This window comes from Sebastes fasciatus, chromosome 11, assembly GCF_043250625.1.
Source record: "Sebastes fasciatus isolate fSebFas1 chromosome 11, fSebFas1.pri, whole genome shotgun sequence".
Taxonomy (NCBI): domain Eukaryota; kingdom Metazoa; phylum Chordata; class Actinopteri; order Perciformes; family Sebastidae; genus Sebastes; species Sebastes fasciatus.
Window position 1 is genome coordinate 3,813,747 of NC_133805.1, and position 72,089 is coordinate 3,885,835.

General features: G+C 40.1%; 5 protein-coding genes across 8 annotated transcripts in view; 2 read left to right on the forward strand and 3 right to left on the reverse strand.

Annotated features, from left to right (window-relative positions):
- Positions 1 to 9,721, reverse strand: part of marchf11 (membrane-associated ring finger (C3HC4) 11) — a 16,155-nt gene extending 6,434 nt beyond the window's left edge. For both annotated transcript variants that reach the window (XM_074650018.1, XM_074650017.1), the window contains exons 1-2: positions 8,940 to 9,721; positions 439 to 594 (exon numbers count right to left, since the gene is read on the reverse strand). In XM_074650018.1, coding sequence (XP_074506119.1) covers positions 439 to 594; positions 8,940 to 9,329 — 546 coding nt within the window. In that variant the 5' untranslated portion in view covers positions 9,330 to 9,721. The remainder of the gene's footprint in view (positions 1 to 438; positions 595 to 8,939) is intronic.
- Positions 9,722 to 16,151: 6,430 nt separating this feature from the next.
- Positions 16,152 to 25,484, reverse strand: znf622 (zinc finger protein 622). Of its 2 annotated transcripts, none has more exons than XM_074650008.1 (7): positions 25,327 to 25,484; positions 22,716 to 23,289; positions 21,997 to 22,290; positions 21,679 to 21,841; positions 21,401 to 21,516; positions 20,921 to 21,064; positions 16,152 to 17,602 (listed from the first exon to the last, which is right to left on the reverse strand). In XM_074650008.1, exons 2-7 carry the CDS (start codon positions 23,281 to 23,283, stop codon positions 17,469 to 17,471), a joined length of 1,419 nt encoding a protein of 472 aa, XP_074506109.1. In that variant the 5' UTR covers positions 23,284 to 23,289; positions 25,327 to 25,484; the 3' UTR covers positions 16,152 to 17,468. The 2 variants fall into 2 exon arrangements, with proteins under 2 accessions (XP_074506109.1, XP_074506110.1); XM_074650009.1 differs by having other exon boundaries at positions 25,278 to 25,403.
- A 1,183-nt stretch (positions 25,485 to 26,667) lies between these two features.
- retreg1 (reticulophagy regulator 1) lies at positions 26,668 to 52,150 on the reverse strand. Its single transcript, XM_074650016.1, has 9 exons — positions 51,874 to 52,150; positions 49,950 to 50,056; positions 47,611 to 47,641; positions 32,601 to 32,718; positions 31,999 to 32,083; positions 31,426 to 31,548; positions 31,253 to 31,323; positions 30,592 to 30,715; positions 26,668 to 30,452 (listed from the first exon to the last, which is right to left on the reverse strand). Exons 1-9 carry the CDS (start codon positions 52,068 to 52,070, stop codon positions 29,956 to 29,958), a joined length of 1,353 nt encoding a protein of 450 aa, XP_074506117.1. The 5' UTR covers positions 52,071 to 52,150; the 3' UTR covers positions 26,668 to 29,955.
- A 2,621-nt stretch (positions 52,151 to 54,771) lies between these two features.
- On the forward strand, positions 54,772 to 56,956 carry rnf182 (ring finger protein 182). The gene has a single exon (XM_074649722.1). The coding sequence runs from the start codon at positions 55,177 to 55,179 to the stop codon at positions 56,413 to 56,415; it is 1,239 nt and encodes a 412-aa protein (XP_074505823.1). The 5' UTR covers positions 54,772 to 55,176; the 3' UTR covers positions 56,416 to 56,956.
- Positions 56,957 to 63,491: 6,535 nt separating this feature from the next.
- Positions 63,492 to 72,089, forward strand: part of ranbp9 (RAN binding protein 9) — a 28,104-nt gene continuing 19,506 nt past the window's right edge. The window contains exons 1-2 of one of the 2 annotated variants that reach the window (XM_074650014.1): positions 63,492 to 64,367; positions 70,028 to 70,139. In XM_074650014.1, the coding sequence (XP_074506115.1) occupies positions 64,148 to 64,367; positions 70,028 to 70,139 (332 nt within the window). In that variant the 5' untranslated portion in view covers positions 63,492 to 64,147. The remainder of the gene's footprint in view (positions 64,368 to 70,027; positions 70,140 to 72,089) is intronic. The other variant, XM_074650013.1, reaches the window with a different exon arrangement.

The following is a 72,089-nucleotide window of genomic DNA, read 5'->3' on the forward strand; positions in this document are numbered from 1 at the left end:
TAATGCCTCCGGAATAATTTAGAGAGCACGCTGGGAGGGAGAAAACCGTAACCTCAAAATGTTTATGGCTGTAAAAAGCTGTTTAAAAGGCCAGAAAGAATATAATGGGCTGCAGTTTTGATGTCACATCGCTTGCCAGGCAAGAGGGTTTTCCAGGAAGAAGAGCACTCGGTTTTTCATTGATATCCACGAGTTCTCAGTTTATCAATTAAACTCCCATCTTCATACAAAGTGTGCTTTCCAACAACATGTGACTTAAATCGAACACAGCTCTCTCTCCCTCCTAAAAGAAAGTGTGTGTTTCCACAGGTGACTATATCTTCAAGTGTGCCCTTTCTTAGCCATCTCCACCAAACCGTTCAATAGAGTCCCTATCTGAGGCACCTTTAAACAGAGAAACCAGCCCATTAAACCAGCAGCCCTTCTGCAGTAATTTACCTGCCAAGGTGTCTTCATGTTGATGGCGATGACGTGGAAGCGATAGCAGCAGAGCTCACAGGTCCAGCAGCCTCGCTCACTAATCCACTTCAGCAGGCAGGTCTGGTGGGTGTAGCGCACTGAGCCGTCACACCGACACGGGTTCAGCAGGTCGCCCTGGAGACCGGAGAGAGGCCAAAGGTCAATATATGGACATACTGTAGAATAAATGGGGGCCAACAAGTGGCAGAATACACTATACAGAATATACAGAATATACAGAATATACAGAATATACAGAATATACAGAATATACAGAATATACAGAATATACAGAAATACGATAATAAGGCAGTAAGAAAGTTGATGTTGTCATATGAGCATATAGTCATGCCAACTAAACTATGATCGTGAACATTATACCTGCATGTTAGCATTTAGCTCAAAGCACTATTGTAGTGGTGCTAATAACACGGCTGTAGACTCTGGTTTTTGTTTGTTTTTAAATCGCCTAAAATACTTGTCATGAATATATATTGACATAAAACCTAAACATAAATATCGTTCTATTCAAGTATTCCAGTGACAGTGAGCCAGCATTCACAAAGGCGTCGGCAAAAAAAATACAACTTCTTTAGGTTTAAGCAAGAAAAACTACAACTTGTTAAGGTTTAGTTAATAAAACTACAACTTCTTTAGGTTTAGGCAACAAAACTACAACTTCTTTAGGTTTAGTTAATAAAACTACAACTTCTTCAGGTTTAGTTAATAAAACTGCAACTTCTTTAGGTTTAGGCAACAAAACTACAACTTCTTCAGGTTTAGTTAATAAAACTGCAACTTCTTTAGGTTTAGGCAACAAAACTACAACTTCTTTAGGTTTAGTTAATAAAATTACAACTTCTTCAGGTTTAGTTAATAAAACTGCAACTTCTTTAGGTTTAGGCAACAAAACTACAACTTCTTTAGGTTTAGTTAATAAAATTACAACTTCTTTAGGTTTAGTTAATAAAACTACAACTTCTTTAGGTTTAGGCAACAAAACTACAACTTCTTTAGGTTTAGTTAATAAAACTACAACTTCTTTAGGTTTAGGCAACAAAACTACAACTTCTTTAGGTTTAGTTAATAAAACTGCAACTTCTTTAGGTTTAGGCAACAAAACTACAACTTCTTTAGGTTTAGTTAATAAAACTGCAACTTCTTTAAGTTTAGGCAACAAAACTACAACTTATTTAAGTTTAGGTAATAAAACTAAAACTTCTTTAGGTTTAGGTAAAAAAAAAGGTTTCGGCAACAAAACTACAACTTCTTTAGGTTTAGTTAATAAAACTACAACTTCTTTAAGTTTAGGCAACAAAACTACAACTTCTTTAGGTGTAGGCAATAAAACTACAACTTCTTTAGGTTTAGGTAATAAAACTACAACTTCTTTAGGTTTAGGCAACAAAACTACAACTTCTTTAGGTGTAGGCAATAAAACTACAACTTCTTTAGGTTTAGGCAACAAAACTACAACTTCTTTAGGTGTAGGCAATAAAACTACAACTTCTTTAGGTTTAGGCAAAAACAAAACCACATAGTTAAGTTCAGGGAAAACACTGTTTTGGCTTAAAATAACTACGAACACAAAGACATCTACACATTATTGGATTCATGGGATGCGATCTCCACCCTTACAGAGTATCACACTGTCTATACTACAGCGCCTGACTTTCACTTCTGCTCCTGTCATTATTACTACGGTCGCTAGAGGTCGCTGTCGTGTTCTTTTATACCTTCTTTCGGTGGTCTATGTGAATAGATGATAAAATCTACTAATGGGTGCTGCATGGCCCCTATTTGACCCACAACTATGGGGCCTACAGTGACTGATAACGCCTATTTAATAGCTTGATCACAGTCTAATCGGCTGAACAATCAGCACAGAGGAAGCAGACTTCTGCCTGTTTCATCATCTGAGCGGCTGTAAAGAAGCTTTCCTTTTGCACACACTTAACGATGTAACATGGAGCCAGCAAAACAAAGACTGCTAATGTTACTTAATATTCATATCTTGTGTTGGTGTTTCTACTATCTTGACCACTCTCTGTAGTGCCAGTGACAGAGTCTTGAAGAAATAGAGGGAAACTATCTGCTCTTGGGTCAATATCGGAACCGTCTCCCTTATATTAATCTTACATCCATTTTCAAGGTCCAAGTGTCAAGTTTCCCATCATCTAGAAATCCTTGTTTTCAGGCCTCAGTTTGGCCTTTTTTCTCCCAGCGGGTCATACATCAAAGAAAATACACGACTTGTTCGCCAGAGGGCTTTACCAGCATCGCTCACATCAATGATCATTTCTCAAAAGCTACAACACTCGCGGATATTAACGGCAGGATGCGGCGTGACATTAATCATCGCGGTCGTATCTGTTTGTGCCATTTCTTTTTTTTTCTTCCTCCAGGCCTTCCTGAAGCAGCCATTAACTGTAGCTCCGACCTGCCGGCAGGGCTGTGAGTGGCATATTAATAGTATATTAAGGTCAGTGGTCAGGCAGCTCGTTTTTCATCGTGTCATATTAACCTTGTGGCTTTAAAAGGACCTTGGAGGCTTTCGCTTGAATCAACTTGAAGCAGGTCGGCTATCCACCGAAGCTGCGATTAATAAAAACCGACATCAAGGAGGATTTTAATATGTTTCTGAAATCTCTGAGGGCACATTTGATGGAATCATTCCACTTATTTTAGTATTATAAAGGCCAAAGGATTCTGGAGTCTACAAGAAAGTCAACAAGGCTCCAACTAAAGGGTGTTAATAGAACTATAATAAACTCGGACACTTGTGTTTGGTCAATTATTTCTCTGTTGTTACAATGCTAATGATCATTGTATTTTACATCGTTGGAAAGCCTGTTTATTTACCTTCGCAATGATGTCCAACTTGTAAGGATCATGCTTTTAAGGGATGAGCAGCACAGCTGATTATGTGGGTAGCGCCCAAGAAAAATTTGCCAAAATGCTCTGCCAATGCTAAACAGTGTATTCTGCAAGGCTACCAGGGAGCCTGCGATGACTGCCCTCCACCGTCAGGCCCGTTTACGCTGTAAACTATAAACTGTGTTACCTTCATCACAATGCTTAAATGTCTTGTGGCTTTTGCCTGAAACGGCTCTTTTGATAGTAAAGGTTGCTGACCCCTGAACACAGCGACTCTTATTTTCAGATGATTATACACTAAAGAAAACATACTTATTAATATTATATTCCATTTCTGCCAATAGATTCCACTAAATGCTACACACTGATCCTTTAAAGACCTGTCAAAATTTCCAAAACAGTCTCAACTCAAGGTCCACTTACACACTTGTTCTGGAGCTTTAAATGCAGTTAGTTAGTAGCTGCTGAAATAGATAGTAAGTAAACCTTCAGTTATGACAGTTTTGTCAAAGAACTTGCCAAAAAATCTTAAATCAAGGTCCACTTATTGAGGATCATGGGATGCGGTTGAAATCTCGAGAAAAGTCTAGTAAGTGAACCTTTAGTGTTGGCAGGCAGCAGTTGTCAACTGTTGTTTGAACAAACTATCAAGCACAAATTGGAGTTTTATCAGCTGCTTGTTTCCGAAGTTAAGAATGAAGTTCAACTTTGATCAGCATTTAAAACAGTGATCCACTGAGGTTTAATTGACCTTTTCTTCTGGTGTTAAAGAACATCTCATTCTCACTCTTATCTGCTCAGACATGAATATTTTAAAGTGTCAGATTTCCGTTTTTTGCAATCTCCTTGATAACTGGGGAGCTCGCTCAGCCTGCAGGTCTTGTATCAAAATCAAATATCAGCCTGGACCCGGAGGCAGAGCTATTAGATTAGCTCTACTAATAGTCTATAGCCCACGTTCAGAAGACAGGATATTCACTTAGGCATTTACTGCCCTGACTCCTCTCTTTCCCTTAAAGCTCTGGGAAGGATGAATCGTCCCTCACCGAGGCTCGCTCGCTGTCACGAGCCAAATAGGCCTGCAGAGTGTCAGATTTCAGAGACGGGTGGACAGAGTGTCTATTTGTCTCTACAGGTCCGCATCTGTCCATCCACCTCCAGGAAGACACGCAGACTGATGCATCACTCGGGGATGATATTTATTATACACAGATTTTACGATTAGTCACTGTCATCCACCTCTAAGATGTTTCATTGTGTATTGATCGTACAACTGACCGATACTACCAGAGTTTATGGGAAGACCTGAACTTAAGTGACTCTATAAATAAAAAATATATATGATAATATGATGTATTTTATCTAGCCTTTATCTAGGCTGTCAATCGATTAAAATATTACATTTGTATCTGTTCAAAATGAACCTTAAAGGGAGATTTGTCAAGTATTTAATACTCTTATCAACATGAGAGTGGGCAAATATGCTGCTTTATTCAAATGTATATGTATATATTTATTATTGGAAATCAATTAACAACACAAAACAATGACAGATATTGATCCAGAAACCCTCACAGGTACTGCATTTAACATAAAACAATATGCTCCAATCATAACATGGCAAACTGCAGCCCAACAGGCAACAACAGCTGTCAGTGTGTCAGTGTGCTGACTTGACTATGACTTGCCCCAAACTGCATGTGATGATCATAAAGTGGGCATGTCTGTAAAGGGGAGACTCGTGGGTACCCATAGAACCCATTTACATTCACTGATCTGGAGGTCAGAGGTCAAGGGACCCCTTTGAATATGGCCATGACGTTTTTTCCACGCCAAAATGTAGCGTAAGTTTGGACAAGCTAGTATGACATGGTTGGTACCGATGGATTCATTAGGTTTTCTAGTTTCACTTTAGCTTTAAAACTGAACCCGCAACCGTCCAAAAGATCGAATTGCGTTAATGCATTAAAGAAATTAGTGGCGCTGAAACGGATTTGCATTAACGTGTTATAATCGCGTTACCTTTGACAGCCCTAGTTTTACAGCATTATTGTGGTTTTCAGTGGAGAGTTTTGGCGTTCCATGAGGATTTAAATGCTGTTTTCAGCCTCATAAGAATAATGTTCTCATCATCTTTTTATCCTCTTTTAATTGCTTTTATCTTCCTGTTTTAATGCATTTCTTCACATTATTCAAAGCACTTTGAAGTGCCTTTGCGTTTGGAAGGTGCTCTACAAATAAACTTGCCTTGCCACATTTCTGGAAATCAGTCTATATAAGTGTTAGCCATACCATAAAATCTAATTTATGAAACATAAAGACCCTCCGGAGGGAACTGCTATGTCCATTTCTAGCTTCCTCTTCCTCCTCTCATGTATAACCCTATCATCTTCCCGGGTCAATCTGGTTTGACTGTTTATAAAGCATACAGTATAAATTATCACCCAATTCTGTGATGCACCTTTTTGACCAACTTCATTCCAAGGCATTACCAAAAGTTTCACACTTTTTTTGAATTTATGGTTAATAAACCTGATTTCTGTGAAATTCTACGTAATTTTTGAGTAAAAAATAAATAAAAATTTTGAATTATTTTGACTATAGTTATTATCAGAGGCACATGCTATTGAATAAAACACCCATAATTCAACGATAGTAGTGGGTTTTTGTTTTGGCAAAGACCATAGTAGGGAACCATCCATGTTATTTTGGGGCAATTAGATGACAGAAATCCATATTTATGATATAGTGAAGTTTGAAAACGAGTCAGATTTGACCCGAGGACAACAGGAAAGTTAATGGCATCTGGATTTAGGTCGGAATCAAATTGGAGAATAACATTTTGTTTACAACACCAACAGTACAGTAGTAGCTCTGCAAACAAAACTGCACTACAATACTGCCTTTAGTTGATCGGTGATGATGAATAGAATTAACAAAGGAATGTTATTTGGATGCATTACAGACGATTAAACACCCACGTGTCTCTTAGAGAACTCATTCATGCTGCTGCTCTGATCTGAACGGCCATTCAGAGATGTCATGAGCCCTCACAAGCAACGTTTCTGCACTCTAAAATTAGTATCATTTTAAAATGATTATTCCTGGATTACAATACAGCATGTCTGTATTACTTTAGAGTCAGGTTAGACTTTACTATGTATTTTTGTGTAACTTTGAAATCTGCAAGTCTGATCTACAGAGATAAGGCAGTCTTAGTTGTTTCTCTGAGTCTGGTATTTGGGAGACAACAATCTACCTACAAGCTTCCCCTGAACCAATAGCTGTGTTTTTATGCCGACGATCACATGATATTCACTTGTAACTAACTGAAAAGTAGAAAAACATTGCTCAAAATTCGTAGTTTGCTATTGTATTTAAGACAAAATGTTTTAATAAGAGATCTGTACATATGTACAAATAAAATCTACAGCCGTGATTTCAGTTCTGAGACCCGTGGAAATTTAGGCTAAATTTTGGCGAGGGGGTTTCTTGACCTCTGACCTCAAGGTATGTGAATGAAAATGGGTTTTATGGGTACCCACGAAATCACAGCATGGCTTTTTCTATGGTGTTCCTCAAGGTCTTAGTGTCTTAATGTGGTATTTTGGGGGGATTATTGAGCATTTTTATCAATTCTCAAGAGGTAAAAAAATGCATGTCTATTTCTTATTAATGACTAGGACAACTTGACACACAGTGCTGCATCTCACTTCAACTACATACACGCTGAAAATCAAAAAAAAAATTCTGCATTCGTTTTGATATTTTCCAAAGGAAAAGTCCCTAGAAGTGTATGATTCAACTTTTTCTCATGGTCTAGTGTTAAAAAAGTTAACAAAAATCGTAATGTCATATCGCAATACTTATCGAATTGGCCCCCGAGTATCTTGATAGTATCGAATCGGGAGAACGGCGTATCGTCCTAGCCCTACTGATCACACTCCCTGTGGCTCGCTGTGGTTTCAGTTTTTAAATCATTGATGATGCATTATGTTTGGAAATGGTTTCAGCTGCTTTTAGCCTTTCCTGAGATTATTACTGACTGCTTTTCTATGTTGTAGCACGTCGAGGGAGGACTAACGTTAATGTGCATTTTAAAGTATTTAAAATCTGCAAAGTAATCAGCTGTCAGATAAATGTTAACCGAGTAAAAATAACATTTCTCTCTGAAATCCGACTCAGTTTTAAATGCTAACTAAGTGTGAACACATACAAGGAATTGTAATTGAAATGTAGTTACTTTTCAGCACTAATAACTCAGCTGTTAAGATTGTAAAATGATGATATTCTTCATTACGCTGGGGGGTTTTCTGTGGGCCTCTAAAAGACCCCCGAGCTCACTTTTGGAACTGCTGAGCTATGCGCTGTCCATGGTGCTGAAGTCCCTGCAGCAGTTAAAGCTCCGGCGTTGTTCAAATGAAACTTTTCTGTACTGTCATAGATGGCTTTATACTCTTAAGTTTGGTTTTCTTTCTCTTACTCTTCAACTCTCCCTTCACACATTCAAACAGCTCTATTGATGGACATGGTATTAGCGTATTCTCAAAAACTGGAAGACACCAACTTCAGAAACTGGTTACATGAACTGGTTTCAGTTATCCACATGGAGAAATTGCGAACTAATAATTTAAAAATGGGAAGAATCTTGAGGTCCCTTTCTGCATCATTTGGACTCAGTTTGACAGCATTTGTATTCATATATTCATTGTTTCTCTGTTTTTGAATAAGTGCCATTATGGACGGCTTGCATTTAACAATCACATGTGGATGATACTGTATGCAATGATATGAATGACATGTGTTTTAGATCATTTTCTTAGTTATTTGTACCACTCCTCCCCGGGTGTAAATGGGTCTGAATTTTTTAGGTTGGGTTATGGGTTTTGATTTGTGTTTGGTTTATATGTTGTCATCAACATTTGTCATTAAAAATAACATACATGGTGTTGGGTTCTGGTTCTGATTGGCTCTCTTCACTACAGAACAACTGATACCTGTCCAATCAGGCCAGTTTCCCAAGCATGGAAACACATATTGTGCCTCAGTAGGTCCACAACTATTCTCAGGGACTCCTCCGACCCAGCTCATCACCTGTTTGACCTGCTGACCTCTGGCTACAGCTACAGGTCAATGAAAGCCCAAAACCTCCAGACTCACAGACAGTTTCTTTCCCTGGGCCATACGGACACTGAACAAACAATAAATCTGTGCATATTAAAACACTGAATGTGAAATACATTTGTCCGTGCAATATATCCTTGATGCAATATACACCTCAAGTGCAACTACCTTTGTTTACATTTTATTTATTACATATACCCTAACTACCTCTGTTTACATTACATCTATTTTTATATTTTATACTTCTAGTGTAACACTTCTGTTTATATTTATTTATTACATCTACTTCACCTGTTTTATTTGCTTTATAACTGTGTATTTTACCTGTTATATGTTTTATCTGCCTCCTTTAGTCTTAGTTAAGTATTTGTTTTAAAGCACTGACTTGAAGTGGCAACTGTGAATCTCGTTGTATTTAATACAATAATGACAATAAAGCTTTCTATTCTATTCTCTTGTGTAGGTGTCAGTGCATTTACCTGCTCTGCACCCTGGAAGCAGATCCTGCAGCTGGGAGTGGGGATGCAGGTGTCGCTGCTGCAGTTTGAATGCATCGTCTGCTCCTTGCAGGATGATCTGCCTCCGACTGCTCCATCAGCTCCATCAGCTCCATCCTCACCGGACAAATCACCCACATTGTTCCCCTCGCATGCATCCCTGCAGCTCCGGCCCTCTTCTTCCTCCTCCTCCTCCTCTTCCTCTCCCTGCCCTGCCTCGTCCTCATCCTCTGGCTGCCGGCGTCCTTGGGATCCGTGCGCTTCGCCCTCCTCCCAGGTGTGGTGCTGGGTGATGGAGGTGATGGAAGTGATGGAGGTGGTGGTGTCTGCACCCCCACAAGCTGGACCCGCCTCTCCCCCCTCTGTGCTCATAATAAAAATGAAAAAGTCGAGATATAAATTGCATAGATGCCACCACCCGACAGCTTTTACACACAGTTCTATCCAGCAGCACTGCGACGCAGAGAGGATGTGATGTGTGATGCAGCCTTAAAGGCTCCTAGATGTGCCTCCTGCTCCGTGGAAACCGAACCGAGCTCCTAAAGCCGAACCTATGGTGCTGTAGCCGGGCAGAGGTGCGGATCAGCGGCCCCGTCGCTCGGCTGGAACCGCCTCATGCGCTCCGGAGACCCGGGGAGCATCTCAGAGCAGCAGCCTCCTCCAGGCATCGCAACCGGGACTCAGCCGGATTCCCCCTCTTCCTCTTCCTCCTCTTCCTCCTGCTCCTCCTCTTCTTCCTCCTCTTCCTCCTGCTCCTCCTCCTCTTCCTCTCTCTCCTCCTCTTCCTCCTCTTCCTCCTCCTCCTCCTCTTCCTCCTCTCTCTCTCCTCCTGCTCCTCCTCCTCCTCTTCCTCTTCCTCTTCCTCCTCCTCCTCCTCCTCCTCCCCCTCCTCCTCCTCCCTCTCCTCCTCCTCTCCTCCTCCTCCTCCTCCTGTCTCCTCCTCCTGCTTCTCCTGCTTCTCCTACTCCTCTCTCCTCTTCCTCCTCCTCCTCCTCCTCCCCCTCCTCCTCCTCTCCTCCTCCTCCTCCTCCTGTCTCCTCCTCCTGCTTCTCCTGCTTCTCCTACTCCTCTCTCCTCTTCCTCCTCCTCCTCCTCTCTCCTCCTCCTGCTCCTCCTCCTCTCTCTTCTTCCTCCTCCTCTTTCCTCCTCCTGCTCCTCCTCCTCTCTCTTCTTCCTCCTCCTCTTCTCTCCTCTTCCTCCTCCTCCTCCTCTTCCTCTTCCTCCTCTTCCTCCTCGTCTCTCTCCTCCTCTTCCTCTTTCTCCTCCTCTTCTTCCTCCTCCTCCTCTCTCCTCCTCCTCTTCCCTCCTCCTCCTCCTCTTCTCTCCTCCTCCTCCTCCTCCTCCTCCTCTCCTCTTTCTCCTCTCTCTCCTCCTCCTCCTCCTCTTTAGTTCCCACCGAGGATGCTGACTGCCACACAGCAGCTGAAGACAGGACAACCCGGTTTGAAACCCCCCCCTGCTGTGGCCGATAGTAACCTCCTTGCTGAGGAGCTCTTGAGCAAGAATCCTCAGCAGCAACTTCTCTGACGAGTCTTGCTGCTCTCAGGAAGCAGAAAAGACCATTTCCCCGGAGAGATCACCAATCAATCACATTATTATCCCATTAATATGATGGAGGAGATAACTTTCCAGACCCGTGCACTTCTTCTTCTGCACCGCCGGCTGTATAAGAGAGAGAGATGAGCTGCATCATATTCACAGCCCAGTCCGTCCACTTGAGGCTGTGGTGAGATGTGGAGACCCGCAGCACCTCCCTGTGTTAAAGGGTCACCTGCTGGGTTACAAATGCCATCATTATCAAGGGTGGTGGCTTAAAGCGTCTCTGCATTCTAAAGAGGCACCTCAACATGATAGAGCTATTAACTCTCTGAAGCCTGTGGTTCTTGGTGGACAATTTAGGGGTCCAATAATAAGAGGTACTGAGAGTCAATACCAGAACTTAATTGGCAAATTACAAAATTAATTAACTGCAACATTGGTCGTGCCAAAATGCATGATAGCATTGCAGCAACTTTCCATGTGCTATCACTCCTTTTTTAATCCCTCCATCACTACAATATCCCCATGGTTTGTTTTGCCATTTTTCAAAAAGATACAGCATAAAAGAGGATAAACAGCACTATCTATGGCCCCGACCACGGCTCTGAAATATCAGTAAGTTAGAATCTATGGCCCGACCACGGCTCTGAAATATCAGTAAGTTAGAATCTATGGCCCCGACCACGGCTCTGAAATATCAGTAAGTTAGAATCTATGGCCCCGACCACGGCTCTGAAATATCAGTAAGTTAGAATCTATGAAATATCAGTAAGTTAGAATCTATGGCCCCGACCACGGCTCTGAAATATCAGTAAGTTAGAATCTATGGCCCTGACCACGGCTCCGAAATATTAGTAAGTTAGAATCTATGGCCCCGACCACGGCTCTGAGATATCAGTAAGTTAAAATCTATGGCCCCGACCACGGCTCTGAGATATCAGTAAGTTAAAATCTATGGCCCCGACCACGGCTCTGAAATATCAGTAAGTTAGAATCTATGGCCCCGACCACGACTCTGAGATATCAGTAGTCTAACTGTGCTGTGTATTGATAAGTCCATGGCGCTGTCCGTGGTGCTGAAGTAGCAGCCTCCACTAATGACTGTTATACTGTTATATATATATATATATATATATATATATGTGAGTTATATTTGGTGACTAATACATTAATAAACACTTCTATATCTGTTTAGAGCTACATTATAATGTGTTATAAACCATTTATTATTCTACTTCAATACTAAACAGAGGGGACTTAAACCAAAGTGTTACCCCCCCGTAGAGCTGCTCACGGTTCTAGTCTTCAGTAAAGGACATAAAAAAAGTCTAAATTATTGCCATGACCTCGTTTCTAATTTCCGACCTCTAAATAATGGACCCGATAATAAAGTTCGAGGAGCCTCGGCCGATGAATCATTTGCTTTTCCAAGAAGAATCTTCTCTGCTTTTTTTTTTCTTTTGAGGATGTCTATCGCTTTCCGGGGAGCGGGCCAGTAATGGACTCTAATGCAGCAAAGGAAATTATCCACTCATGTCCAATCACTACCTACGAGGCCCCGATCAATAGCAGGTCCCCAGGGCTCGGAGGGAGACCGGGATCGTGCTGAGAGCAGGGAGGGCCGGGCGAACTGCCTTGGTCTTGGTTTAGGAGGGGTGGATGAGATGGACGGTCTCTGAATTTACTTTTAGTATTTTACCTTCCGTCAGATAGCGTGGCGCCCGTCCATCTAATACATATTTAAAAAGACCTCTATCATAGGAATGCAGGTTGTTCTCTTCTTAGACAGGTCAGACTACTACATCAAATCAACTACGGTTAATGAAACCAAATTAGATCGGTCTGAGAAGAACCTCCTTTATCAAGGGTTTATAAATTAACAACTACTTTATTAATGTAAATACATCATTCACTAATGCTTTACACATCAGTTATAAGGTATGTTTGTGTTGCCAAGCTGTGAAAAAAAACCTTTGGAAACGTTAATAATACATTTATAAAAGGTTACGTCTCACTTTTTAATAAGCCAACAAGTCAGTAGTTATAAATATTAGTAAGTCACTAATAGCGCTGCAATAATGAGTCGGTAAATCAATCAAATCACTGTTATTTAATACTTTATACAAGGGCATATTAAGAACATATGTATTAAGAATATATACAGTATAGGATATATTTTTGTGTCAGAATGTGTCGAATGAATTATTGATTTAAAAGTCTGATGGCCTGGGGGGAAAAACTGTTCCTCAGTCTGCTGGTGAGAGTCCTGGGGGTCCTGTATCTCCTACCAGAGGGCAGGAGGGACAACAGGCTGTTGTGGGGGTGTGTCGTGTCCTTAATGACTTCCTGAGGCCCCGCTGGGTGTACAGCTCCTGCAGGCTGGGCAGCTCGCACCCGGTGATGTGTTGGGCCGAGCGCACCACCCTTTCCAGCGCCTTACGGTCCACGTTGGTGCCGCTGCCGTACCATTTACCATTCATTTCTAATAGTAAACTGAATATTGGCAGAATAATCGATAATGACAATCGTTCGTTTCGGCCCCTCGTTAGTAATAAAATGCTTTTTAATCAAAATCCATCAAGTTGTAAATGTTAATAAATGGCTTTTGGCCCGGAATGCACTGCAGCACTGGAGGTCAAACAGTCCTTTGGAGGTCAAACAGTCCTTTGGAGCCGTCGTCCTGATGAATTAAAGAGCTCAAAAGGTCGATGCATCATGACGGAGGATAAGCACTATGCAACCATGGAGGTATTTAACAACCTGGCAACCCAAATGTTCTCCTTATAAACGTACTATAACTGATGCATACAGCTTTACTAAACAATTTAACCATTAAAAAAGCTTTTAGTTACTAATCATAACCAACATTTTTTAATCTTTCCGCCATTTGCTACAGCTTTTTTTCGTCAGCATGCTAACGTGCTCAAAATAACAACTCCAACATGCTGACATTTAGCCGGTATTAGTTAACTGTGTTCACCAACATGCAAAGTACAGCCGAGGCTGATGGGAATGTCATTAGTTCTGCAGGTATTTGGTCATAAACTAAAGTATTGGACGAATACAAATTTGCCACCAAAGTCAGCAGGATTCATTCTCTGGGGAACATGAATGTCTGAACCATATTTCATAGTTGTTGAGATATTTCAGTCTGAAACAAAGCGATGGACCAACAGACCGCCACGCCTCTAACGTGGCTAAAAATATTTTTTCCTCCAAGAACTTTTGGAGCAACTCCAGGAAACAGAGGAGGGAGCCAATCAGGACAAAGTCCAGCTGTGATCTAATTACTCAAATCTGTCCAATCAGGCCAGTTTCCAGCAGCAGACATTAGCAGTTTGCTAGATTTGCATGAAAGAAAGCTGCTGCTGATATCTGCTGTCTTTACATTAATTCACTTTATCAAATTTGCCTTTTTATTTGCATAATATCATGAACAACATGAGCTGGAGTAGATCTGAAATTACTGGATGTGAGGAAATGATTTGAATCAACAGCTTGCGTCCAAAATGATCGGTATCGGCGTTCAGAGATCGGTCCAACCATCGTTCTAGTCAAAAGAATCACCTCCTCCCATGACTTCCACAGCGATAATGCCTCTCAGCCATCTGCCCCGTTTCTCTCCCCAAGTCGTCCTGATCAATTAGTCTCCTTCTCGCCGTCGGCCTGTCTGCACGGCCTCATCCTCCTCCCCCACCATCTCCCTGTTTTTCCTGTCGACTCTGTCAAACAGTGCGTATAGTGTACGGGCAGAGTGCCATAAAACCCCCTGAAACCATCACGCCGCAAACACTCTCCCAGCCTGCAGAAAAGGAAGTGGAGAGCCTGCCAAAGATAAAGTGGAGGACCACAAACAAATGGAGTAACTGAGCTCATTAAAGGGGCGGTGGTGTGGTGGGTCAGCATCCTGCTCAGGGCCCTGATCAGCTTTCCATGACATCATCTGCATGAGGCTCAGAGTCATTGATGAGTCTGACGCACCTGAAAAGAACCACATGGATGATGAGGACGAGCGAAAGTCATTCGTTTTAGTACGAAAAGTAGCAAAACCACAGAGGAAAAAAGGCCTGTTTTCACATGTTTTACTTCGTATAAGTGAACAAATATTACCAATAACAAAGTACTTGAGTACCAAAAGTAGGAATACTCACTCTGAAGAAGAGTAGGGTGTAGGGTTCTTTGATTTCTGTGCTTTCAGATCAGGTGAGGAGGGAAAAAGAAAAATTACAACATGATAACAGGAGATACTAAATTTAAGGTTATTCAATAAGCTGTGTTATTCTTCATCTTAGCACTTTGATTCATGAATGGAAACATTAAACTAATAACAGAAGTCTTCGGTATCAGCTGGACATTGAAATGAATGCTAATATAGCATGCTAACATGTTTTATGCTACTACATTACAGTAACATGAGATGTTTTTAGGGTCAATACTGAAAGATATGAGTTTAAAAACTCCAATAACTATATATATACAGTACTGGCCAATAAACACGTAAAACAACTGAGATAACTATGGTTACTGTGACTCCCTCCTCTTCCTCTTCCTCCTCTCTCCTCTTCCTCCTTGTCTTCCTCCCCTTCCTCTCTTCTCTTCCTCCTCCTCTCTTCTCTTCCTCCTCCTCTCCTCTTCCTCCTCTTCCTCTCTTCTCTTCCTCCTCTCTCTCCTACTCTTCTTCCTCTCTCCGCTTCCTCCTCTCTCTCCTCCTCCTCTCTCCTCCTCCTCTCTCCTACTCCTCTCTCCTCCTCCGCATCCTCCTCTCTCCTCCTCCTCTCCCTCCTCTCTCCTCCTCTTCACCCTCCTCCTCTCTCCTCTTCCTCCTTGTCTTCCTCCTCTCCCTCCTCCTCCTCCTCTCCCTCCTGCTGCTCCTCCCCCTCCTCTCTCCTCTTCCTCATCTTCCTCCTCCTCCTCCTCCGCTTCCTCCTCCTCCTCCTCTTCCTCCTCTCTCCTCTTCACCCTCCTCCTCCTCTTCCTCCTCCTCCTCTCTCCTCTTCCTCCTTGTCTTCCTCCTCTCCCTCCTCCTCCTCCTCTCCCTCCTGCTGCTCCGCCCCCTCCTCTCTCCTCTTCCTCTTCCTCGCTCTCCTCCTCTCTCTCCTACTCCTCTTCCTCTCCTCCTCCTCCTCTCCCCCGCTTCCTCCTCTCTCTCCTCCTCCTCCTCTTCCTCATCTTCCTCCTCCTCCTCCGTCCTCACTGTATTGGTTATTGTGACCAAGATATGTAAGCCAACCTACTAAGCGAGACATTTTACAGTTGAAAAATAAAGCCGACATCACGGTGGACAAACTATGTAACGGAGACGCTGTTTCTTAATGACCTGAAATATCTAACTATATACAGTATATACTAAATATATAAGCATAATAGACCATACCGATATACACAGCTGAGGCTGAAACAGTACAGCTAGAACATGAAGACGTGGGTTTCTTCAGGTGAAGCCTTTCATCACAGAGAAAAGAGCATTCCAGGTTCACAGGACAGCTGGTGTGGCTGTGCTCTTCTACTCACGTTAACGAGCTTGTATCTTGACAGTTTTAACAATAAACAAAGAGCAAGACGTGTTGATTTTAGTCGGAGAGTTTTAGCACTGAATGACGTTTTACCACCTGAAAATGAAGAGTTAAAAGAATAGTTATTATTTAAGGAAGACTGCCAATAAATATAAAACACATTTATTTGGTTGGATGTATTACGAGCACATGAATCATAAAGATGGAATTGGTTCATTAGTTGTTATCTAACTGAATAGAGTCCAGAATAGTAAAACCAACATTATTATTTTTTAGAAATGTTTTGCTTTTGCAGTGAAGATGAGACGAGAGCGCTTCCACCTGGATTCACATCACAAGTCATTTTCAAGCAGATTTTCAGTGGACCTACTTTCCACAGAGACGCACCGTAACAGAGATGACTGAGATGGAAATCTGGTTTCCCACCAGGAAAAAAATTTAATTTGCTCTTTATACAAGAATACTAAGAAGTTAGTAAAGATTTCTCCCCATCAAGGTTTTTGGGTAACACTTTAATAATAACCATCATTTATAAATGGTAAATTAATAGTTAATTAAACTTAGTTAAGAGTTATTTTACTGTTAATAAACAATTGAATGATAATTAATGTTTACCAATTATTAGAAATGCTATGATTTGTTATTTTAAGTTTATTGTTGCATACTATATATTAAAATATATATATATATATATATATATATATTTAATATATATATATATATATAAATAAAATAAAAACATCTGTAAAAATGACAGATAGATTGACCAGATATTTGTAACACTTTAAGTTTGTTAAGTAAAGTTACAACTGATGATTCTAACACCTTGTTAAATAGTTAATAATTGGTTTCTGGTCTATCTTTCTATGTAATGTTTATAGACGTTTTACATATTATTTTTTAAAGGGTTTACAAATCATCTGGTAATCATTAATTAATACTTAATATAGTATATAAAATGTTATGTGTGCAACAATAAACTGTTGATAAATTAACTATTGTAATCAGAATGTAATTATCATCTCCAATCAGCTATGATACAAAATATAATTTATAAAATGATTTCGTATTACACAAACTATAGATAAAATAACAAAGTATAGCATTACTAATAATTGTTAAAAGTAAAATAACTATTAACTAAGTTTAATTAACTATCAATTTACCATTTATAAATGATGGTTATTATAAAGTGTAACCAGTTTTTGTTGCAGTTATCAAACATATCAACATGTCTGCATTTCCTTCAAACACAATACAGCGTTACAGATGTGATATGATACGTGATCCACATGTTTGATATTTCTTCTTGCCACCGTGCCACGAACCAACATCTTTGCAGCTGTACTCGATTCTGTACTGAAAGTCTTGTCGGCTGGAAAATAGCAAAGATCTTCAGTTTTAAAATGCAGCAGTCCACGCCACGTTTTGCACCACGTCGGGGTTCCCTCCAGACAGTCTAGAACATCACTTGGGCTCTGAAGTGCTTCTGCCTGGTGGAGTTGTGGTTCATGCCCATCTTCAGCATCCACTTTGACTTCATCATCTGTACGTACTGCATGTCTTTCGGTTTCTGATAGAAGGAACCATTGCCTGAGAGAGAGAGAGAGACGGGGAGGGACAACATGCATGTTCACACAGTGTGTCAGTTTTCTTACAGATATTATGGGGGAACACAAGGGCGGGCACTTTCTACGCTACTAACCGTGGACTGGGCACAGCGGCAGGACGGAAAATACACTTTTACATTACTGTATCAGAGGGGTGTTAATTAATAATGACTCATTTTGGAGACTGTAGTTTGGCTGTAGTACACCAGTATCATCCAAAACATAACCAACGACTTCTCTCACTACAACCTTGACTTGATGTCTTAATACTATCTGAGGATTTTGATCTATTCTTACAACTATCAAGATATCAGACAAGAGTATTGATTTCTTTTGTCAAGTCCTGCAGGATTCAGGATCGAAGTTTCACAAATAACTAAATCAGATATTACAAAATCAAATATAAATCAGCTCTGCAATGTCTCCAAACTCAGATCAATTCTGCAGTCTGTGACGTGGAGAAACCCAGACCTTCAGATCTCCTCTCAACAATAACAGTTCATATAACAACTAGGGCTGTCAAAGTTAACGCCATAATAACGCATTGACGCAAATTTCATTTTAACCCCACTAATTTCTTCAACGCATTAACACAACTTACGATCTTTTGAAGGTTTTATTTTTATTTTCATATAAAAATGAAATGTTTTTTTATTCTTAATACTCTGAACATCCCCTAGAACAACCTAGGGGTCAGCAACCTTTACTATCAAAAGAGACATTTAAGCCACAAAACATGTGATCATTGTGATGAAGGTAACACAGTTTATAGTATAAGTATATAGTATATCAGTCTAATGCAGTGAGGGCCAAAGAGACAATGTACTACGGAGCATTAGGGCCACATTGAGGGAAAAAACATCTGAGATTTACAGAATAAAGTCATAACTTTACGAGAAAAAAAGTCCTAATATTGCGAGAATAAAGTCATAACTTTACAAGAATAAAGTCGTAATATTACGAGAATAAAGTCATAACTTTACTAGAATAAAGTCGTAACTTTACGAGAATAAAGTCGTAACTTTACGAGAAAAAAGAAAATAACACGTAAAATTAGTACTTTATAATATTATGACCTTGTTCTCGAAATCTCAGATTTTTTTTTTCCCCTCAATGTGGCCCTAATACTCCGTCGTACCGTCGTACCATAGACCTACAACAATGAGAAATAAAAATGAAAATGTAAGCAAAAAAGTTATTCATTTCCATTTTTAAAAATCCCCAGGGAGCCACTGGAGAGGAGCTGAAGAGCCGCAGGTTGCTGACCCCTGAGCTAGAATATATATTTGCACATTCCTGCAAGCTCGTACATATTGTTTTTAAGTAATAGGCCCATTTTTTACTATTTTATTGTATTTTGGTTTTTATTCTGCATTCATTTTTCTTGTTAATGCAGTAAAACACCAAAGCAAATTTCTTGTGTGAAGACCTACTTGGCAATAAATGTTATGTGGAGTGAATGTAATGAGTCTGCCACCTCACTGCCCACACTGGTAGTTATTATTAGTGCTGTGTATAACAGTTGATACGAAACCATGGCTACCAAACGTTACGACAGTTTCCGTCGGAAAGAGGGAAGTTCGTCCCAAAGCTTGCCGCTGTATTTATACCCTACACCTTAAAGACGGGTGCTTCATCAGCTGTGAGTGTGACGACAAACGGAGTTCACTCCGTCATGGAGTGGGAATGGGGAGGGTCCGGTTTGAGAAAGGCCCGAGGAGATCCTCTGAACAAAGGCTCCTGTCTGTCCCTGGATCCAGGACCAAGTGTTACAGGGACACGGCTTCCTCAATAAGGAATTCCCTTCATCCTATCAAACGTTTTGATGTATTTCTTCTGAGCCGTATGTTGTTCACCGTCTCTCTGTAGGAGTTTGTTGTGTCTGTGTGTATTATCAGGAATATATGAATTTTATTTAACTTTCTAAATGTAATTATTTCTCGTCCTCTCCTTTCCCTTTTCTCTCTGCACTGTAAAGCACACGTTGTGCCTGAACATAGCTCTACTTTCAGCTGCCAGACATAAATAAAATCATAAATAAATAATAAACTAATCAGATGTGAAGCACGGGAAGGAACCCGCTCACCCTGGCAGTGATAGTGCCTCGCTCTACCTACTGGGGCCACACAGGAAATAAATAAATAAATAAAAAAAGGTTGAAAGATGAAGCTGGTGGAACTGATAAACAAAAAGGAAATAGCATTATCAATAAAAAACCAAACTGCCAAAAACATGCCATCGCCACAATACAGAACTCAAATAAACGTTCACATTCACGTCCTCAAAACGCTAAAAGGAAATAACACAACTGAAAAATTGAGCTCCCCGGGCAAAAAGCTGACAACCGCTACGAGAGTCAGACTTCCAAAGGAAGCGATAAGAGACTCTTCTTTCCCCAAAACTCTGGAGAGTAAACACAATCAATCAGAAGAGGGATAAGGCAACACTGCAGGGTCGGAATCAGATCAACTGAGGAAACTCAGCTGTGCACCAAAAGTATTGAATTTAAAAGGGATAGTTTGGGAGTTTTGAAGTTGAGATTGTGTGAGGTACTCATCCAGAGTCAGTGTATTACCTACAGTAGATGGAGAAACAGACCGGAGCAAAGCAATGTACTGCCGTGGCGTGTGTTTAGACACCTAAAAAGTCTATATCAGTTTGAGGGTATTATATATTTAGAATATGTTCACTGCTTTGCCGTCAGACAGCCCTTTATGACGGGGAACTGAAGCCGTTATCTATACTCTCTTCAAAGCCACCAGACTCCATTGAAAAAACAGTAATTTGACCTCACAGAACATGAGAGTTGCTGATCTACCGCCGCCTCGATAGGTTAGTTTGTTTGTGTTATTGTGACACTTTTAAAGGGTTAGTTCAGATTCACTAAAGTCACACAACAGCAGTCAAACTCCTTGTATAAGTCAACATATTTGGCCGATAAAGTTGATTCTAATAGCACTGTCACCTTTACCTGAAAGATTTTAATCTCCTCTTAAGATTAATTAAGTATTTTTAGACCTGCTTTTACCAGACTTTTTTTCCTTCCTTGGGCCACTTCAACATTTGATGGGACCATGAAAGTTCATCCATGGCTTGGTAATAATATTTCCGCTTGTGGTGGTGGTATAACATGCATGCTAAGTGCTGCACAACTGAGTAGAATGCAAGTTGAATGTTGACAAAGCTTAATAAACGAGAAAAAACTAATTGGGTTTGAATGTTTGGGAGACATTGTCAGACTCTCTTTAAACTCTTAAATATAAATCTATTCTATTGTTTAGTGGTCCTGGTTGAATCTTACCTGCCACTTCTCCCCAGCCCAGAGCTTTGTACTGCCGGAGGACTCTGCCAACAGCGTTCCTGTTGTGGGTCAGCGCCACCGCTCTCTGAGTTCCGAACCGCTGTTTGTAGTACCTCATGAGGGAGCGGTGGCCGATCTTCGCACCTGAAGAAACACACAAGAAGGACGAGCATTCTGTTACAATGTGAACACATTCAACATAAATAGATAGCAGAGATCATTCCCTCACAATCTCTCACGTCTTTGCATCGCTTGTTTTTGTCTGACCCCAAAATATTCTATTCACAATGATTTGAGACGGAGAAAAGCAGAAACTCCTCACAATCCTCACTTCAGTAAATCGCCCGATTATCTGCCATTTCACCCACAAAATGTGATATGCTTCATATTTCATACATTTTAAAGACCTATTATATTCAGTACTTTCAATTATGTTCCACCGTTGACTTTTGCCAATTATAAAAACTCATTTCAAGTCACCTGAAGGGAGAGTCAGCTCCAGCATTTCGTCGTCGTACTCCAGGCTCTTGTCATCAGGCAGCTCCTCTTCGTCCATTACAGCATCCTCCCCCTCCTTCCTGTCTGGGTAGCTGCTCCTGTTGGCAAAAAAACAAAACGTGTGAGTCAGAAAAACAAAGATGCAGCATAAAAGCCTTTGGATACGGCTCTGCAATCCATTTCATCCATAGCCGTTAAACAGATCCCAGATTATTAAACATGTAAACAGAGTAATTTGTTAAAAATGACTTTATTATTACCTGAAGTCGTAGAAGTCTGCAAACTCCAGCGCAGCGTCTCCGTCTGTGAAGAGTTTACAGTGGCTTTTGTCGGTCATGTGATGCTGTACTGCTTCTGCCGAGTAGAACGATCGGCCCTTCTCGTTACACCATAAACACACATTTCCGGCACCAATTTTCTCTCCTGTAACACAACGAATGAACAATATAAGATTGGGTTGGAAGAAAAACACCGTTCACTCATAACAGGAGCGCCGAGTCCTGACCCTTCACACTGTGCAGCTAGTATCTGCCTGAAGTTCACCTGGAGTTTCCTCACATTTACAGACCAAAACTCACCGAGGTAGCGGACGAGGCCCTTGACGTCGACGAGGAACTCCACGTCGGGGATGAAGAAGCTGTGGGCTTTGGTCATGTGGGCGACGTTCTTCATGAGTGACTTGGAGTGGTGGGAGCAGAACAGGCAGTCGGTGACGGGGATGGAACCGGGCAGAGCAGCGGGCTGGGGGTCAGACGCGGCCGCCGAGTCCCCTTCCTCTTGGTCCATCGTCTCCTCTTCATCTTCATCCTCCTCCTCCTCCACCTCCTCCATTTCATCGTCATCTTCCTCCTCGTCAACGTCCTCCCACTCTTCTGGAAGTTTGTTATTGGAACATAGTGTCAATTTTTAAACACAAAAAACTCATAAAGATCTTGAACTCTAATTAAATTCACCTGACATCCTGGATCGTTATCTTACAACCGATGGAAGTTTATTTACTCTGATTAGTCTCCAAGTGAAGGAATTAGGGATGTCACGATACCAGAAATTTAGTATTCAATAACAATACCAGTGAAATTCCACGATTCTCGATACCAATTCAATACATTAACTAATGTTAACTAGCTCTCGTCCTGCTGATTTCAACACGGATTTTGTTGTTCACAAAGGCATCTAGACACTCTGAGACTCTTTGTACACTCTGAACTGTATGAAAAATAACATAAAAACAAGCAAGACTGTGCTTTTAAAAAGTATATTCAGTGATGTCTATGATGGTTTTATTTCTGCTCCTTACCTTCCACAGCTGTGGCTCCCTCTTCTTTCTCTCGCCTCTTGGCTTGCTCCTCCAGCCACATCATCCTGGGAGGTTTCTCCAGCTTCTCCGCCTTCTGCCTCGTCGCTCCCTGTGACGTCCCTTGCTGGGCCGGGCTCGGCCTCTGCTGCTCTTTCAGGGCCTGCTGCAGGGCCTCGTTCTTAGCGTCGTGATCCACCTTCTCGTCGCCGAGTCCTTTCTCCAGGTTCTTCTCGTTCATCTTCTCCACTTTCCTCTGGGCGGCGAGCAGGGCCTGCTTCTCGGCCTGCTGGTGTTTGTGGGACTGCAGGTGGTTCTGGTAGGCGTTGACGCTGGAGAACTTCTTGCTGCAGACGGCGCAGCCCTCAGTGGCCGCTGTGTCGCTCAGCTGCTGTTCGGCGGCAGCCCGCTGTGCCAGGACGCGCTCCTGGAAGTTTTCAGCAGTGACCGGTGGCATGTCGGCCACCTTGCGCTTCAGGTTGTAGCGGTGCCAGTCGGTTTTGTAGTGCGCTCGCTGCACCTCGCCATCTGCGAAAGCAACTCGGCAGCTGATGCAGGTGTAGGAGGACATGGCAACCTGAAGGTAAGAAGGGAGAGTCAAATTAAGATTATTTATATAATTCAAAATCACTTATTTGTCTCAGTGGCCTTCACAATCGACACCCTCTTTCATTAGACACTTTATTCAAAAAGGAAACCTACTTCCCTAAATATGTGCCATTCTTTTCAGGAAAGGAGAGAACGTCAGACCAAACTCAATTTAAAACATGACCAGTTTTATTTAACCTTTAGGACTGCAACAACTTATCCATTTCCTTAATTAATAACTGTATGAAAAAAAGGGAAGGAATATGCCCATCAAAGCGGTCTTTTTTTCTGAATTCTTTCTAAAAGACGAGGCCTTAACGCGACTAAAACAACACACCAAGTGGATTTTCTCCAAGCTGTTTAGTTTGGCAACGATTTCAATATTTTAGTTACAAAATCAACGCACGAGAAATTGTATTTTTACTTTATAATATTTTTGAACGTGTTTATATTGAATGTACATACTTGACTTTAGATTATTAATAAATGTAGTGAAGTGTAAAATAGCAGAATATGGGAATACTCTAGTTAAGTACAAGAAAATAGTACTGAACTTACTTTCCACCACTGACACTGACACAGTTTCAACAGAAACTATATAACCTTCATAATAATAGGATTTACTGCAGGGTTGTTGTATTAGACAGTATTAAAGCTTTAGCATTAGGTGTAACGTTACCAAACAAACTGGACACTGAGTAGTTATGTAAAAATAAAGAAGAGTAGAATAAGTTACTTACAGGATGTTTCCTAATCCTGACACATGTGATTCAAGATTCAAGATGTTTATTGTCACGCCGGTTATACAGGTACAAACGTGTGAAATGCTTTTTGCTGGGAAGCTCCATTAAAATAATAAGTTATATTACATTAAAGTTATATTACATTAAAATAATAAGTTATATTACATTAAAGTTATATTACATTAAAATAATAAGTTATATTACAATTATAAAAGGAAATACTTTGTACAAGGGCATATTAAGGACATATGCATTAAGAATATATACAGTATATACAGTATAAGATATATTTTTGTGTGAGAAGGTGTCATATGAATTATATATTTAAAAGTCTGATGGCCTGGGGGGAACCTGTTCCTCAGTGTGCTGGTGAGAGTCCTGTATGTGAGCTTCAAAGAGGAGAAATGTAATTGTTTGGATGTAATGTTAGCTCACCTGGTGACTGGTTCTGGGTTAAATAACATTAATTTAATGGGCAGTAACGTTAAATTGTTTAAGATTAAATCTGGTTAGTTGGTTAGCCTAACTAGCTAGAAGCTAAAATTAAGAAACTACACAAAATAAGCAGACTATATTAAAATAATAAAATTGGAATAAAATAAAATAAAATAGAATAAAAGAGATAATAACGATCAGCAACAAAGTATTGATTAAATAAAATAGAGTAAAATAAACACTATAATGATGATGATAAATAAAATATGTAGAAACAATAAAAACCATAAAATTATAAAACTATAAAACACTACATAAAAAGCCAGACTAAATTGATGGGTTTTTAATTTATGTTTAAAAATATAAATATGTTCAGCTCCTGTGGCTAATCAACTTAGTCAGGAAATTACTCAAATAAATATGAAATATTATAGAAAAGCCAAAATACACTGGAGGAGGGCTTTAATACAGAGTTGAGTTTCATTACAGTAGCCAGTAGCCCACCAGTAGCCAGTAGCCCTGGCCTGTTGACATTATGCCACCTGCTCCTAACCAGCAGCTGGCTAGCTGCTAGGTAGCTGCTATCTAGCTGTCGGGTAACAGTTAAAGTCCCGCAGGTTTGTAATGAAGCAGACTTTAAGGGACACTTACCATAACGTATTAAAGTAATAAACTAATGAAACATAAGTGTTGAACTGATGTTTTGCTCCAGTCTGAGATGAGCTATGCTAACATCAGCTAGCTACCAACAGATGAAGCTAACTGATGAAAACAGCTGATCAAAGATCAGAACAATCACAACAATCACAACAACAGCAGAAGGAGGGTAAGGTCTAATGTTGACTTACTGGTTCAGTGAGCTGTCTCCTCTGAAACGAGGCTGTTTTCTCTCTTCTGTTCTGTTCAGTGATCTTCTCTCTGCTGAAACACACGAGGGTCACTTCCGGGTGAACTCTGACCTTCTTCTTCTTCTGGGTGTTTTTTGGCGGTTGCTAACCAGTTTCAGGCTCAATAGCTCCACCTGGTGGTCAGCAGCAGGTGGCGCCTGATTATACTGCAACAGCTTATGAGACACAATGCAAGGGTGCCCAATGTCTTTCTGGTTAGTTAGCTAGTTAGGTGTAGTTTGCTAGCCCAACTTGTAGTTTTTTAAGTGTGTTTATTTTCACAACTGCATTTGTGTGTGCGGTGAACGGGTGAAATCAACGCATTACACAAAATCCCACCGACAGAATTAACACAACACACTGACTGTCTCTCTCACTCGCTCTCTTCTTTACCGTCTCCTCCTGCTGGAGATAAATAAGATAAGATAAGATAAGATATTCCTTTATCAATCCCACAGTGGGGGAATTTACAGTGTACGGCAGCAAAGGGAAATGATGCAGAAACAAGAAGCAGCAGTAAAAAACAAAAATCAAGATACAACACAGTGCAAAAAGCAAAACAAAAGTAGACAGACATGTAAAATATGAACAATTTAAATAGAAGGAAATATAAAAATAGGAACAATATTCAAGGGGAATATTAAAAAATTGGAACAATATATACAGTATTGACAATAAACAGACAAATTAACGGAAAGCAGCCGGTCCACCTCCCAGTAACAAACAGACGTGTGTGTGCTGTGTTTGTTTATTGTGTCTGTTATTTCGCTTGAATATTGTAAGAATCCAGGTCTGGTCTTGGGCTCTGGTTGTGGCAGTAAAACATCCACTTCAGTCACTGTCTGTGAGACGTTTGTCCACGTGAGAGCTGCTCCAGCTCAGCGTCTCTCCTCTTCAGTTCAGTGATGTTCTGCTCCAGCTTCTCCTGGAGCTCTTTGACTCGACTCACTTCACTTTTCTGCTGGGATCTGACCTGCTGCTTCACATTACAGCTTCTTTTCTCCATGAGACGGATCAGCTCGGTGAAGATCTTCTCACTGTCCTCCACTGCTTTATCAGCAGAGCGATTGACAGCCTCCACCTCCTGTTGGAGCAGCTTCACATCTTTCTGGATCCTCTGCTGGATGTTTAGTTGACTCAAGACCTAAGTCTTAACACTAAAAATTAATAATCTACATTGTGGGGACTTGAATTTTGTCCCCAGACGGTAGGCAAGTCCCATGTGACTGTGTAAACATGTGTCCCCACAACAAGACATAATCACAAACACACACTGAGGTCAAAATATATGAAACTACAGACTGTGTTACAACATTTTATTGACATTCTTGAGTTTAATTACATAAAAGTACATTTTGGTTCTGACCCACTGACATGTTGAACTAAGTTCTAAGGATTTTTAGACAAAATGCATGGATACAACCAGAAGATAAATGAAAAAACATTGACCATTTTGTCAGTTAACTACTTAAAAAAGGTCTTTCTTTAGTGAAGCCTGAACTTGCCTAAACTCTTATTCAGAGGTTGGAACATTTCTTTGTCTTATACAGTTATACATCACATGTGAGCTAGAAATGAACTGCAGCCACTACAAAGTCCTCTTAGGCACTGATAAACCAATATGTCATCGTTATGAGTTATGCTAATACAAGGCATTACATGATTATTACAAGAGGATACATTATACATTGCTGTGTCTTTATTATAAAAACAATGTATTGTAATGTACAAGGCATGTTGAAGAACCAGTTCAGCCATTCTTCCGTCTTCATTCGGTGAATCCACGACTGATGCTGACACAGCGGACTGACCTACGTACAGTTGGTACATCGTTAAATAATAATTAAGGTGCAAATGGAAATACGTCATCTCGTAACATTTTACTTTCAGTGCACTGAAACTTTATTTTGAGCTTAATTTTGGATCATCCTGTGACGTGAGTTCACTTAGTTAGTAGCCAAGACTTGACCGGGGACTTGAGTCGGGCCGGCTCCCAATTCTAATCAGTCTGACCGGGTCGGGTAGAATCCTGTTCTATCGCTGCACAAGAAGCCCGAACTGACCAGTTGCAATGCTGGGATTGTTCACAAGGTGTCTCCACCGTAGGCCAGACGTGTAGTCTAACCTCTTAACGCACAACTATAAATCTCCTTTCACATTCATCATTTAGTTAGAAAAAGATCTCTAAAAGGAGGCCAGTGTTCCTCCAGTTTTACTAGATGTGCACACTTGCAGTAACGACTTAAATGGTCACTGCTTTGAGTTTACTTTGGATTTTTTCTGCCTCCTAATCGGTCAACATTTGCTTAATGTAGCTTTAAAAGGGCCATTTATCAGTTGACTTAAGCCGAGCATACACTGTTCCATTTTAGCCCGTTTCTGGCCTGAATTTTGAGCCGCACGGTCTGAATTTCAGCTTCGTCAGGCGTCGTTTGCCGTGCAGTGTACGGAGGGGTACCGAGGACCGATTCTGTCGGAATGTCAGAAATTTTGGTCGAGCGGTTTCACACAAAACTAAATGACGTAACTGCGACTTTCTTGACTTGCAAAACTATGTTTTAAAATTGACAAACATCATAATGCTCTGGCTCTATCTATCTGTCTGGCGTGGAGAGGAAGTTGTGTTGCTCTGGCTCTACCTATCTGGCTTGGAGAGGAGGTCGTGTTGCTCTGGCTCTATCTATCTGGTGTGGAGAGGAGGTTGTGTTGCTCTGGCTCTACATATCTGGCGTGGAGAGGTCGTGTTGCTCTGGCTCTATCTATTTGGCGTGGAGAGGAGGTTGTGTTGCTCTGGCTCTATCTATCTGGCGTGAAGAGGTCGTGTTGCTCTGGCTCTATCTGTTTGGCGTGGAGAGGAGCTCACGCTGCTCTGGCTCTATCTGTTTGGCGTGGAGAGGAGGTTGTGTTGCTCGGGCTCTATCTAACTGGCATGGAGAGGAGGTCGTGTTGCTTTGGCTCTACCTGTTTGGCGTCGAGAGAAGGTTGTGTTGCTCTGGCTCTAACTATCTGGCATGGAGAGGAGGTCGTGTTGCTCTGGCTCTATCTGTTTGGCGTGGAGAGGAGGTCGTGGTCATGGCGCAATTCAAACGGTATTAAAAAAAAATGTCTCTCTCACTGTTGACTATTGGACATATTTTTCCAGAATATGGTCCCGTGAGGTCCACCTGAAGGGGCGGGACTTTTCCTCTCTGAATGTCAAATGTCCGTTAAGAAGTTTAGATTACGACAACAATGACTATCGACATATAAATAAATATAATATAATAAATTTAGTTTACAATTCTCACTCATTCGAGGATGATCCAAATGCAAAAAAATTTTTTTTTTTTTATGCTTACTGACGACCACATTGAGCCACGTGGGTTAGAAGGCACTGGAAGTAAAATGTTTAAATCGATTTATGTCGCAAAATGAGATTTGCATGCATTGTATTTTGAGACCTGCTGCATGTTGTTATAAAATGAAAACTACATAAATGTTTCATGAAAAAAAAACGTAATTATAAAATTAAAAACGTAAATAATAATTAAAAAAAAGAAGTTTCCTACTTTCTAATCCTCATAGTCAGCTATGCAACCAGTAGTAGTATGTTTAACATTAAGGGTGTTGTGATTGCCTCGTGATTGTCTGTGTCTGTGGAATTCTGGGTATTGTAGTTGGATGAATCCTTTCAGCATCAAAAGTGAGTGTTAGGTGTGTTGTTGGCTGGAGAGTTTTGCTGCAGTTATACTCGTCTTTTCACGTATGGATGACTCTGATTAAAGGGACTTTGGCCTTCATATTAAGCCGGGCATACACTGTACGATTTTAGTTAGTTTCTGACATGAATTCTGAGCCGCGCGACTCATTTTAGAGACGGACCGGAAGGCGGAGTGGCGTCCGCTCGGTCACATGGCTCGGTCACGGGATCACAGCTGTCACGCTGTCATAACTACACCTCCCAGCCCTTGCTCCAGCCGTGGTCTGGGTCTCTTTCACATGAACGGAGGAAGGGTCATAATATAAGCTATTAGTGCATTTTACAATTTTTAGGACCTAATGATTTAAATAAGGGCTATTCAGGTGATCGTACTGGGTCTCTTTCCCAATGTAAGTCTATGGGAAAAAGTATTTTTGGGCCCAATGGCATCACGTGACGGACACGGAAGTTGCAGTACTGCCGTTTGGCCACTACGAAAACTGGCATCAACGACCGGCGCTCTTCCTGGGCTGAGCGGCCTGCAGGAGCCGACGGGCCATGTATTTTTTTTTTATTTTACACGTACAGTGTGAGCACTCAGATCGTAGCTGTCGATCGGACCGTACATCGTGAGCACATAAATCGTGAGTTTTGGCTTCACATCGCAAGCGTTGTACTCGTACAGTCGGAGAAGGAGTTACACAACGACACTTCTAAAATGATACAGCGTATGCCCAGCTTTAGACAAACTGTCCAGTTCTGAATTGTTGATGTTAGCTCTACAGGAAAAAATATAAATGGAAACATTTGTTTTCTCACAACCCCCGACAGTCTTCTGTGACCAGAACACCCTCATCTCTCCTCCACATGTCCTCTGTAACCCCTCCCTTGCCAATCGTACTTTTCATCAATCAGTGGCGTCTCAGGAGTTTGGAGAAGAATCCAGAAGAGCCCGGCTCGTCACTCGTGGCCTGAGCCTCCCCTTTGGCCTGGACCTTCTCCTCTCCCAGCCCCAGCTCCCCCTCCAGTTGCTCCAGCTCCGACTGGTCCAGCAGCTCAAAGTCTTCCACCTCGCTGTCCGACTCCTCGGCCAGCTCCAGCAGCCTGGCGGAATCCGGAAGTCTCGACCGCTCATAGCCGGAGCTCGGCGCCGCGAGGCCGATCGCCGCTTCTATCCTCTCCTGCATGGCAGCCGTGACGGCAGCGGCGATGAAGTCGCCCGCCATCTGGTTGACTAATTCGAGGGCATTGTCGGCGGGTTGTGGCGTATGCTTGGGTTTGATCGGCCGCTGAGGTGGAGGCGAGGGAAGGCCGAGGCTGTCGTCGTCGTCGCCGTTGGTCGTTGCGCCGTTGTCAAGTGAGGGGAATTCTGGGAGGCCTCCAGTGAACGCTTCTTCTCTGTCAAGGTCTGTGAGGTAAAAAGGTAATATCCCATGTTAATAAGAGTATTAAATACTTGATAAATCTCCCTTTAAGGTACATTTTGAACAGATAAAAAATGTGAAACCTCCCGTGTCCATCTGTAGGACAACGTGGAGCTGACGTACCCTCTGAGTTCTCAGTCTGTGGCGTGTGTCCCTCTGACAGGTTGAAAGTACCGTTGTCCGTCCACGTCACATCAGACACCTCTGTGTCCGATACAGACATTTCCTTACACACTGCGGAGTCGAGCTGTAGGAGGGAAACACACGGAGGCGTCACATTTTAAAGTGCAAAAAACAGACGGAGCTGAGATGGGGGCAGAAATAAAAGATGAATTATTAACTAGAAAATATATTATATCGTTCCAGGATTTTATCAGGTTAATACTTGAAATTTTTCGAGCTTGGAAATTTCAAGTAAGTGGACCTTTGCTTTCCAGTCTCAGTTCAACTTGAATCTAAATCGAGCCCTTATTTTTGTGGCTTAAATCTGACGTCTCTATTCTCAACCTAGAGTCCTGCTTGTATGATGACTCATCCCTCTGCATTACATCCACTCTATTAAGAAAATGATGATATACTGTATGCAGGGTCTAAAGTTGAGACTTTTGAGGGACACTCCTGTAATGTGTAACAAGGTGTTTGGCTTGAAGAGAAAGACGTCTTCCCTTTGGCTCAGGCCTCGATGCTGACGTGGACCATGTGTACTGCATTTCAATTAGCTTTAACTGGACACTGTCGGTGAACAGAGGCATCATTAGACTGAGATGAGATGAGATCAGCCAACCTTAGGAAACATGGAAGAGAGGTCCGACTCGATGCCTTCTTTCTCAGTCTGAGCCTGCATGATTCTCCTCTCTGAAAGGAAGACAACATGGATGCGTTGAGATTTCTACTCCAATATTGAATACAAAAAGTAAAGGAGAAGATTGTTAGGGCATGATTCAAATTCATAGGTACCATGGTTTTCTTTGATTTTCTGAAGGAACTCCCCGATGCCAAAGTCCAGCTTCTGCAGAACTGGCTCCAGCCACAAACCAACTTCACGAGATGAGATCAAAGGCAACAGGAAAACGCCCAGCACTGCACAGAGAAACGTCAAGAGAGACAAAACATAGGCTTAATAAGTATTTGTTTTCAGAAAATCCATGAACAAACCAGCCATGAAAACACATTAAAAAGTCATTTTTATCTTCATTTTGTTTGCTCACCATGTTGGGATATAATATCTGATGCTATTGATCGCGATATCTTACTGATCGTTATGCTGATGACACACAATTATATCTCTCATTTAAGTGTCACAATCCAGCATCACTGCTGCTGACCAAAAATAAATGGTCTGATATAAGTGAAAGAATTTTCTTCCAACTAGTAGAGGAGCACAGATTTGCATCTTAGCTTCCTCTAGAGGTCAATTTAACCAACATGCAGCAATCCTCCAGCTGTACTGGATATTCTAGACTAAGCATGCAAGTCTCTACTAGCATGATATAAATGGTCTCATCATGTGCAAAACTTCAGTTTACTCACCTAGAATATATGAGATAACAATCCCTGGAATGTAGCGTCCTAAGACAGCAAAGAAGGTGCACAAACTGCAAACCAGCAGACAAAACTAAAAGAGAAAGAAAACACAAACATATAACACACAAACATGAAGACATGTATCCATCTTCTCAAAGCAAATAAGCATTTTCCTAAAATGTCAAACTATTCCTTTAAAATGCAGAAAATGTTCACACGGACGCCCGGATCATGGAAGAATCGTTTTATACAAATTTCATCATGTAGCTGATGTGGTTGCAGACTCACTACCTGTCGAAACTTGTGTACAAACTTTTCAAATATCCATTGAGTAAAATGACTCTCCGCCACCAGAACAGCTGATCTCAACATAAACAAATACACGTGGATGATGACGGAAGTGTCCTCGGGTACGGATCAACTTAACTAATGTGAAAGCTGAGCAGTGGGGGGGCAATCGTACTCGGGCACGGTACGGATCAATTGTACTTAATATGAAAACGCCATTAAAATCTGAATGGGCATAAAAAGCCTGAAAGCCTGCTTCTCTGTAACTCAGTAAAGAGAGTTTAGGTTCGTCTGGAGGACATCGGCCGACTCTGCCTCACCTTGCCGGGGTTTTGCTGTTTGAAAGCCGACGTCTCCTGGAGGAAGAGTTTGATCGAGTCGCTGAGCTGAGATCCGGTCCCAGACCGGCTGTCTTGGCCTGAGTCAATGATCTCCCAGCTACAAGATAAGACAGACAAAAGCAATGTTAGTCATCTTTAAGATAACTCACCCTGACAGTGTATGGTGCTGCTAAACGTCTCAGGAGGAGGTCAGGCGGGCACACAGTGTCTGACAGAAAGTCTTTCTCTAACCACATTCCATTAGTTTTAGTTGCCTAAAGTTGAAACAAAGTGCTGCTGGTCTGTCTTTGTTTGACCGCTGAAGGCACCAGATCACTCATTTTGGGGCAGCACAGTCCTGCTTGGTTAAATAACGGAGCTTCTAACGTTAACAGAGGTGCCATTGAGTTATTATTATGAGGCGTTCAAGTTCTGCACAGTAAAATGACCATTGGGTAAAGGTAAAATCATTTGAATTGTGTGTTTTTATGCAAATAATGGGGTTAGGACGGTAGAAACAGCAACACCATCCACCAACCCCAACACCACCAACCCTCATACTTAACAACCCTCCCGATTTACCCGGGAGACTCCCGTTTTTCATCGCCCTCTCCCGGTTTCCTCCCGGGGTCACAATTCTCTCTCTTATCTTTTCCTGGCGGAGGAGAGCTGCTCGCAACACCGTGGCGCGCTTTGAGCTGCGCTCGCCGCACATCACAGCATCGCAGCAACGCCGTAAACGTTAACAGAGGTGCCATTGAGTTATTATTATGAGGCGTTCAAGCTCTGCTCAGTAAAATGACCATTGGATGAAGGTAAATTTGTTTGAATTGTGTGTTTTTATGCAAATAACCACTATAGATGACAATCGCAAAGTACAGTACCATCCCAACCCTGAAAAATAGGGCTCTCCCAGAAGCTACGGAGTAATTCGAAAACACTGTAATTTACCGTGTATATGATGTTTTTTGTGTAAAATATATTGAACATTGAATGACATCAGCTCTAAAATGTTATTCCTTCATTTAGCGCAGAGATTTCAAAAGTGGTAGACAAAAAAAATACTTGCCTACCACAGTGGCATTTCAGACTCTGGTTGTTGGTGTGTGTAGATGCTCAGCATGTAATTACTGATGTCGAACGCAGTGACTCCGCATTAAAAATAGTATCAACATTTGACTTGACCAAGAGAGGGATTGAGGAGGTTTATTAGGAGGCTTTGAATTCTACTGGTTGATGGTCACTGATGAAATTTAGTCTAATGCAAATGTCAAAGTCTAAATTAAGAAGCCTACAATAAAACCGGCGAGATGACTAAACAGACAGGTGGCAGAACGGGAACAGGAATGTGAACGTGCTTTCAGTGTTGCTGGGGATCGCGGGCCACCTGGTGAGGTATGAAACTTTCCCCTTTCCCAAAAAGCATATCCTGTTTAAGCTCTACTATCATCGGCCCCTCGTGCTCACTTCACATAAAACAGCTATAAAAGGCTCACGTGTGGCTTGTGTGTAGGTCATGTGCGATAAATAGATAAGGGCGTGAGGCTTCGTCTCTTAGCTAAAACATTCAACAACAACATGGCACTATGTTTTTCAGGGGCAAGGTAACTGCCTCAACACCTTTCATCAGATGAAATGACAAGGTACTAAATTTAAGAGGGTGGAAACCACATGTCCCTGTGGAAGCAGCTGTCCTGGAAACAGCTGGTGTGGAATCACCATGGAGATCTGGTTACCGCAACAGCTGAGCAAGTTCCCGCCAACACAAACTGAGAGGTTCCTGTGCTAATTGGAAATGTGTGATCACGGTCTTCCATTTCTATAAGAAAAGGTACTTTACACCCTTCAGCCATAACATTAAGACCACTGACAGGTGACGTGAATAACATGGATTATCTCGTTACAATGGCACCTGGCAGTGGGGGGGATATATTAGACAGCAAGTGAACATTTTGAACTTTGTGTTGGAAGCAGAAAAAAAAATGGGCCAGCGTAAGAATGTGAGCGACTTTGACAAGGGCCAAATAGTGCTGGCTAGACGACCGGGTCAGAGCATCTCCAGAACTGCAGCGCTTGTGGGATGTTCCCGGTCTGCAGTGGTCAGGACCTACCAAAAGTGGTCTAAGGAAGGAAAACCGGCGAACCGGCGACAGGGTTAGACCCGAGGCTCATTGATGTGACGTGGGGAGTGAAGGCTGGCCCGTTTTGTCCGATCCAACAGAAGAGCTACTGGAGCTCAAACTGCTGAAAAAGTTAATGCTGGTTCTGATAGAAAGGTGTCAGAACACCTGTTTGTGGTCTGGTGTCAGAAGTTTGTTGAGTATGGAACTGCGTAGCCGCAAACCGGTCAGGTTGCCCCGTGCTGACCCGTGTCCACCGCCAAAAGCGCCTACAATGGGCATCAGAACTGGACCACGGAGCAATGGAAGAAGGTGGCCCGGTCTGATGAATCACGTTTTCTTTTACATCATGTGGACGGCAACGAGTTTGAGGTGTTGACTTGGCCTCCAGATTCTCCAGATCTCAATCCATTTTGTGTTTCTTTGTGGCCATTTTATGTCTCTTTGTAGTCATTTTATGTCTCTTTGTAGTCATTTTATGTCTCTTTGTGGTTGTTTTGTGTCTATTTGTGGACATTTATTGTCTGTTTGTGGTCATTTATTGTCTCTTTGTGGTAATTTTGTGTCTCTTTGTAGTTGTTTTGTGTCTCTTTGTGGTCATTTTGTGTCTCTTTGTGGTTGTTTTGTGTCTATTTGTGGTCATTTATTGTCTCTTTATGGTAATTTTGTGTCTCTTTGTAGTTGTTTTGTGTCTATTTGTGGTCATTTATTGTCCATTTGTGGCCATTTTGTGTCTCTTTGTGGCATGCTGACCCGTGTCCACAGCCGAATGTGCCCTACAATGGGCAAGTGAGCATCAGAACTGAGTTATACACTATTTCAGAAAAGGGGCACCAGGCGATCTGATGACATATGTACTGTAAAATTACATAAATATTAGGGGTGGTAAAAAATCGATTCAACTATGTATCGCAATTATTATATATATAATATAATATATATATTATTATAACCACCCAAAGTCCTTCTGTTTTGAACCCTATTACCCTTTCTCCCCCCCATAACCTGTCCAAACCTGCCTCCCTTTAATCGTGTATATCTGCCAGGATGCAAGGAACAAGCACACAAGAGGCCACGAGAAGCTACAGTATCTCATATACACCCACCTGACCCCCCCCCCCCCCCCCACACCCAGCCCTGTCTCACATAACCCTTATGACGAAAAGGTCGACCCGCTGCTCCCCTCTCGCCTTCCAGGCACATGCCCCCCGCAGGAGTCTGATTTCCAGGGAAACATGACGGGTCGAACATGTGACAGCGATACCGCGAAGCAATAATAGCAGTAAGGGTTGGAAAAGGAGGATAAGCATTTCTCCGTTCCACGAAAGACAGACGACCTCCCTGGAAAGAGACGCGAGTCTTCTAGGATAAAATACCATAAGGTTTCACCACATGGAGAGTAGAGTTTGTTGGGAGTTTGTTTTTTCCCGCCAACGTGGAGACAAACTCTATTTCTTAGAGGTGATGGGGTTCGATGTCATGGGTGAAACTGTTTGTTTGTACTGGTACTTATAGTCTAAGTATATAGTATATAAGTCTAATGCAGGGAGGGCCCAAGAGCAAATATACTACGGAGTATTAGGGCCACATTGAGGGAAAAAACATCTGAGATTTCCAGAATAAAGTCAGGATATTACGAGAAAAAAGTCGTAACTTTACGAGAAAAAAATCGAAACATTACGAGAATAAAGTCATAACTTCACGAGAAAAAATGTTGTAATATAACGAGAAAAAAAGTCATAACATTACAAGAAAAAAAGAAAATAACACATAAAATTACTACTTCATAATATTACGACTTTATTCTTGAAATCTCCGATTTGTTTTTTTTCCTCAATGTGGCCCTAATACTCCGTCATACCGTCGTACCATAGACCTACAACAATGATGAATAAAAATGAAAATGTAAACAAAAAACAGTTATTCATTTCCATTTTTAAAAATCCACAGGGAGCCACTGGAGAGGATCTAAAGAGACGCAGATTGCAGATCGTTTTCCTCAAAGTAGAACACAGTAGAAGTGATCGACAGAGCAGAGACAGTGGGTTTAAAATCCAGACTCTATGTCGGGGGGATTTATATTCCCATCCGTCTCTCTGACTGCCTCTGTCCTCAAGAGATTTTCCAGTGAATTACACCTCACTAGTTTAATCCAGAAGCATTTGCACAACTTGAGAAGAATAACTGTCATCCTAATACACACGGGGGGGGGGGTGCAAATCCTGACATTTTTTTCCAGCCCTCACATGTCACATGCTGTCTGAACTCCCACGAACACTTTGGATACTGAGAAGCGAATATATCACGTTTCATTGCTCCAGATCATCACCGACCACCGCCACCGCCACCACCACCACCACCGCCCGCTGGTGTGTCAATCAGTCAAGTCAAGAAGTGTTTTCACTCCAAATGTCCAACTCTTCAACTTGTCACGTCAGAGGACTTCCAGGCGGGGGAAGGAGGGCAGCTGTCGGGTTACTTTCTACCCAACCAGTAATCTCTGAAACAACACAGGAAGCAGCACGTCTGAGCCTCTAACAAGCCCTGCTGATTTAAAAATAGAGCGAGACAAACAATGCGAGGAATGGCGGCAAAAGCATCGCAGCTCTTCACTTGTGATTGGGAAGAAGGGTAGAGGAGGGGGTGTAAATATGTTTACCCACCTGTCTGTGTGGGCACACACACCACAGAAAACCTGACTCTGAAGCAACTAATACCTGTTTATGTTCTGCGTACAGCCACGTATACATTGAGCCGACGTTAACGGAGTGAGAACGCACAGTTACAGCCGATCGAGTTGACAGTTGACGCCTTCGTAAAAGGACACGACGCCAAAAGCTACAAGTAATACAAGACACCGGTGTTATGGGCGGATGGGGTGTGATGATGCAATGATGTGTACCACTTTCCAAGTGGCGTGTTGTTCATGTTGTTGATCTATTTAGACTGAAATTAATAGTCAAATGTGCCAAAAGAAATGTGAACCAACTTCCTTCATCATGAGTTGAGACTTTAAACACTGATTGCACAATCCAAACAAAAAGTACAAGATCTCAGTCCCCGATGATATCTTGTAGCATCAAAAGCCTTAAAGGTCCCATATTGTAAAAAGTGAGATTTTCATGTCTTTTATATAATAAAGCAGATTTAAGTGCTATATAAATACTGTTAAACTATCAAAACTCTCAATATACGGAGAAATACACACATGTATTCAGAAATTGTGCGTTTGAAACAAGCTGTTAGGATTTCTGTCCATTTGTGATGTCACAAATATACGATATCTAGACCATTACATGGTTTTAAACGTAAACATTCTAAATGTGTCCCAGTTTATTTCCTGTTGCAGTGAATGTAACTAACATCAGCTGACAGGAAGGAAACATGGACCCAAACTATTGCCTATCAACGCAATTCTGTTGCCATTCCGTTGAAATTCCGTTGAAATGAACTAAAACGGAGCGTTTCAGACAGAGGGTGAATGCAGGTATATTCAGACAGACAGTATGAGGGAAATAAAGTGTTTTTTGAACATTTACAGCATGTAAACATGTTCTTGTAGAAAGACAAAATACAAGTATGAACCTGAAAATGAGCACGATATGGGACCTTTAAAGGTTCAGTTGAACCAAATCACCAAATGAAAACAAAAGAAAAAACTTTTTCTCAGTTAAAAGTAGCCTGGGGTAACTGGGCGGTTGTTCCTGGAAAGCACCACAAACAAATTTACCTCCATTGTTATGGCATGGCTGAAATCTCTGAGGCATATATCTCCAAACCTAGACAAATAAAAGCTAAACTATCTGCATGACAAGATACCACAAGAGCTAAGTGAGAAAAAAGAAGAAACAAAATGTGATTTGGATGAGCAGAACCCTTTAAGTTCTTCTCCAGTCATACCTGAGTCCTGCCCCGCGATCTTCAGGAGACATCTCAACAAGAGCTTCAGGTACCTTCGGAAGATGTGACGATGCTATTTAAAGGCAGCAGCCAAAACGCTGGATAGTCAAGATGATGGAGACGGCTAGAACTTGTCTTCGCAATATATATATATATATAAAAAATAAATAAATAATGAAACTCAGGGTCGAGCCAAACTCTAGGATTTTACGTGCCACACGGCGTGAGAGCAGCTTGTGTTTATCCTCAATGAAGCCCCCGGTTGGAGTATTTCAAGCGGCCTCGTCTAAAAATAACCCGGTCACACTACATTCCAACTGGCAGCCATCAGGAGGACAGAGGGTTGGGGTTAGGGGGGTAGAAACAGCAACACCCTCCTCCACCACCCCCACCTCCACCACCAACCCCAACACCACCAAGCTTCATACTTGCCAACCCTCCTGATTTACCCGGGAGACTCCCGTTTTTCATCGCTCTCTCCCGGTAAAAGTGAGATGTCTTTTATATTATAAAGCAGGTTTAAGTGATATATAAATACTGTGAAAGTATCAAAACACTCATGCCATGGAGAAATACACACATGGAATATTCAGAAACTGTGCGTTTGAAACAAGCCGTTAGGATTTCTGTCCATTTGTGATGTCACAAAATCTACAATATTTAGACCATTTCACAGTTTTAAACGTAAACACACTAAATGTGTCCCAGTTTATTTCATGTTGCAGTGTGTGTGAATGACATCAGCTGACAGGAAGTAAACATGGACCCAAGCTGTTGCCTAGCAACGCAATTCCGTTGAAATGCGCTAAAACGGAGCGTTTCAGACAGAGCGTGAATACAGGTATATTCAGACAGACAGTATGGGGAAAATAATGTGTTTTTTGAACATTAAAGCATGTAAACATGTTCTAGTAGAAACACAAAATACAAACATGAACATGAAAATGAGCATCATATGTCCCCTTTAATGTCTTTTCCCAGTGGAGGAGAGCTGCTCGCAACGACATGACAAATCTGCCAGTGCTGTTCCCTTAAATGAGGCAGACTGCACTAGAATAAAAAAATATATACCGTGACTTTCTAAAATATTTGAAACATTATGATTCCTATTGTAAAACATTAATGACAGATTTAAGCTTCAGATTTAAGAAAGTAGAGATTTTTTCTGTTTCCACATAATTACGTCATGATGACAGGTGTACGTTACAACACGCATACTTCTTTGGAAGTTGCGCAAATTCTAGTCTCAAGTGCTGCACAGATGGTCCATGGTTAGTTTTATGGTAAACATAATGTTCAGTACACAGAGCTCTGGAGATGTTGTGTTAAAACAGGAATGTAAACTGATCTAGAATTGGTGATTACCAAGCATCACCGCTTCAATCAGCAGCTGCCGATGCACAGAACAAGTTCCAGTCATTCTGTCTACTTAGGACGATACAATACGAGCTCAAGCGTGATGCTGCAGGGTTTTTCAGATGCAGAATCTGCACATTAAGGCTGGCCCACACTGAGAGATTTATCAAATCTCAACTGATGTGTTAAATGTGAGAGACCTCACACATAACGACATTAGGGCATTCAGAGGATGGATGGCATTCCTAGCTAGATTGCCAATAAGGGGGTTTCTGAGCAGTTAACAAAACAGAAGTGCTCGCCATCTAATCGCCGAACAAATGAAATTCTTGCTCCAAATGTCAAAATGTTTTTGCTCCCAAATCACAGCATGGGTTTTTCTATGGTGTTCCTCAAGGTCTCGGTGTCTTAATGTGGTATTTTGGAGGGATTATTGATCATTTTTATCAATTCTCCAGTGGTATAAAAATGGTTAAATTTAGCTCCAAATCTGTGTAACAAATCTTATCAACCCCAAAAACAACTTATGAGACATAATAGAGCATGGGGATGACCATCATATACTTCTATCATAATGTCCTAAACCCTTATACACTAGAACAATTTATTTTAATTCATTCATTAATTCATGTTTATTTCTGATTTATGACAAGAACATCTTGACACACAGTGCTGAGCAGCATCTCAAATTAATCTTCATGTTCCCAGCTTTCAGATGATGTTCACCACTTCTATGTGACATCTACTGTTGACCTGCTATCTCCCCCTAAAGACCCCCTGTACCCCCCTAAAAAAGACAAAAACGGCTCTATTGTGGCTCTCAGATTGTTAAAGATGTACCACTTGGTCAACCAGATTTCAACTAGTAACCACAAAAAGACATTTCTGAGTGATAAATGTGTGATTTTAACATGTTAAATCACAAACACTTGAAGATTTCAACACCATGACTCTTGTTTATATACATGTATGACTTGATCACATCACTTGACTGTGATGTCACGGCTGGTTTGTTGTGTTGTTTTCTACCAGTCGGCCTCCGTCCAATCAGATGGTTCGCTCTGAAGCACACCCCCCCTTCCCCCCCATCTGTGTCAAGTGACCCGATTGGCTCGACTGCCTCATGTCACACCTCTGAATCAGTTCAAGCAGTGCAGAAACAGCTGAGTCACACACACACACACACACACACACACACACACACACACACACACACACACACACACACACACACACACACACACACACACTGCACTCAGGTTTCACAACTCTTAAGACACTTTGTGTGTTTGTTGTGGGAACAAACGGCGACACAGCGAGTCTTTCCTCGGAGCCACAAAAACAAAATCCATTTAAAGTCACGTGACGTTCGATCACATGTCAGAATGATGCGTCTCTGAGATGACAGTCGTGCTCTATATGTGTGTTTTCTATGATGCATGTGATGAGTCATGTTATTTATTTAAGTCAGGATCTCATTTTCCTGAAACATAAAACTGGAAAATGAAAAACACTCACACGCCAAACCAAATAATAAAATATTGTCCGTGCTTTCCAGGAACCAATATGAACATTTTCTGACTTGCCTCCTAAAAAAGTTACAAGAGTGAGTTATTGTTTTACTTTTGTTTTTTACTGTGGTATCGAGGATCATAGAATTTCACCGGTATTGGTATCGACTTCTAAATTATATAATAATCTTGACATCCCGATGTAGTAGGGATGTTACGATACCAGAAATCTAGTAGTCGATATCAATACCAGTGAATTTTCACGATTCTCGATACCAAATTCGATACCACGGTAAAAAAACAACAATAAATCCCATGTAATTCAACACCTACTCTTTTATTAAAAACATTTGAACATTACAAAAAACAGAGGCATGTAGCCTTTAAGTAATTAATACAAATAATTGACCTATTTTGTTCATTTTGGCGTATCAGCGACATGCTATCAATCGATAGTCAGACGACGGACGCTACATACTGACCATGAATGCATCTGGTCCGTCAGCTCAGAGTAGTAGAAGCAGGAGGCAGAGGATTTGTTGTCGCAGCGAAAAGCAAACGCACCTATTTGGCAATATTTCACGTTTAATCCCAACGCTATAAGGGAACCATAATGTTAATGAGGTAATCGGTGCGAGGCGGATGGAGCCGTCACAGCCGGTGTGCATGGAGCAGCGGCACCAGGTAGACCCCCGCAGCAAAAGAGCTACCGGAGAGGCCAGACACACCGCCACCCGACGGTAAAGATCAGAGTCAGCGCTCTGCACATGTTGACCCTCACCGTAACACCGGTGTTGTCACAAGTTTATTAACAGGTGGGAACATTTTCCTCACCGTCACATCACTACCAACGACTGTTACAGGCATTGTACGGTACCGTCAGTACTGTAGAAACTGTAGAGTACCGAGTACCGTTTTTTTAAATTTTGGCATCGACTTGGTACCGAAGTATCGGTTCTCGTGACATCCCTAGTGGTTAAAATGTAATATTGCAGCGGCAAAAGGCACGGTGAAAATGTTTGGGTGCACTTAAATGATGTGCAACCGATGTAAAAAAAGTTAGTCTGGAGCCCTGCAGATACAGCGGCTGATCCAAAATAGCGTAGCTCTATTATTTGATATTATTTTATATAACACACACACACACACACACACACACACACACACACACACACACACACACACACACACACACAGTCACAACATGGGCGGACATTGTTGGCTCAAACGTCCCAGCTGTCAGCCTGCATTTTGGGTCAGCAGCTAATCTCCCACAAGCCTTTGCCCGAGACTCGCTCTGAGCCTGATGTACGACTGACTACCCACAAGACACCTCTGACAGACAACAGCAGGTGACAACAACACAATCCAAAACACCCCGCTGGCCAAATGTCACAGAGACAGAGAGGCAGGCGGAGGGCAGAGAGAACTATTTAGTACTAGATATTATGCAAATTGGGACAGAAGGATCAAACTGCTACCGGTCAAACATCAACCGGATACATGGAGGAATTTATGAAACCTTTAAACACCTCGATGACAGTGTCAACAACATTATAGGCATCATAAAAGTAGACTTTATGGCAGAACAGTTGCATTGGATTGCATTAGACTGTACAGTGATGTAGTCTGTGTGATAGAGTCCACACGGCTCTCAATATGGTGACATTGTAGTAACTTTTTGTTGAATCATACACTTCTAGGGACTTTTACTTTGGAAAATATCTAAATTAATCCAGTAAAAATATTTGATTTTCAGCATTTATGTAGTCAGAGATGTCCTGAAGTCAAATATATCAGTCATTGTTAGGAATTATTTATTACATTTTTTTCCAGCAAACCTCTCACAAATTAGTGGTGTTTTATTTCAAATTTATAAAGGACATGTAATGTTTTATACTTCTGGTGAATATAATCCAATCAATCTTATTTATATAGATGTATTTTGTATATACAGTTCCCTTTGTTAACACCTTATTTTGAAAACCAGACGTAGTTACTACTTCCTCTAACTTCTCCAAGGTGGTCTCTAGCTCTCCCGTCAGCTCCGTTCTCTTTATCCATCCATGGTCAGCTCCATCGGGGCCGTTTCAATGCATTTAACATAAATGTCAGTATCTGGGTGCTCTACAGTTGTAGCGTCGGCCCATTTCACCACGGAGACAAGAGCGACGGACGGCTTGACCACCATGCTACCGCGATACGATAACGTTTCCTGTCCGTGACAGAGTTAGCATGCAGCTTTAGCTCTGCTCTGTCTAGCTCTGCTTTTCCTGTCAATGTGTGAAACCCAAAGTGTTTCCATCCTTTACTGGATGTGTAGTGTTTACCACGCTGGATTTAACATGTGAGGGTGCAGGTCGTATCCACGCTGAACCTCCAACGGTTTCTGTTCGCTACAGCTGGCCGACTACTGTTTGTTTTGGTTGACGGATACGGAACGGATATGACGTCACGTTACTCAGACTACAACAATAAAAGCGGTAACTTCCTTCTACCTCCGCATAGACTCAAATGAAGCAAAAATATCGATTCTGGCATTAAAAAATGTATTTCAATATCGTAAAAAAACAAAAAAAAAATTTCCCCATCCCTACTACATACCATACTACTTGTTGGGAACAGGCGTGTGACTACAAACATGGTCATGGTCTTTCTAGCCCTGATTATTGGTATTACTGTGAGATGGAAAGCTCGTGAGGTTTGTTTGTGTGTCTTTATACTCAAACACTCAACACTGTGAGTTGCCCCTGACCTGGACTCACCCGCCTATCAGTTATATAACTCAGATGTGTTGCATCCAGCCTGGCGCCCACAAATCCCTGTCACCTCCACTGAATCCCACCGAGCTTTCAGGGCTGGCATCGAGTAACGGACAACCAACCCCCCCATTATGAGGGCAGGGGTGTGAACCAGGCAACCGATGTGACCCCACCCTCCACCTCCTCCACCACTCGGTCACAAACAAGACTAAAGCCCCTTTCATACATGCACTGCAACCCGGAGGAGCTGTATTATGTGAGAATGCATTTGGACCACAGACTTTACCCTCCCAGCTCCCTAAAGTCTGTGTAATGTCCGATTGAGCCCGTGTGTGAATAGAGACGCTCATTGTCTGGAGAATTCACAGCGAGCGAGTGGGCGTGTTCATGACGTTTCTATCACGCGTCTGGTGCAAAACCGCAAGAAAACAAACATCCGAGGGTGAAGAAGAAGGGTCATTTACACAAAGACGACAACGACAATGTCTAACTGGAGAGACGACGAGATTCTGGGGACTTCTGTCGGTAAGGGCCAACGACGAAATATTCAAGGAACGCCAGGAAGAGCGCCGGGCTTTGAAGCAAATCTTCACAGTGGCCAAACGGTAGAATTACAAATTCTGCCGTTGGGCCCAAAAATACTTTTTTCCCATAGACTTACATTGAGAAAGAGACGGCTGTTACTCAGAGGATCATTTATTTGAGATAAATCAACTTCCCAGTATGAACACTTGAATAGCTCTTATTTAAATCATTAGGTCCTAAAAGTTGTAAAATCCACTAATACCCGAATCCAGATTTATTTTCCTTCCTCAACAAACCAGCCGGTCGCAGCGAGCCAAAACGAAAAAGAACAAAATGTCGGAGGGTCAGCGTGGATCCGACCTGCACCCTCACATGTTAAATCCAGCGTGGTAAACACTACACATCCAGTAAAGTGTGGAAACACTTTGGGTTTCACACATTGACAGGAAAAGCAGAGCTAGACATCACGGCTAAAGCTGCATGCTAACTCTGTCACAGACAGGAAACGCTATCGTATCGCGGTAACGTGGCGGTCGAGCCGGCCGTCGCTCTCGTCTCCGTGGTCAAATGGGCCGATGCTACGACTGTAGAGCACCCAGATACTGACATTTATGTTAAATACATTCCAACGGCCCCGATGGAGCTGACCATGGATGGATAAAGAGAACGGAGCTGACGGGAGAGCTAGAGACCACCTTGGAGAAGTTAGAGGAAGTAGTCTGGTTTTCAAAATAAGGTGTTAACAAAGGGAACTGTATATGCAAAATACATCTATGGAAATAAGATTGATTGGAGTATATTCACCAGAAGTATAAAACATTACATATCTCTTATAAAAAATTAAATAAAATACCACTAATTTGCGAGGGAAATGTTTTTATTCTTTGATTTTTTTTGGGGTTGCTGGAAAAAATTTAATAAATAATGACATCTCTGACTACATACATGCTGAAAATCAAACGTTTTTAATGGATTCATTTAGATATTTTCCAAAGTAAAAGTCTCTAGAAGTGTATGATTCAACTTTTCCCCATGGTCTAGTGTTAATAAAGTTATAAATAAATCTCAATAAATCGTAATATCGAATCGGCACCTAAATAGCGTGACAGTATCGGATCGGGAGATAGGTGAATCGTCTCAGCCCTAATATTTAATCTACCGGTATCTTGCAAAATGAAACCCATAACGTAAGCCGACCTTTGTGTCTCACTGTATACTACAGTATATATACTACATTTTGGCTTTTGAATCTTATTCACTCTGCAGTTTTTTGTGTTATTTTAAGTAAACTGATCATAGAAACACTAAATTCTACTAAAGAGCACCTACAGATGCTCCAACAAGTCAAAATCTGACAATCAAGACTTACAGGGTTGAATAGTAATCTCTTATTATGGTCTTCAAAACCATGTGAGAAGAGTTTTTTGAAAGGTAATGAACCTTTATTAATAAACTATATATTAATAACCATGACCGAAACATGACATTACCCAAAATAACTGACTTGGCATGTTGATCCGGTGTCTACAGTCTGTGGTGTCTGAGGTGATGTAAACTCTTTCATGTTGTCACCTCTGAACACACTGAACGAGCTCAGGCTCCACCAAGTGGTACAAGTTCACATGTGAGGAGAGAATGACAAACACATCAGTCCCATCCACATAGAGACATTAATATTAAGGTGTGTAAATCCAGCAAGAAACATGGACTATACTTTTTATTTTTAAATAATCATATTTTCTAGGCTAAATACGCGGTTTTCTATTATACGCAAATTATCAATCAATAAAAACTTTGAACAATCTGAAAGCTGAAAATTAGAGGCTGCATGATTAATCCTGATCAATCGCAAATTAATTAAAAAAAAAAAATGTAGCAGTTCAAAATGTACCTTAAAGGGAGATTTGTCAAGTATTTAATACTCTTATCGACATGGGAGTGGGCAAATATGCTGCTTTACGCAAATGTATGTATATATTTATTATTGTAAATCAATTAACAACACAAAACAATGACAGATATTGTCCAGAAACCCTCACAGATACTGCATTTAACATAAAACAATATGCTCCAATCATAACATGGCCCAACAGGCAACAACAAACTGCATTTGATTATCATAAAGTGAGCATATCTGTAAAGAGGAGACCCATTTACATTCACATATCTGGAGGTCAGAGGTCAAGGGACCCCGTTGAAAATAGCCATGATAGTTTGTCCTCGTCAAAATGTAGCGCAAGTTTGCAGCGTTATTTAGCCTTTTTCATGACAAGCTAGTATGACATGGTTGGTACCGATGGATTCATCAGGTTTTTGTAGTTTCATATGATACCAGTATCTTCACTCTAGCTTTAAAACTGAGCCCACTGCAACCTAAAAATCGCAAGTTGCGTTAATGCTTTAAAGAAATTAGTGCCATTAAAATTAATTTCCATTAACGCGTTAACAGCCCTACTTTATTCTTGACATATTTTGACTTTTATTCTTGAGATCTCAAAATATATATTTCTTCCCTACAGAGTCCCTAAGCATCGAATCTTTCATGTATCACAAGGTGAGTCTGTGATTTGGGACTTGAAACTGAGCGGTGGTCACATGGTTGAGTCTCAGAGGATTAGATTATGTAGACAGTCATGTGTGACCACTCAGCTCTGCAGGGCTTCCAGCTTCTCATCAGTCCAGAGCAGGTTTGGGATGAGTACTGCATGTTCAACACATCTGAGCATTCAGTTTGACACACAGATTAGCCGGTAAGCTAACCTACGAACCTACGAGCCAATAAGACAACTCCTGCCCAACACAAACACACAAACAAACATCCATCTCAGTGTCCTACCTTGCAGTCATGCTGCGCCATAAGTGAGCTCCTGTGGGAGAAAAGAAATGTATTATTCATCCTCATCACTGAGTAGGTCACGTCACAGGAAACGGCATCATCATGAGAGTAAAATGACTAATAAAAACATGGCTGCTGTTTAAACAGATAATGAATGACTATGGTATATAGGAAAAAAAAGGCAGTTGTAATAATATAAAATATATTTTCATATAAGTTATAATTGTTGACAAATACTGTACATTCATAAATCTCCGTATATCTGCTCATAACTTTTACTGATTTAACTCAACTGTACAATAATTTGTGCAATAACTCAAATGTGCAATTAATACTGAAATATTCTTATTTAATTCACTAGATCCCACTTCTCAGCATTTTGTATTTACTTATTTGCACTGTGGTTTTATGTTATATATTGCACGTCTTTAATGCACATATTTATCAATTCTTATTTTTATTATTTACTTATATTTCTCTACATATATTGTGTTATACTATATTGTAGCATTGTGTACATAATTAACATGTTACTTGCTCCTTCATTTCTATTTTCTTACATTTTTTCATGTTTATATACAAGAGCAACTGTAACGCCCCAATTTACCCCCAGAGAGGGATCAATAACACATTTCTGATACTGTTAATCTGATTAACTACATCACGGCTCTTTAGCTCCTCTCCAGTGGCTCCCTGGGGATTTTTAAATAAATTAGTGGAAGTGAATAACTGTTTTTTGTTTACATTTTAATTTTTATTTATCATTGTTGTAGGTCTATGATAAGACGGAGTATTAGGGCCACATTGAGGAAAAAAATAAATCGGATTTCGAGAATAAAGTCATAATATTATAAAGTAGTAATTTTACTTGTTATTTTCTTTTTTACTCATAAAGTTGTGATTTTATTCTCGCAATATTAAGATTTTTTTTCTCGTAAAGTTATGACTTTTTTCTCGTAATATTACAACTTTATTCTGGTAATTTCCGATTTTCTTTTTCCCTCGATGTGGCCCTAATACTCCATAGTACATTTGCACTTTGGCCCTCACTGCATTAGACTTATATACTTAGACTATAAACTGTGTTACCTTCATCACAATGCTCAGATGTTTTGCGGCTCCAGACAGATCTTTTTTTTTTCTTTGCCTAAAATGGCTCTTTTGATAGTAAAGGTTGCTGACACATGAACTACATTATACTTCCATTTATTACATGTTTATACAGTGAATGGGGGGGTTAAAGGTTTGTGCAAACAGGACAGAGACACACTGTTGTCTAACTAATATATTGTGTGCTGTAACATTAATATTTCCCTTCATTGGAACTAGAGGCCCAAACCATTAAAAACAGCCTCCGGTCTATAAGTACACAAACGTATGTGGACATGATGCAGAGATGCTGCAACACTACTCATTTCTGCGAGTTGTTCTCTCTGTAATTTTCAGGAACTGACAAAAATGTAAACATTAAAGGGTCTGTACGTACGTTTTTGAATTGGTTTTTTTGGGGAGGGGGGGGTTTATTGCCAATGTGTGAACAGGTCGTAACCTAACCTAAAAATTTGACCTTCCGTGACTTTCTGGGTTTCTTCTATCAGCCTGTAGACTGCTTTAATGTGCCTGTTTTTCTGCCTTGACATGGCGTTTTCATTAAGGTTACAATCAAGGGCGGGAGCCACGCTGCTCCTTCTAGATAAGTGATAAGACATAGAAATGAAAATGAAAGCTATTATCATTTCTCTGGATAATAGCAACTTGAAGCGGTACGTTTTTATGCTTATAAAAGCATCACTCACATAAAGAATACATGCATTTAAACAGGAGTGGATTGGTGAGCAACGGTCAGGCTGATGAGTCACCATCGGTATCTCACGTCCTTTCTCATCAGGCTAACGAGTCACCACCAGGGTGAAATCATCTGGAAGTCTTGGAGCAGCTTGGATGAACTGCTGCCAGCATTTTTCAGTTAGAGATTCAATAATAAAATAAGTTCTCGATTCCTTGATTGTCCATACATCTGAAAACGGTGATGTCATGAAAGTAGGGATGTTAATAATTAACCGTTTAACCGTTAAACGACATAAAGCATTTTAACTGATTAACACTGTCGGTTAAAACGGTTAAAAGAAATGTAATTAATCAATCAATTAATTAATTAATTAATTTAAAAGCTGAGAAAAACTCGTCCCTAGTTTGTCCCTAAAATCTATGAATAATCGTGATAAATGATTGTGATCTCAACATTGATCAAAATAATGGTGATTAGCATTTTGGCCATAGTCGTGCAGCCCTGCCCCCAGAATATACTGTACATGTATATAAGGTGTTTTTGGCACTACCTGTGGATCTGGACCGAGCGATGTCTCTGGCGGTCACCGTGACGACCAGCAGAGCCAACAGGACGACCAGGAGGCTGTAGGCTCGGAGAGGGCTGAAGGCCACAAACCTGAAGGGAAACAAAGCAGTTTATTATTACAGCATCACGTTGTATCGGGGTGTGTCGTTTGAAGGGTAACGCTGATATCTTTGGACTGATGCTGTTCATAGCAGATACTATTGAGAGATTTTTTTATTGTTGGATTCTTGTTGCAATGGACGTTGAGGGGTGAATAACATTACTATCCATCTAAGGGACTTATTATATGAATTATTATTGTATTTTTTTCAGTATTTCAATGTAAATTATATCCTGTCATTATGATTTCCATAATTTGATTATTTTACTTACTTATGTCAGTTTCAAAATGATGCAGGATTACAAAGGTCTTGCTTGTGATATAAAAAATACTGTTACAATATGCAGAATATTACGCGAATAAAGTCATAAGTTTATGAGAAAAAAAGTCGTAATATTATAAAGTAGTAATTTTATTCCGACTTTTTTTGTAAAATTATGACTTTATTCTCGCAATATTACGACTTTTTTATCGTAAAGTTATTACTTTTTTCTCATTATATTATGACTTTTTTCTCGTAAAAATTATGACTTTATTCTGATAATACTATGATTTTTTTCTCATTAAGTTATGACTTTATTCTCATAATATTATGACTTTTCTTCTCGTAAAGTTATGACTTTATTCTTGCAATATTACGATATTATTTTCTCGTAAAGTAATTACTTTTTTCTCGTAATATTATGACTTTTTTCTCGTAAAAATTATGACTTTATTCTGATAATACTATGATTTTTTTCTCATTAAGTTATGACTTTATTCTCATAATATTATGACTTTTCTTCTCATTAAGTTATGACTTTATTCTCATAATATTATGACTTTTCTTCTCGTAAAGTTATGACTTTATTCTTGCAATATTACGATATTATTTTCTCGTAAAGTAATTACTTTTTTCTCGTAATATTATGACTTTTTTCTCGTAAAAATTATGACTTTATTCTGATAATACTATGATTTTTTTCTCATTAAGTTATGACTTTATTCTCATAATATTATGACTTTTCTTCTCATTAAGTTATGACTTTATTCTCATAATATTATGACTTTTCTTCTCGTAAAGTTATGACTTTATTCTTGCAATATTACGATATTATTTTCTCGTAAAGTAATTACTTTTTTCTCGTAATATTATGACTTTTTTCTCGTAAAAATTATGACTTTATTCTGATAATACTATGATTTTTTTCTCATTAAGTTATGACTTTATTCTCATAATATTATGACTTTTCTTCTCATTAAGTTATGACTTTATTCTCATAATATTATGACTTTTCTTCTCGTAAAGTTATGACTTTATTCTTGCAATATTACGACTTTTTTTCTCATGAAATTATAACTTAATTTTTTGCATTATTACGATATTATTTTCTCGTAAAGTAATTACTTTTTTCTCGTAATATTATGACTTTATTCTGTAAATCTCAGATGTTTTTTCCCTCAATGTGGCCCTAATACTCCATAGTACATTTGCACTTTGTCCCTCACTGCATTAGACTTATATACTATATACTTAGACTATAAACTGTGTTACCTTCATCACAATGCTCAAATGTTTTGCAGCTCTAGACAGATGTCTCTTCTGATAGTAAAGGTTGCTGACCTCTGAACTACATTATAATGTTATCAATAACACCTTTAAATACATTTAAAGAAAAAGAAAAAAAAACATAAGATAGCTATAAATGTAAATAAAGCCATATCAGTGTTATTCTGATGTTTTCCTGAGGTGTCATCCTGTAATGAACAGGAGTGATCAGAGTGATCATGATGATATCTCTGCGTCATGATGCATGATGATTCCTACCAGATCACCGTGCTGGCTGCAGCAAACAGCGCTGAAGTCCTGCAGGGTCTCTGCTTCCAGTTGACCAGGCCGGAGAGACGACACCCTGCCCGGCCTGGAGGCGGCTCCTCCCCGCGGTGAGGCCGGCCCGGAGGCCCCGGAGCCCCAGCAGCCTCCTCCCCGCTGCCCGTGGTCCCTGTTTCCCGGCTCCCCAGCATTAGAAACAGACTGGAGCCCTCCTCCTCTTCCTCTCTCTGCCGCTCCGCTCCGCTCCTCCAGCAGAGACCTGTCAAGTTACCCGGATGGTTTACCACAGTACAGTTCTGGTGCTGGGTTTTCAAAATAAAAGCAATTTGTTTTATGGAGAGTTAGGGGTTCTAAATGCATCCAGGTAAAGCCATTTTTCTTATTTAAAGGGACTGTTTGTAACCTTTCCTATACCCCATTTTACACAGTTAAAGGGACTGTTTGTAACTTTCAGAAATGCTTGTTAACTGCGACACCTGTGGCCGTTAAAGGGACTGTTTGTAACTTTTTACATGTATAAATCTACCGGGTCGGGATCCCATGCGCACTCGCGTGTGGCCGGAGTCTCTGCTCCTCTGCCTGCCTGCCTTCACTCACACACCGCGCGTTCTCGCTGTTTGCTCCACCTGAGCAAGCGCGAGCAACAAGACGGTGACTTTCATTGACTTAACGGCTACAGGTGTCGCTGTTAACAAGCAATTCTGAACATTATACATAGTCCCTTTAAAGGTCCCATATCTTGCTCATTTTCAGGTTCATACTTTTGTGTTTCTACTAGAACATGTTTACATGCTGTAATGTTAAAAAAAAACTTTATTTTCCTCATAATAAATAATAATAAATGTTATTTATATAGCGCTTTTCTAAAAACTCAAAGACACTTTACATAGATAAAAAGATCATAAAATAAGGACATCATAAAAAAAGATATAAAACACACAACATTAATTACACATTAAAAGCAGTTCTAAAAAAGTGGGTTTTGATTAGTGATTTGACTAATTGTCTGTCTGAATATACCTGTATTCACCTTCATCCGTTTTAGTGCATTTCAACGGAATTGCAACGGGATTGCGTTGCTAGGCAACAGCTTGGGTCCATGTTTACTTCCTGTCAGCTGATGTTATTCACATCCACTGCGACAGGAAATAAACTGGGACACATTTAAATTACCTGTCCACAGGGGCGTTTTTTATCGCGAGGGGACGCGACGCTTACAGACCTGTGTTTAACAAAAAAATATTCAAATTTTTAATAAGCGTTTTCAGTCCAAAATGGTGGCAGTGGCTGTTTCGTCTCTTTCCTTCCATACTTTGCTACAGGGTGCATACTTTTGGTCACACGCCTACCATTTTGCATGTGCCAATTTGCCAAGTTCAATTCACTTTGCAGCATAAAACCAGCCCATGTGGTCCTACCATGGACACAAACATACCTGCAGTCACAGAAACCCTACATCTGGCTTATTAACGAGCATTGAGGTCATTGCATGCCACTACTGTGACCTTGTGATGCCTTTTCTTTACATTTTAGGCCTTAAACGATTAGCTATGGAGACGCTGTGTGACAGACAGCAGACCGGGCCACTTGCCACACAAGACAGAGTCAGAATGAACCTGTCTAGGGAGGAGTAACGGCGAAACTAAGAACTACAAAGACACGATGACCCATTTTACACTGCATGCCGCCTCGCTGCACCGTTCTGGACCCGAATCAAGATCAGAGCTCAGTGCCAAACCGTGATCTCCAACAATGACCTGCTCCACTTTTCCAACTGCCGGGGCCTCTCCTTCCCTCACTCCACGCCACGCCACTCCGCCGAGCTCACGTCTACAGGCCCGCATGTTCTCAAGGCAAAATTTGTAATTTGACAAAAAAACAATCCCGACTCAATGTCCACTTACTAGCTTTAGTTCTTTCCCAGTTGTCACGGGGACGGATCTGCTGGCATGCAGGCCCTGCAGCTGCCACGATTTCCATCTCCGTGACAACTGAGCAAACTTCCCTCCACTGATGAAGACGGTATCATACGGTAAAAACATCTCCTCTTACAGTAAGTAGACATTGATTTGATGATGATGACATTGAATGATGAGAGCAAATATTCAAATTTTTTAAAGAACATTTTATTAATCAAGTGAAGATTGAACATACAGAAGATATTAAAGTGGCAGTAGGCAGAATGTTTTTGGCATCATTGGGCAAAAATATCCATAATAACCTTTCAGCATATTGTAATTCAAGTGTTCTGAGAGACTTCTGCTCCTCCTCATGGCTCTGTTTTCAGGCTTTAAAAAAATCTATGTGTCTAAAATCCCTTGTCGGGAGACTTTGACCAATCACAGGTCATTTCAGAGAGAGAGAGAGAGAGCGTTCCTATTGGCTGTGCTCCGGCTGGAAATCCGAAGAAGTCCAGTTAGTTGAAGGCCAAGCTATATTAGCCATGTGTGGTGCAATATGGGCTGTTGTGTTGGTGAGTCTATCCCTAGAAGACTGGGCCACGTTCAACGTCCTGACGCCCTGGATCACCACCACCACACCCCGCGGGCTGTTTGGAGTCAGAACCCAGATATATTTAGGGTTTATTAAAGCTGCAGTGGGTAGAAATGGAGCAAATTATGATTTAAAAAAGTTATTTTTATAAAACGGTCACTATATTCTTATAGTAGTATATACGACAGGTAATCTGGAAAAAAAATCTTGTTCCTCCGGTTTGCATTATAAATATATATATAGAAAACCATATTGCAATTCTGTGATTTTTTTTTATGTTGGGATGATCCTTATTCTCAGATTATCTTTTGATTGTACAACTAAAACTGAGAATTGTACAAGAAATCCCAAATTGTAAAATTGAAAAACTGTGCGAAAAAAAAAAAGGGGATCATGAAATTTATTCAGCAGCAGAAATGTGTGTGTGTGTGTGTGTGTGTGTGTGTGTGTGTGTGTGTGTGTGTGTGTGTGTGTGTGTGTGTGTGTGCGTGCGTGTGTGTGTGTGTGTGCGTGTGCGTGTGCGTGTGCGTGTGCGTGTGCGTGTGCGTGTGCGTGTGCGTGTGCGTGTGCGTGTGTGTGTGTGTGTGTGTGTGTGTGCGCCACTAATTGGACTGAATTTCACCGAGCAACAAAAGATCAGGCTCGAAAATTCCAGCTCCGGTTTGTACAGGCTTTGCTTTGTTGTCCCTTCGCCTCTGTTTGTTCTCTTCTAATGCTGTGTTAACAGTTATCTCTCTCCCTTTCTCTCTCTCTCTCTCTCTCACACTCTCTCTAACTCTCACTTTCTCTCTCTCTCTTTTTCTCATGCGGACCATGAAAGGCTTTTTTTGCCCCAAACGATGCACCGTTACCCCAACTGCTCAGAGGCAGGCGAACCCCAGAGGCCAGAACTCACGAGGGACTTCCCTCATCAAATCACACACACACACACACACACACACACACACACACACACACACACACACACACACACACACACACACACACACATGCATACACACACACTGCAGGAGCCTGTTGGACAGCCACAATGAACCCCAGACCTTCAGTGGACCGCTGTCACCGTCGCCATCTGTGGGAAACTCGCCGTGCCCCTCGGTGCTCAGCCTGCAGCTGAGCTTTTGGCTGGATTTTTTTCTGCTGATCTCGAGGCAGGATAGAGCTCGGGGGGGTAGGATGATGATAGAGCTGCAAAGCACTGAGGATGGCGGCGGGGGTGGCCACGTGGACATTCTGAGCACCGAGGAGCTGGAGTGTAAGATCTGCTACTGTGCGTACAACCTGGGGAGCCGCAGGCCGAAGGTGCTCGAGTGCTGCCACCGTCTGTGTGCCAAGTGCCTCGCCAAGATCCTGGACCTTGGCGAATCGCCTCCCAACGCCGTGGTGTGCCCGTTCTGCCGCTACGTCACCAGACTGCCGGGCCAGGCGGTGACCAGCCTGCCAGATGACTGCAACCTGGTAGCGGCGCTGGCCCTCCAAAGCAGGAATCAGAGGAACCTCCACTTCCACCAGGAGGCGACCACAGAGCTGCTCCTCAGCCCCAGGCGCCTGACCTCGCTGATGGGTGGCAACCCAACCGTGACGCCCCCGTCCTCCTCATCCTCATCATCCGCTTCTTCTTCCTCCACCACTTACTCCTCCATCCGGGGCTCCCCTAACTTTGTGGTCATCACCATCATGGAGCCCCCGCCGATGCCCACGTCCACCCAAGATCTCCACCTCCACCGCCAGCCACGTGGATCTCACACGTCGAACCGGGGCTACCGCTCGTCCAGCCTGGACTCCATGGCGTCCATCACGCAGAGGTGGACTGTGTGGAACTGCGCGGCCCTCCTGTGCCAGACCTCGGCCCGGGCGCTGGTGTGGGTGCTGGGGCTGCTGTACTTCAGCTCGCTGCCCATGGGGGTTTACCTGCTCATCATGCAGAGGACGACGCTCGGGGTCCTGCTGGTGAGCCTGGTTCCCGCCAGCCTCGTCATGATCATGGTCTACGGGTTCTGCCAGTGTATCTGCCATGAGTTGTGGGACTGCATGCCGCCGTAATGGGACCAGATGAATGGGCAACGGTTTTGCTTTGAATACGCTTGACAATGGATCTCCAGAATCCACTAATGGGGATGTTACTGTGTAACTGACCATGTAAACATTTCAATAGCAGGAAACAAAAATGCCTCATTTTCTTTGTTGAAGAAGAGAGCAGGAACACGAACAGTATGTACATTACAAACGGAGCTCACAGTTTCATTATTATACATGTTAGCTTTGTTTAGCTTGGTAGATAGAGCTCAAAGTGTCAGATTTAGCTACAACTTTAATGCCAGTTCTGGTGGAATCTGCTAAAATATTATGCACAATAGCCTATAGTGAGAAACCTGAAGGTATTTAAGGTAGTAATAATAACTTGGCTCTGACACCTGTGGATATAATTTGTTGTAATTTTCAGATTGTGTCACGGCCATAAATGCATCAAATGTGAACTTTAACATCATGAAGTCCTGACAGTTCTTGACATCAACACGGAAAGCAGAGACCAGTTTGGGTATTCCCCTTTCTGGATCATTACGGATTGCTTTTTGTTTACCAGAGGATGATTAAACCCTAGCAGGCGCAATGACATCTATGACATTCTCAATTATTATTCAAATTTATTATAAAATATATATATTTATATATATTTTTTTTTTTTTTTTTTGGGGGGTCTTGACACCAATATACAGCTAATTTGTTCCCAGAAAACATGCCGGGTGCTGCCATGGTACGTTCACCTAAAGACCCGCGGTCAACCGCTGGCGGTGTGCAAAGATGGGAAGCCGGTGAGGGATCAGATATATTAATTAATATTTATATTAAAGAATTGTATGCTTTGTAATGGAAAAGCTGACTGAAAGCTGTCAGAAGCGTTGCACCATTATCCTTTTTGTATTAGGTCTCGTGTGACAAACATTGCACACATTTACATGAAATCAATTAGATTTTTTTTTAAATATTTTTTTATAATTATTATTTTGATGAAACTACAAAGAAAATTATCGCAATCGTTCCCTATAATAATCTTAATTTTTATTCATACAGCACGAGTTGCAAAGTTCTTCACACAAGGCAGCAAATTAAAATCAACAAATTATAAAATAATCAGATTTTATGATGAAAGAGATAAAACTCATTCCAATGATGTAAGATAAAAGAAATAAAAGGACTTTATAAAAAAAAAAAAAAAAAAAAAGGAAAATCAGGAAATGCTCTCTGATAAAATAATGTTTTACGAGGAGATTGAGATGATACTGATCCAGCCGGCCTTATTTCCTTGGACAGGTCCATCTAAATATATGGGGTAAAAAAAAATGTTGCATGGCCATGACGCAATTTAAATAAAGTAATCAATAAGCTCTCACAATCAATTCTAAAATGTAGGAAATGAAACATGTGTGATATCAAGTCTCTTGGTTCTGATTCAAATATTCTGGCTGCTGAAATAATTAATATAAATCTCACATTGCCTTCAGAACTGGTTCTAGAAACAGGAGAAGGAGGTCAGTATGACAGTATGACTGCAGTGTGTTGCATTAACTCATGACTCATTCTGTGTGGTGAGGTCGAGCCTGGACCACCAGAGGGTGCTGTGAAATGTATGACTTTATTCTCATAATATTACGACTTTTTTCTCTTAAACTTATGACTTTATTCTCATAATATTACAACTTTTTTCTCTTAAACTTATGACTTTATTCTCATAATATTATGACTTTTTTCTCTTAAACTTATGACTTTATTCTCATAATATTACAACTTTTTTCTCTTAAACTTATGACTTTATTCTCATAATATTACAACTTTTTTCTCTTAAACTTATGACTTTATTCTCATAATATTACAACTTTTTTCTCTTAAACTTATGACTTTATTCTCATAATATTACAACTTTTTTCTCTTAAACTTATGACTTTATTCTCGTAATATTACAACTTTTTTCTCGTAATATTACAACTTTTTTCTTGTAAACTTATGACTTTATTCTCATAATACAACGACTTTTTTCACGTAAATTTATGACTTTATTCTCATAATATTACAACATTTTTCTCATAAACTTATGACTTTATTTTCATAATATTACGACTTTTTTTTTCGTAAACTTATGAATGTATTCTCATAATACGACGACTTTTTTCCCGAAAACATGACTTTATTCTTATAATATGACTTTTTTAAATGTAATGGAGTAAAGTAGAATGCAAATACTCAAGTAAAGTAAAAGTATCTCAAAATTGTATTTTCTATACTTGAGTAAATGTATTTTCCACTAGGCTGCTGGTTTTCAATCCAGGACTGTCACTTGTACTGCAATGAAGTTATTATTTGCCATTTTTACTATGTTTTTAAGTATCTCTTCATGCTGTTAAACTTCACTTGTCCAAGCAGGATATAAAACAAACAGCGAGGATCTTTTCCAAGAACAGTTAGTCCCCGTCCTCCTCCTTCTACAACACTCGTCTCGCTGATGATAAACAGCCCAGGCCTTCTACCATTTGTGTTTCTTTTCCAGGGGACTCTGAATCTGAGCAAGTGCTTCCCTACAGGGACCGTAACATCATTTCAGATTCCTTTTTAGTGATGCAATGAACATTCCCACATGTTGGTGTGAGGGACTTTCACAGGCTGTACAAGTACAAGCCAAACTGAAAAAAAACAACCCCTCCCTTCAGCCTATGGTCTACCTCGTAACTCTGATCAGAGCGGTCGGAAACAAAAACAAGACGACAAAACGTGATGGTTTAAAGGTTTTATTTTTAGTTCATTCACTGGCAATCATGACTAATATATTACTGCCAATCATTTGTTAAATGATGCTGTATTATAGTGTGCTTTGGTGGGTTTTAGGCACTGGTAAGGCAACAAGGCCATAAGGTCAGAGTGTGTTAATTAGTCCGGGGTCATTTAACCCTCTGAGACCCACAAAAGACCTGTTGTTGTCTTTTTTTAGGGGGGTACAGGAGGTCTTTAGGGGGAGATAGCAGGTCAACAGTAGATGTCACATAGAAGTGGTGAATATCATCTGAAAGCTGAGAACCTGAAGATTAATTTGAGATGCAGCTCAGCACTGTGTGTTAAGTTGTTCATGAATTAATTAATTATTTAAAATAAATTGTAAAAGTGCATAAAGGTTTGCTCTATCTTGTCTCATAAGTTGTTGCAGCAAGTTTGGTGTTACACAGATTTGGTGCTAAATTTAACCACTTCTTATCACTTGATTATTGATCAAAATTATCAATAATTCCTCAAAAATACCACATTAAGACCCCAAGACCTTGAGGAACACCATAGAAAAAGCCATGCTGTGATTTGGTATCAAAAACTTTTAACATTTTTTAGATTTCTGCAAGAATTGCATTTTTCGCCGATTGGATGGCGAGCACTTCTGATGTGTAAACTGTTCAGAACCCCCCTTATTGTCAATCAAAATAAACTTCCGTTTACACGACACAACCATTTAGTTAGGGTTAGGAAACTGACTAGCGACTCACGGGACTGACGATACCGACAAGTCACGTGAAGTTAGTTGAAAGCCCGGTTCGTCACATACCGGTGCTAAAAGGGCGCCTCCGTACGTCGGTCTCTGATGCCGAGGGGCGCTTACCAAACGGCGGTATTTGACAAGTTGGGAGTGAGAACAATAATACATCCATGGTTCATGTGGGTTTTGATAGTTTGTTTATAGGATTAAATCCCAAATGGCAGAAATAAGAAAATGACTCACACCCTCGCCTCGTCCTCTCCGCCGCCGGGAGGCAGCGGGTGGCTAGGTGTTACACGTTGCACCTTTAAGGTTAGTGAAATATCTCGGTTTGGTGTTAATGAAGGGCACACATATTGCCTCGAGGACCCTGTGGCAAAATCTAGTCTACATTTTTTATTACAGTTGATATTATGTTGAAAAAAAGTGTTGGAGAGTAGCCTACTACTGCATATGTGGAAAAAGTTATATAAAGCGTTTTGTGTCTCCAGAGGGAGCTGCATGAAGTTTGATAAATTGCCTCAAGTGACGACAATATCTCGACGATATCTCTGGTTTTGCTGCATTAATTCCATTACTCTTTTTACCTGTCCATCGTGAGTCTGACAGTGTCCCATATTGTGCTCATTGTCAGGTTCATACTTGTATTTTGTGTTTCTACCAGAACATGTTTATATGTTTATATGTTAAAAAACAACTTTATTTTCCTCATACTGTCTGCCTAAATATGATGTATTTATCCTCTGACTCAAACGCTCCGTTTCAGTTCATTTCAACGGAATTGCAATGGAATTGCGTTGCTAGGCAACAGTTTGGGTCCATGTTTACTTCCTGTCAGCTGATGTCATTCACATGCAATGCAACAGGAAATAAACTGGGACACATTTAGAATGTTTACGTTTAAAACCATATAATGGTCTTAATATTGTAGATTTGTGACATCACAAATGGACAGAAATCCTGACGCTTTTTTCAAACTCACAAGTTCTGAATATGGGCTTTTTGCGTATTTCCCATGAATTGAGCGTTTTGATAGCTTAACAGTATTTATACAGCACTTAAACCTGCTTTATAATATAAAAGACATGAAAATCTCACTTTTCTATCTCATCTTTAAACCCGGTGTCTGCTGCTTCATAGCCCTCATTTTTACACAACACCTTCTATCTACTGGAAAATGTCATTTTAAAAAGCATTGTGTTCGAACAAAAAAGAAGAGTATGTGTATTTCAGTCTGTGGGGTGGATTTGTGGAATGGGTTGGGTGATAGGTCGAAGCGGAACACAAATATAAATCAATTTAAAAAAGCTATACAAAAAAGATATGTTTGGGAGGCATATGGTTGAGGAAGAGTTGTGATAAGGGTTGGTTATATACTTTTTAACTCCTGATGGATATGTGGGTTGTAAATAAACCTGGGATGCTGTTCATATATTCAATTTGGGATGTAAATAAATCTGGGATAGTTTATATATTATCATTCTATGATATATGAGTTATTAGAGGAGAAGTGAGAAAGGGGTAGGGAAATATAAGTTTTACTTCTACCTGCTCCTTTTCGGACACTATTACTCTTGTTTTGTTTGTTATTATTTTTTTAATTTATTTTATGTTCGAAATAAAGTCATTCATTCATTCATAGTTCCATCCATCCATCCACTGTGCTGGTCATTCTGTGTGTTTATTTCACATTCCCATACAGGAAGTGAGTGGAGCTGCTTTCAGCCAATCAGATGAGCGGATAACGCTGCAACAACAAACAAAAGATCTCTGCTAGCTGTACGTTAGTTAGTTCTTTACTCTGCTCTCAACCGACACCGACGAACCAACCAGCTGCTCTCCTCTGTCTCTCTGTCTCTGGGTGTCTTTTAACTACTGTCTCCAGGTCCCTGCGTTGACAGCCAGTCTCCTTCCTTCCTAATGTCTCTATTTTGTGGCTTTTGTGTCAGCAAATGTCAACCTGAGCCTTCAGGAAGGAGGATAAATAACACTTCAAAAGTACCCTTAATTTTGGTGAGGAAAAACTGGCATGGCCATTTTCAACGGGGTCCCTTGACCTCTGACCTCAAGATGACAGGAAGTAAACCTGGACCAAAGCGGTTGCCCTGGTGATGATAGGTCAATGACAAGTAAAAAATGCTATTTACTGTATAGCAAACTGATGTCTTTGGATATTAAAATAAAGGAAGTGTAATAGGGGTTAAATTCAGAATACTGACTGTATCTAGAGTATACCTTGTAACTAAACTACTGATGGTTTTTGTCCTGTTTTTACAGAACACCTTCTATCTAAAAAAAAATAAAAAATCTTCTATCTAAAAAATATATCTTATAATGTATATACTGTATATGTTCTTAATATATATGTTTTTAATATGCCTTGTACAAAGTATTTCTTATATATGTACATTCATACTTCCTGATATGTACAGTATATGTTCTTAATGTATATGTTCTTAATATGCCCTTGTACAAAGTATTTCCTTTTATAATTATAATTGTAATATAGCTTATTTTAACGTAATATAACTTTAATGTAATATATCTTTATTGTAATATAACTTATTATTTTAATGTAATATAACTTATTATTTTAATGTAATATAACTTTAATTAAATATAACGTATTATTTTAATGTAATATAACTTATTATTTTAATGTTATATAACTTTAATGTAATATAACTTTAATGTAATATAACTTATTATTTTAATGTAATATAACATTAATTAAATATAACTTATTATTTTAATGTAATATAACTTATTATTTTAATGTTATATAACTTTAATGTAATATAACTTTAATGTAATATAACTTATTATTTTAATGTAATATAACTTTAATTAAATATAACTTATTATTTTAATGTAATATAACTTATTATTTTAATGTTATATAACTTTAATGTAATATAACTTTAATGTAATATAACTTATTATTTTAATGTAATATAACTTTAATTAAATATAACTTATTATTTTAATGTAATATAACTTATTATTTTAATGTTATATAACTTTAATGTAATATAACTTTAATGTAATATAACTTATTATTTTAATGTAATATAACTTTAATTAAACATAACTTATTATTTTAATGTAATATAACTTATTATTTTAATGTAATATAACTTATTATTTTAATGTTATATAACTTTAATGTAATATAACTTTAATGTAATATAACTTATTATTTTAATGTTATATAACTTTAATGTAATATAACTTTAATGTAATATAACTTATTATTTTAATGTTATATAACTTTAATGTAATATAACTTATTATTTTAATGTTATATAACTTTAATGTAATATAACTTTAATGTAATATAACTTATTATTTTAATGTTATATAACTTTAATGTAATATAACTTTAATGTAATATAACTTATTATTTTAATGTAATATAACTTTAATGTAATATATCTTATTATTTTAATGGAGCTTCCCAGCAAAAAAAGCATTTCACACAATTGTTATAAATAAACATATTGAGTCTTGAGTCTTGAGTCTGTCTGCTGTAGTTCCATCCATCCACTGTGCTGGTCATTCTGTGTGTTTATTAGGAAGTGAGTGGAGCCGCTCTCAGCCAATCAGATGAGCGGATCACGCTCCGACAACAAACAAAAGAGCTCTGCTAGCTGAGCTCGTCAGACTGACTCTGGATCCGCCTGGTCGCTCCGCTAACGTCAGACTGACTCTGGATCCGCCTGGTCGCTCCGCTAACGTCAGACTGACTCTGGATCCGCCTGGTCGCTCCGCTAACGTCAGACTGACTCTGGATCCGTCTGTCGCTCCGTTAACGTCAGACTGACTCTGGATCCGTCTGTCGCTCCGCTAACGTCAGACTGACTCTGGATCCGTCTGTCGCTCCGCTAACGTCAGTACGTTAGTGAGTTCTTTACTCTGCTCTCAACCGACGAACCAGCTGCTGTCCTCTCGCTGTCTCTGTCTCTGGGTGTCTCTTAACTCCCGTCTCCGGATCCCTGCGTTGACAGCCAGTCTCCTTCCGTCCTAGTGTCTCTATTCTGTGTCTTTTGTGCCCGCTAATGTCAACCTGAGGCTAAACCAGTTAGCTTAGCCTGCTAGCTGGCTAGTTAGCTTAGCCTGCTAGTTAGCTTAGCTTAGCTTAGCTTTACTAAACCCTTTAAAAACACGTTGACACTGACGGACGCGAGAGGCTCCGGCTTGTTCCTGACAAGCCCCATTAAAGCTTAACCAGCAGACATCGGTGGTGGTGGTGGTGTAGCCGTGATGTCCGGCCAGTCGTCGGGCTGTGGAGGCTTCCTGATGTCGGTGGTGGTGCACGGAGACTCGGCTCTGAACGAGCAGGAGAAGGAGCTCAACCTGCGGCTCCGGAGGCTCTATCCGGCCGTCAACGAGACGGAGAGTCCGCTGCCTCGCTCCTGGAGCCCGAAGGACAAGTTCAGCTACATCGGGCTCTCTCAGAACAACCTGCGTGTTCACTATAAAGGTAGAAAACAGACTCGCACACTTTATTTAGCTGCTGGTGTGGCTAAAAACAAAGTAGGCTACTAGCTTCTTCATCAACAACAAGACTAGAGGACATCTTGCAACCCAGACCAGCAGGCGAGCTGGATCCTATTCTTATTTTATTCCAACGTTTTTATCTATTCTTTTGTTATTATTATACTGATTACTTGCACCAACAAAACCAAAGCACCACAATCACAATCAGAATGGTGTTTATTGCCAGGTGTAAGAGCTTTACACTAGGACATTTGCTTTGGTTTTGTTGGTGCAAGTAAGCAGTATAATAATAACAACAAAAGAATAGATTAAAAACGTTAGAGTAAAATAAGAATACACAAATTGAAATTCTACCAATATACAAAATAAGCTATAAACAAAAATAAACATGATATAAACAATATTGCCATTGACCTACTAGTGCAAGTAAGCAGTATAATAACAACAAAAGAATAGATCAACACATTAGAATAAAATAAGAATTAAAAATGTGGAATTCTACCAATATACAAAATAAGCTATAAACATAATATAAACAGATTAACCTACTAGCTCGTTAGCTTCTTCCCACACTGTTAACCAGTTTGTCAGCAATAAGAACTAATAATAATAATAACCTGTCAGGCTTTCTTCTTTTAAATATAACACATTACATGTTTTGTTGACAGGTGTAAGAGGCTTAAACTAGGAAATTTGCTTTGGTTTTGTTGGTGCAAGTAAGCAGTATAATAATAACAAAAGAATAGATTAAAAACCTTAGAATAAAATAAGAATAAAAAAATTGAAATTCTAATAATATACAAAATACGCTATAAACAAAAATAAACATGATATACTAGATCATTAGCTTCTTCTACACTGTTAACCAGTTTGTCAGCAATAAGAACTAATAATAATAATAACCTGTCAGGCTTTCTTCTTTTAAATATAACACATTACATGTATAGAAGCAGGTTAAAGTCACACAATCATAGCCAAAACAGACATGAGTTAGACAGCCCTCTTTGGAAGGCTAATGCAGCATTATCAGGTAATTAAATGACAGGAAATACACAGAGTCGAATATCATCATGATTAGCCCTGAATTACGCAGAAGAGTTGATGCCATGACAGGCTAGTTCTCTGCTTCGGTGGTTTAATATCAAGTGACATTCAGGATGACTAGTTGCTTAGCAAAGCTACCAAGAGGGTGTTTTGTTGTTGGTGTCGGCCTACAGGAGAAGCCTAGAGAGCAAGAAGAAGAAAACAAGGTGTAACTGTGGCACTTTATTTGCTGCTAATAATGCTAACGTTAGCATTAGCTTGACAGTTAGCTGCCCATTGTGGCTAAAAACAAAGTAGGCTAGTGGCTACTAGCTTCTTCATCAACAACAAGACTAGAGGACATCTTGCAACCTCGACCAGCTGGCGAGCTGGATCCACAGCCACACATCACAATCACAATCACAATGGTGTTTATGGCCAGGTGTAAGAGGGATACACTAGGAAATGTGCTTTGGTTTTGTTGGTGCAAGTTAGCAGTATAATAATAACAAAATAATAGATTAAAAACGTTAGAATAAAATAAGAATAAAAAAAATTAAATTCTACCAATATACAAAATAAGCTATAAACATGATATAAACAGATAGTGCAAATATTGCCATTGACCTACTAGCTCGTTAGCTTCTTCCCACACTGTTAACCAGTTTGTCAACAATAATAACTAATAATAATCTGCTGTTGAATATAACAGATTACATGTATAGAACAACAAGACTAAAGGACATCTTGCAACCTCCGACCAGCTGGCGAGGTGGATCCAATTTCTTTTTATTCTAACGTTTTTATATATTCTTTTGTTATTATTATTATTATTATACTGCTTACTTGCACCAACAAAACCAAAGCATCACAATCAGAATCACAATCAGAATGGTGTTTATGGCCAGGTGTAAGAGGGATACACCAGGAAATTTGCTTTGGATTTGTTGGTGCAAGTAAGCAGTATAATAATAACAAAAAGAATAGATTAAAAACGTTAGAATAAAATAATTGAATTTCTACCAATATACAAAATAAGCTATAAACATGATATAAACAGATTGACCTACTAGCTTGTTAGCTTCTTCTACACTGTTAACCAGTTTGTCAGCAATAAGAACTAATAATAATAATAATAATAATAACCTTAACCTGTCAGGCTTTCTTCTTCTGAATATAACACATTACATGTATAGAACCAGGTTAAAGTCACACATAATCATTTAACGTTTAGCCCAAAAGAGACATGAGTTAGACAGCCTTCTTGGAAGGCTAATGCAGCATTATCAGGTAATTAAATGACAGGAAATACACAGAGTCGAATATCATGATTAGCCCTGAATTACGCAGAAGAATTGAAAGCCTTTATTGATGCCATGACAGGCTAGTTCTTTGCTGCTTTGATGGTTTAATATCAAGTGACTATCAAGTGACAGACTAGTTGCTTAGCAAAGCTACCAATAGGGTTTTTTTTTGTGTCGGCCTACAAGAGAAGCCTAGAGAGTGAGAAGAAGGGGGAAAAAAAGGTGTAACTGCTTCCTGGGTGTGTTCTACTATTCTGGGTCTGACCATGCCCTCTACGCACACTCTTCCTTGTTACAACTAGAATATTCTGTCACACACACACAACACATACACCTGGAAATGTCATAGCAGGTGTAACGTTTGCATTTCAAACACTGCAAACTTTTACATGAACCATCCCCAGAGATGTTTGAACATGATTTCCACATCAATGCTATTTTAAATGTCCTAGTATTCATGGCCTCATCTATTATTATCAATCAGTAAAAGCCGTGTTATCTAAAATCCACCAAAAGGATCTTCCACTAGTTGTTATTACAAAAACTAAATGTCACTTATGTTCAAATACCAAGGCCTGCTAAACATTTGATACTACTGTCATAGAGCTGAAATGATCAGTCGATTAATTGGCACCTATTTTGATAATTGATTGATCACTTTATTCATTTTTAAAACAAAATATAGGGATGCACCGATAAGACTTTTTCAGTCCCGATACCTGGGCTTTGGGTATCTAGTACCGATCCGATACCAGTGTTTAATAAATAAGCTGTATGCCTCACTGTGTGGAAGTGACTGGGATCAGTCTTTTTTGTGTTAGGCAACATCAGGCCTGACTTAAACATTGCTTTCCTAACTTTGTAAAACAAAATGTAACAAATTAATCCATAGATTTAAAAAAAAGAAGAAAGAAACTTGGTAACAAATCTTCAAAATCAACAGGAATTACAGTTCAAGTGTAAACCTTTTTAATGCAGCAACAAATTGGTCAAAACTTAAACAGGAATTAAAATTCCAGTATATAATATGCATAGTATATAAACAAATTGAATTGATTAGATCGGCCCCATTGTCACTGATATCCGATCCAGCTATTTAAGTCAATATCGGCCCGATATCTGATCCGGTATCTGTGCATCCCTAACAAATAAAAGGTAAACAATACGGCTACTTAAATGCAAATATTTGCTGGTTTTCCTTATACTCTATTATAACAAACTGAATAACTTTGGGTTTAGTGTTTGTTTGGGCAAAACAAGATGTTTGAATATGTGAAGTTGTGCTTTGGAAAATTGCGATGAGAATTTTCCACTTATGACATTTTATGGAGATTAACAAATATTGAAAATAAAAGTAATTAAAGCCCCAAGAACATCAATACTGCATTTTGAGACATTTGTTTAAAAAATAACATAGCTACTTGTAATGAGGTCATACATCTTCGAGATGAACATGTCTGAAAAGCTGTGTAACAACTAAAGCATGTCACTGAAGTGAGGGGAACATCGTATAGCAGAAAATAGGAATAAGCATTATTCTGAAAATTACAGTTTTGATTACACAACATTTGCCAATCTCATTTAGGAATCCCAGATTGCAAACAAAGAACATCTAAATAAAACAATAATGACAGTAATGTGCCTTACATTATTTCTGCAGGTAATTAGTAATCATCATCATGATGATGACTATAATGATTTGAGTTTTGCATAGAGCTTGAGACAATTAGTCGATTTAATTTGATGAATCGTCTCGGCTGTTATTGATAAAATCATTTTAGTCTTTTATCAAGCAAAAAATACCAAACATTTGCTGGTTCCAGCTTCTCAAAAGTGAGGATTTACTGTTTTCTTGGTTTCTTTGTAAGTTGAATATCTTTAGGTTTTGGACTGTTGGTTAGACATAAGACATTTTAAGACGTTACCATGGGCTCATGGTTTATGATGGGCATATTTAATAGCGTATAATAGTGTTACAAATTTAGTTTTTAATACAGGCTCTGTGGGTGTTACTGTATTTCTTGTTTTCCTCACCTGTATGGTGTAATCATCTGGCAACCATTTTATATATATATTAAACGGACTCCATTTAAAAGACCAGCTGCCATTTAAACATCCTATGAAATAAAAAAAGCCTCCTCTTAGGGTTGAACAAAACATCTTAGGAAAACATCTTATTATGATTTGATTTTTTAACCAATATTCAAATTGTGATTTTGTTGTTTAAACTCCAGGCTTGTATTGTGGTCTGTGCAGCATTTAACACGATGTTTGTATCTAGTATAATCGCAAATTATCTTGTTTCTGCATGAAAACAATCCGTTAAAATGATGCAGTTGCTTGTTGTTGGGGTCGTCCCAGGATGCTGTTTTTCCCCAAACCAGTTTCTTTAACTTCTAAGTAAACAAAGCAGTAAACAGAGTTTGTTTTCTACAGAAAACGGACTGATTTAGCTCCCATTTAGTAAGTTATTATTATATTAGTGGTACACTTGACCTTAGTCAGTATTTACAAGTATAATCATGACATTCAGAACTTTATTAAAAACAGCAGCCTAGTTGTCCACATGTTGTAAACTGCTGCTAAGTAACCTCTTACAGTGTAAACATTTCTGATATCTGACCCCTAATAATACTATTGACTGCTCTAAGGTGATAATCTTGAAACCACTGACACATTGTGTGCTCAGATATTCATCAAAATGTCATCTAGTAAAATTGGCATCATGTGTTTTGGGATCACTAGACCTACTTGTAATCATTTATATTCAACTGTAAAACCCTGGTTCATGTGGAAATGTGTCAAACCAATGGAAAACAAATAATATATGCAGTTATTAAACACAAAATACTGCTTATATAATTGTACCTAAACAAATATTGGGACATGCACTAATTTGCCTTCAAGCCGCTGTCTTTTTACACCATGACTTGGGTTGTTAAACGTTTTTGGTATTGAGCCCCACCTCTCTTCTGATCCAGTTTGACTTCATCTGCTCTGAGTAGTATTCTTTCATCGTGGGGAAATAACTGGCGGGTTTGGTCAACGTTCCCTTTGGGGTTAAAGCTTCAAAAACCCAATACGACGAGTGGCAAACATAAGGAACCTTTTAAAAAGACTTGAGTCACGTTTAAAAACTGCTGAGACGTTAGCCCTCTGCTTCTTAAACACATTTTGTTTGATCTGGTTGACAACAACAGAAGAAAAGCTTCGGTCTACTCATTTTTATCCTTTTTTGATTCTAGAATGATCCAGTATCTATTTGTAATAACCACACTCTGTTACTCTTTTGTGTGTTTTTACCCCTCATCTGAAGGTCACGGCAAAACCCCTAAAGATGCAGCGTCTGTACGGGCCACCCACCCCATCCCAGCAGCCTGTGGGGTCTACTACTTCGAGGTGAAGATCATCAGCAAAGGCCGAGATGGGTAAGGACACAGAGCAAAGCAAAAACTTCCACAACACGTGATTTAGCGGCTTGGCTCAAGGGATGGCAGTGTCTGTGGGTTTCTCCAAGACTTTAGGCTACAGCCACACTAATACATTTTAGATTTTAAAACGGATAACTTTTGCTACGTTTACGCCCAGCGTCCACACTACTCCGGCGACACTACACGCAGCACCGTGGCTGCTAAGTAACACTCCTGGCAGGGTGAACTGGGTTCTCAGTCGTCTCTTGTGCTCATACACTGCAGCTGGCGCGAGGCACAAACCTTGTCGTTTAACGGTTAATAATCGGTTAAAGAGGGTCGGTTATCGGTTAAGAACATTTTTCAAAATGAGCATCTCTACTAGCAAGTTATTATTCAAGCTCTTCGCATCTATTCCTATGTCCACCGCTGCTTCCTGTTTACACACAATGTTACATGCAGAATGTTAGCATGTCAACACGCTAACTGTATGCATCTTGTGCTTATCAGCTAACGTGGTAATTCTGACACGCTACACAGAATGTTAGCATGCTAATGTTAGCGCTGAACTAATGAACACTGAGCCAAATCTACAGCCACAGTAACAGCCTTGTGAGCTTGTAATGGTTTTAAAGAGGCCCTGTTTTGCTTATTTCCAGGTGCATCCTTGTATTTGGGGTTTCTACTAGAACAGGTTTACATGCTTTAATGTTCAAATGGTTCATTTTTCTCGTACCGGCTGTGCTGCAGCTCCTCTTTCACCCTCGGTCTGAAACGCTCTGTTTGAGCTCCTTTTGTCTGGTGTGTGTGATAAACTTGAGCCTAATGAGGCCTATTAGGACGTTATTGACTTTTAATATTAACTATCTTATAAATGACCTACAAACTCAACTATCATAACTAATCTGCTGTTCATATTATGTTTCACAAGGGGGAGAGTTGCTCAAAGCTTAATTTGGTAACAATACAAGCCTGAACAATTGACTAGTCTAATCTGGATTTGCATGCAGCACCGTGACTCATTTTACTTTAGCTGCTTGTTATTTAAGACATAAACTTGCATCAGCAGTTCAGTTCGTCTGCTGCAGTTTGTCAGCCCTGAATTTTTTTTAAAATCTATTTGTGGTAGACCAGTAATCATCTAAAGAAAAGATGATGGCCCACAGGAGATTACAATGCTGTTCTCCTTCTCTTCATACCTGACATTCTTATATAATGTCTTTGAGCGTGCTGCCATATTGTGATGTTGTCAATATCTAATATCTAAATGCAAGCAGGTTCTTGGGGCACTCCTACATGTATATGAATGTTGATTTAAGTAATGCCATGCTAACTCTGTAAGACCCCAAACTGTAAATCATCAGGAATCATTTGGTTATACATTATGATGGAGTCATTAGTTAAGTTTATTCAATACATGCCCTATATAGCAAATACGTATTTTTTTAGAAATTCATATCAGGAGACTGCAAAACACAGGACAATGTAATGAAGTGGAACTGTGATTAAAATCTTCACAAGGCTAGAGGTCAATTTGTAATCCTAAATTGAGACTTCAGCCATAAAGGGCCTCATCTTACAGTGTGACAGCCACATGAAGTCACATGACTTCACTGGTTGTTTTCAACCTCTTTGACCCAAGATGTCTGAATACTTTGATAATAAATAAAGTCCCACATTTAATTGGATTCTGTCATGGTTTAGTAGTGTGTGTGTGTAGTGATTAGAAAACAGGAAGTATCTGATTCAAAAGTCAAATTAAACATGTTCAGCCATACTAGCTGCTCGGCTCTGTCAGTTGAGACGGAGAGAAATGTATGCGTCTCTACAACTGTGGGATGGATTTTCTTGAAATTTAGTACACACATTCAGGGTTCCAAGAGGATGCATCCTAATATGATCACTTGCCTTTTCATTTAGCGCGTCCAGCAGGTCAAAAGTTCAAGCTCATTAGTTTATCATAAGATA

Bases quoted from the DNA above. Each gene is read 5' to 3' on its own strand.
- znf622 (XM_074650008.1), bottom strand. From the start codon at position 23,283: ATGTCCTCCTACACCTGCATCAGCTGCCGAGTTGCTTTCGCAGATGGC. The intron at 21,842-21,996 runs GTGAGTTTTGGT...GTTGTGTTACAG, and splicing joins GGGCCTCGTCCGCTACCTCG to GAGAGAAAATTGGTGCCGGA. The intron at 21,065-21,400 runs GTGACTTGAAAT...GTGTTTCTTCAG, and splicing joins GGAGCTGACTCTCCCTTCAG to GTGCGAAGATCGGCCACCGC.
- retreg1 (XM_074650016.1), bottom strand. From the start codon at position 52,070: ATGCTGGGGAGCCGGGAAACAGGGACCACGGGCAGCGGGGAGGAGGCT. The intron at 47,642-49,949 runs GTAGTGCCAAAA...TTTCTCCCACAG, and splicing joins CGCTCGGTCCAGATCCACAG to GAGCTCACTTATGGCGCAGC. The intron at 32,719-47,610 runs GTAGGACACTGA...CTTATCTTGTAG, and splicing joins TGGCGCAGCATGACTGCAAG to CTGGGAGATCATTGACTCAG.
- rnf182 (XM_074649722.1), top strand. From the start codon at position 55,177: ATGCGGACCATGAAAGGCTTTTTTTGCCCCAAACGATGCACCGTTACC.